At 38.4% G+C, this 60948-nt stretch overlaps 1 protein-coding gene across 1 annotated transcript; it reads left to right on the top strand.

Moving 5' to 3' along the window:
* The first annotated feature begins 3402 nt into the window (after positions 1-3402).
* map2k5 (mitogen-activated protein kinase kinase 5) lies at positions 3403-60614 on the top strand. The gene is made up of 22 exons (XM_071489124.1): positions 3403-3870; positions 4199-4247; positions 6005-6072; positions 10517-10586; positions 11359-11399; positions 12832-12899; positions 13030-13078; positions 14394-14458; positions 21869-21908; positions 22019-22087; positions 22613-22694; positions 23595-23656; positions 26147-26195; positions 26307-26380; positions 27529-27579; positions 27712-27783; positions 29362-29391; positions 33909-33935; positions 34270-34302; positions 42184-42245; positions 43317-43362; positions 57931-60614. The coding sequence occupies exons 1-22, from the start codon at positions 3739-3741 to the stop codon at positions 58039-58041; spliced, it is 1350 nt and encodes a 449-aa protein (XP_071345225.1). The 5' UTR covers positions 3403-3738; the 3' UTR covers positions 58042-60614.
* The last annotated feature ends 334 nt before the right edge of the window (positions 60615-60948 follow it).

A 60948-nucleotide genomic window follows, 5' to 3' on the forward strand; every position in this document is an offset into this window, starting at 1 on the left:
CCGCTTCGCATAAAGAACACTATGTGACTGAATCACAGAGTAACATAAGAAGTGCTGAGGTCACAAAAACTCCACATGAGTTTGCGTTGAACAAAGCAAAAATTCATGGGAATCATCAGCTGAAACCTACAACTGGAACATCTTTAATGAACATGATCCTGGGCTGACATGACTAATTGTGTAATGCACGTTCATGACAAAAAAAAAAATATCACATGTGAAATATTTTGAGTAAAATGAAACATTTTATGGCATTTTTGTTTCCATTTGTTTGTCATATGAAAAACAACACCATGTAGTCACATCTTGTATTCAATAAAGTCACTTGACCACAGCATTGAAAGAAGAGCCAATAGAGCTGCGGTGAACTGGAGATGGGTTATTTATGTAAGGCTCAGTTCAAAAGCAGCCTCTATGGAGGAGACACACCCCATAAATTTTTGTATGGCCCCTATGAGCAGGTCAGGGAGGCACCAATATTTCCTCTTTATTAGAAACAACAGAAACAACGTGCAGCCATAAAGGGGACCTCAGAGGTGAATCTGAAAGAGTGGGAATGGCAGGGAAAGCATGCTGCTCAGAGAGCTGAGAGGTAGTCACACAATCCATTTCTTTCCACCGGCTTGTCCATATATATTGGTGCATTTCCTCATAACTCTCACACCAGTGACTCACAAACTCCCCATGCTTCATCACAGGTCAACGTAGAGATGAACTTTAAAGGGAGATGTAACAAATGATCGCAGCCTCTCGGGCGATTCATATCTGCTGAAGTGCCATAACCCTCAAAATATCCTGACCTCAATCTGGAGTCTGCATGTTGAAGGCCCATCTGAGGGAGATGGTATCGATCTGAGCAGGGACTCTGGCAGCATCAATAAACAACAGGCTTCAGGATTCAAGGCTGAGGAGACACATCTCTATTTCAGCAGGAGGGTTCGCATCTGGATACCTGAGTTGGGACGTGGCCCTGGACATATGGTGGGACTTTTTTCACTGAACACACAGCAGGTCCAGCTCCTCTGTGAGACCAAATAAAACCTTAAACCACAAGCTCACACCTTTTTACTTTAAATAATTACATTAATGTTAAGCATAATAAATAGAAAGCTACCAAGTAACAGTCAATGTTTGCAAGAGCAATCAATGCTTAACCAGCAGACAAACAGTATTTCAAGATCTTCTGTATCAGAGTTACAGTGAAGGGAGAGAGTGGTCACTTTGGCTCATTAATCAATAAACGCAAGCCAACCGATACATTTGACATAGAGTAATGAAATAATAATTATCAGAGGAGGAGGAGGAGGAAGACACAAAGCAAATACAGGCTGCATTTGGATATTTAGTTATACACAAAAGAACAGCCATAAATGAAAATAAAACTATAGTAAATATTGGTCAGTTGTCTCAGACAATTATGTTGCTGTCTTGTTTCCTTGCTTTTCCCTCTTTGCTTAGAAAGTTAAATAAGTGTGTCTCATACATTTAGAGTCAAACTGAGCTCACTTTGTGCTAAGCAGCTTGTCAATAGCTAGAAAAGAGGTACAGAGCAGGAGAGGAGGTCTGATAAAATGGCTTTTAATTACCAGACAGTGAATGCTGGACCTTCCTTTTCCACTTTCTCCTCCCAGCTAAGTCAGGAGTTTGATTTCTGATAATGTTGATTGCTGACTGGGCTTCATCCTAGTTGCCCCCAAAGCAGAAGGACCTAACGTCAAGTCCTGGGAGAGTATGTCTGACAAAGTGCCATATAGATCCTCTGTTTTTCATCAGAGGGCAGTGCTGGTGGAAGCATTAATCAGAGTGCTTGATAGCCTGGCTTTGTTTTCCCCTTTACTCTCCTGTAACAATTAGGCAAAGTAATAATTTCAGACATTACATGGAAATCAATGGGTCTTTAACCCGGATGTTGGTACAGGTGTAAATGATGAGTTCACTTCAGAGCAGGTCGATGCAGTGCACTTGTAAACTGTGTGTAAACAGCATGTGTGCGCATATGCACTACAGCATGATAGCAACCTAACCAGACAGACAGGCTGGCAGGTATGTCAATAGGTAGTTAGATAGGTAGGTACATAGGTAGGTAGGTAGCCACATTTGAGCCGTGAGGTGAGAGAGCAAGCGTTAAGAAGTTCTTATCTTCACAAAGAACCCTGATCAACAGTCTTGGGTATCAGCTCTTTGAGCAGAGTGCTGTAAATTAACAGAAAAAGAGACTTCACTTTGCCCAGGGATCAATGTCTTGTTCCTGGAACTGCAATCAGAGCTCTTTGGTGAGCAGGCAGACAGACTGATGCAGCTCCTCAATCATAAGGCCCTAATCAACAATGGTTTTAAGTGCCCCTTTGTTTTACATTCAATTATACACAAATGATTCGTGCCAAGTGGAAACGTTTAAATACTAATGTTGCGTTAATGTTGAGTGAAAGAGGGAAAACCTCTTTGAATTCTTGAAAAGCTAATAGTGGTGGTCATGAGTGCACACATTCCTCTGTACACCTCCTACTTTTTAAAAAGAGTTTTACTTAGTTGGATTGTCAATACAGAAGAAGAGCCATGTCAATTTTTCCTCTCTATAGCTGTGTAACAAACATCAAATACTGATGAACATTTAGAATAGTAGTCAACAGTCAATTTATAAATAATAGTTACGCTTTCATTATACCCTCAGAAAGCGATTGTATGGTCAATATTGTACTGTCTCATCAAACTTGATGTGACATCAGTGTCATGAAAAGCTAAAGCAGTCCAAGGTGGCGACAATCCTTTTTGATGGAGCGTTCAATAATTCCACTTCAGTATAAAAGGCTGAGTTGCAGACACATCTTGTGTGTTGCCTTCGTGCACTTTTCTTTGCAAAGCTTTTCAGTCTAACACTTTTTTTGTCTAATGCGCATTCATAACTGGGATGACATTTTGGTTTTGTCAGGAGTGAATAATGACAAGTGACACAAATCACAATATATTCACATTCCAATAAGTTAAATGAAACATTAAAAACTGTTTTTGAATTTAGTATTTATATATAATATATATATAATATATATAACAAAAAAATATTTTCAAATTCTTACTGGCATGATAGGAAACCTAGACAATTTCTCCTTTTGAAAAGGAAGCAGAAGGTCAGACTGGCAATAAGATAAATGATTTTACATACAAATTTAAAAAAGTGCTTTAACATATGCAGACATGCATATGTAGATTTGAATACAGACCAGTTCTGTTGGTTAAGTGGCACATCAACCTACATTTACTGCGTACATGTCATCATTTTTACCACATAGTCGGTAATACAAGATTGGCAACTGTAGGTCAGGCCTCTTACTAGACAGTAAAAGCATCAATGTTTTGAGTTGGTACATAGATGGAGGTCTTTTATTTTGAAATGCCCTGAGCGGATGTTGATTCGGAAACGCTGCAGTTGTGGCTTCCTCGAAACTAGCTGCATGGCTAAACATCTCAGATAATACATTGTCAAACTTTGCCTCGTAGAGCGGGAGAAAATATATTTACAGTTAAAGTTAAACCTCTCAAGCAGCTATGTCGTGACTCCGGTGTCGGCAGTTACTGAGCTCAACGGTTAACGTTTTAATATCTTCGCATCACTTATCACAGGAGTCTGGGCTGAGCAGGATGCTAGCATGTGTCGTTAGCAAACCACTGCAGGAAATTAGTTCGTTTAGCTAGCTTAGACAGCCAGTCAAGTGTTATTATGAGGCTTAATTTTGCCTCTTTATGTTCATACTTGATTTAAATAATCTCCTCGCAATGGACACCGAAGCAATAGTGATCCGTATAAAGACGCCTTTAGGGGACATGGACTCGTCTGTCGACTGTCCATCTCTTCTGAACTTCAATGACTTGCTGGTGAGTCTTCAAGATGCTACAGAGCCAGCTAACTGTACCCCTTTATTCCACTCCATGTTACAGGTTTTCACCTAAAAACAGCTGTACAGTGAAATGCATACAGTTTGAATTTGACAGTTTCTGTTTTCTGACAGAACCAAACCAAAGTATACAACCCTGAAGTTAGTTTTACAACACTGTGACCCAACTTTAAGCGTTAATATTTGTGAATGTAATTAGGTCTGTGTTTCTTCCTTAACCGTAACCAGCTCTCTGCATCAGTCTACTATTTTAAGCTCTGTATGTATGTCATTGTCCCTGTTTTAAATCACTCTACCAAACATTTCAGGTCGCAATCAGAGATGTCATGCCTGAAGCCACTGTCACGGCCTTTGAATGTAAGTGTCATTTTGAAGTTTCTATTGCTTTGCTGCTGAAACTTGTTATTCAAACACAGCATTCAATTTGGAGAATGACAAGGCGTGTAATACATCACCGTACTCTTATAGCTCCTCAGTAGAGCTGAAATGATTAGTTGATTGGTCAATTAGTCAATTGAAAGAAAAATAATCAAATATTTTTGTAATCCATTAATCATCTTATTCTCAATCATCATTTTTCAAGCAGAAGTAATAAAATAATGACAAATATTCTCTGGTCTCTGCTTTGGATTTTGAACAGTTGATTGAGACTCCAGATAGTTGTGACATCTTTTTACTGCTCTTAACATTTCACAGATTGAACAATTCAATTAGTTTGGACTACAAAACCTTAATCCTATAATTTACTACATTAATATCAACTGCTGAAATCAAGTTACTGAAAAAAACTCTCCCTACTACTCTATGGAAGCCCTTAAAGTATTAACTGTTTAGGCATACAGAACTGTGTGAAAGGTTTAGCCACGAAATGCAAAGTGAGGATACCTTCAAAAGTAATGACTTGAATAGTTTTTATTTATCAATTAACTTCATACAAAGTGTAGTAAACAGAAAAAAGTAAATCAAATTAATATTTTCTGTCTTTAAAACAGCATCAGTTTTCCTATTTGCACACAGTTTTTCCAGGCACTTGGCAGGTAGATTGTTCCAAGCATCTTAGAGAAGTTACACCAGTTCTTCTGTGGTTTTAGGCTGTCTCAGTGTCTTCTTTCTCTTCATGTAGTCCTAGACTGACCTAATGATGTTGAGGTCAGGGCTCTGTGGATCCCAGACCATCAACTGCAGGACTCCTTGTTCTTCTTGTTGCTGAAGATTGTTCTTTATGACTCTGGCTGTCTGTTTAGGCTAATTGTCAAGCTGCAGAATTGTCTGAAACTTTTATGCAATACTGTACAGTATATGCCTACTGTATGTAGAGGAATCGATTGCATCCTTGTCATCAGTGCTTATCACATTAATATTACTGATTTTTTTCAGATTGCTGTAAATCCTCATATACAAGATGAAGCTATTTTGTTATTTTTCTCTTTATTCAGGTGAAAATGCCCTATAGTTTCCTGTGCAGATAAAATAGTTTTTAAGCAGCATTAATGCTAAGTAGCATGTAGTAATGCTTATATAATTGTTATTTAATCAAGTTGGTGGATAAAATAGGTGAGGATACAATAGTTTGTGTTTGGTTTTAGGATAATTAATGATATCCTGGCAAAAGTAACAGTCTATTTTGTTTGTTCTCGTTTCAAGGCAGAAAAACAATGCTTATTAATAGCAAAAGTATTAGCGCCTTTCTTTGTAAATTTTCTTACATTACATGCAATGTTATGCATGTCTTCACAGTTATTGGCAAATGAAAGTCATTTCATATTTAGATGTATTTCTGCTTTCCTCTCATTTTGTTTCTCATTGTTAATATGTACAGTTTCAGAATAAGTGACTTAGAATGACTTTGTTTTGAAGGTTTTCATAATATGCATTTAGTCTGAAGTATGACTCCTTGAGTAATGACACAAAAGTCTCTTTAATTTTGTGTTACGTTTTGGGGTAACTGTGAAAACTGGCTATACCACAAGTCCTGGATGCTAATCTTATTTCATATCCCTAAATGAATCCAGGTTTATATTAGAAAAATATTCCTCTTTGAGTGTTGCCTATGGTGTTGATAGCTGTTATTATTTCGTTAAAATCCAAGTTTTAAAATGCTTCTGTGTTTTTAGATGAAGATGAGGTGGGAGACAGAATCACTGTAAGAAGTGATGAAGAACTCAAGGCCATGTTGTCATATGTAAGTATATAAATAAATAGACTAATTTGTTTTGTTTGTTTGTTTTTGTTTTTTTTTCATCATGTCACACATCCATCCTACAAATTTTTGGTTACATTTTTATGTTGTAACAGATTTCATGGGGGTTAAATTCATTAGCATGTAGCTCTGACGAAGACTTTAACATTAAGGTCAGACCTCACTGTTGCCATTTCTGTCTACAGTATGTTGCATTCACTGCATGTCTGTACATCTTTAAAAAGAGAGCACTCCCTGTGTTATTCATTCTGTTTTCTCACATTTTTGGCTGGAATGCAACAGTGGGGCCAGCCCTTTAATCGCAAATGTCCATGACTGACGGACGTGACTGATTGACTGAGTTAGTGAGTGATCATAGTTCCACCATTGGTTAGCCGAATGCCAGGTGACTGAGTTGGAGTATTCCCATTGGCCATTGCTCTTTGAAAATGAATTGGCGCAGCTTGGAAATGTAGTCCTTATGGGCTGCATTTCACTCACTATATCAAACTTGTCCCATTGTCTGATAACAGAAAGAAAAAACATGTAAATGAGAACAGCTTTACTGGAAATTCACCTTTATTAAAATACAGTATAGAGTATGTAGGAAAGGAGCAAACAGGTAAAGGGCTAAAACTGGCTGACATTAGGCAGAATGCAAATAGGACCTGATGTTAGTTTTTTTAAAGCGGTTCTACACAGTTGTCAGCTACATCATCATTTTCACACATTGACCATATGCACCATACTAGGTTTTGACCTAGTCATGTTTTTTGTTTAAGGGTTTTTTGTGCAGCTGTTCAAATCCAAATTAAGGGTTTAAGTGAGTGTTGTATATTGTAGAGCTTGTGAAGTGCTCTGAAACGGGTCTATTTAGGGTATATGAATAAAATAAAGTAACCAGGACCTTCTTTTGCTTTTCCTGTATTTGTGTTTTGCTTTGTGCAGCACAATTAAAGAAACTCTCACCTTGCAAAAATCTTAGAGATAGCCACCTTAAAACTTTGGCACATCAAACTTTCAACAAAACAAACACTTGCTATAACATCTAGGAGGCACAGGTAGAACAAAATCTGAATCTGATGACTATATAGGACTGACACATTTTGACTTCTTGCTTCCACCTCTACATTGACATTGTATTTATCTGCAATTCAGAAACTTAGAAAGTATTTTGAAACAATTAAACCTCATCTATTTGTATTTAACCTTTGGTAAAAAAAACAGCAACTCACACACTACCACACACACACACTTCCATTACCCATTCAGCTCCCCAACCTAGTGCAGTACAATTTCATATTCCACCATACTTACTGTTCATGCCACGGACAGTAAGAATAATGGCATGTAATGGGTTTCTCTACGAGGTACACTGAAAGCTAAATGAACTGTCAATTTTTATTATTTATTATTCAGTACTTAAAGTTTTGCCTCATTAAAGAGCGGCCCCCCTGGGCTGCAGAATTGTTCAAAATCTACTTTCATCTGTGGATGTCTTTTACCCCCCATCAGCTCACAATGATGCTGCTAGAGCCATAGGCACAATTTACACTCCTTGTTTTTTGTCCATTTTTATCATGCATTCACTTGTGGTTGCTTTTTAATCATTAAGTAGCATAGGGTAGCGGGGTGATTAAGCAAAAGTAGACAGCTGTCTTGCCGAAGAGCATTGTGAAACAGGGATGGCAAAAGCATTGACCTCAGCCAGCTTCATTATTCACAAATCATGCTGAAATGTTCTGAGGTTCTGTGGTGATTTTGCCTTGTTGTGCTGTCGGTCTTGTCTGACTTGGAGTAGTTTTATCACAGCACAGCACTGATCTACCAATAAGATTTTTTTGGTAATACCAACATTATTTTGTTTCTTGTATGTTAAAATATCATAATATTCATTTAACAAACACATTTGGGAGTAAAATACTGCTACAGTAGATTATATGGTGCAGTACTTTTGTTCCATTCTTTCAGGGAATATGTTAATGCATAAATGAAGGCAGTGTAAAAAAAAAAAAAAGAAAACACAATGGTACTTTTATCGTAATATTAGTTTGATATGTTGTATACCTGTGCCTTTTTAAGTAGAAGAGAAACAACTGCAATACAACCATTAACAACTATAATTGGAGCCATCAGTATCATTGGCAGCCAAATTTTGTATGATACATCATACAATTTTATATTAAAATATTGGTGAACTTTATCCCATTAATTAGTACCTATATGCACATTTATTTTGCAGAACAGACAAACATAAATGTACATTGATATTTAGTTTTTTAATGTATAATAGCAGCTTATTATTCCAACACTAGTTTATTCAGATGATGATTACCAGCATACTAATTTATGACCCTGACCTCACTCTATCCAACACAAATATTTAGTATCCACAACACTGCACTGCTTCGTCTACAGATTTCAAAAGCCATTTCTGCAAGGATTTTTTTGGCAAACAAATCTAGAAGCCCTGTAATGGTTTTCTACTTCTCACGGGACGGCCAAGTGTACGAAAAGCTGCTGATAACCTGGAAAATACAGGGCTCCCTAAAATATATATTACACTAGCAGAGTACTTTAAATGTCTTATGCAAGGGCTATGCACTTCAGCAGTCATTTGCATTTGTATTCAGAGGATTTTTTTTTCTTGTTGTGGTTGTTTGCTGCGTTTGCCATTTGGCCTCCATAGAGACCCCAGTGGATTTTGCTTTAGCTTTATTAATTCCAGGTGAGCAGACAGCCATTATGTGAAATTAATAGGAATTAAGGGAAACCAGCATGTTAGGTGAAAGGTGGAATTATTCATTAGAGTCTCTCATGGTTGCTTTGCGTATGCACATGTTTGTATATCTGTGATAATTAGTTAAAATATTAGGTATAACCACACTTTTAAATATGCTTTCACTACAAAAATTGTTTTTTTTTTTTTCATTCAAGATTCCCGCTTTAACATTGCCTAACGAAAAATCCTCCTCATTGCTGAGTAAAATTAATGCTCAAATTCAGCACTTAATTAACATCAGTCTGCAGAGGGCATTTATTGTGAAAAGTACCCCCCCACACACACACACACTGAGAACATTGATTGCTACATGTTCCTGTGAGACCCACTGGTCTTCGAGGCATCTCTAATCATTGTTCGACACCTTGAAAGACAGACGCCCCTGTTCAAAGTTAAAGACTGGCCTGTGTCAGGAGCTAAAAAAAACATGTGACCTCATCCATTCCTCGCTCAGCTCCCCCTGGAGGTAGTGGCTCTAATTCTACCATTCTTACTCCCATTTCCCCTTAGTCTGCTAATGATGATGAGGCCCACTCTCTGCTCTTGCTCTCCCACTTGTCCCTTAAGGCTGAGTGATGGTATTTGGGATCGGACACTGTTTAGTTATTGGCCAACAATGGAGAATGTCTTTTGATAACACACCTACTACAGATTAGGTGGTAATTGCAGCCTTAATCAATAAACTAGCTGAGCGGAAAATTAAAGGTACATGAAGCCTGCCCCCCACCCCCCAATACACACTACATGTTTTTTGGTATCAGGTCCATTGTTCAGATGTGGCCTAGTGAGAACGCTGGAGGGCGAAAGCAGAGGGCTTGGAGCGAGGAGGGATCTGACAGTGATAAATAGGCCTTTTAATAACAGCTGTGCCACTTGGGGAGCCATTCTGATCCATTCCCATCCAAGCCAGTCCCATCGTCCTCCCTCCCTCCCCCACCATGAGAGAGCAAATTTACATATCACCGTGATGACTTGGTAGTTCATACTAATTTGTAAAGGAAACACAATGAACACATGTATGTGCAGAGTGCATAAAGACATACATCTCTAAAAGTGTCTAACTGTGGCTAGGGTATGGTCTTGATGTTCATTTTTGTTGGGTTGAAGTCTCAAAAAGGAGGGGACAAAACCACACACGCATAGTCACACAAACACTAAATCTCACACACACACACGCTCACAGTTTAACAGATGGTTTGGTTAACTGAAACATCAATTATTGCATTGCCTTGGCAAGCATCTGAGAGGCTCCAGAGTGTGTGTGCACGTGTTAGTCCTGTAGGATATGAGTGTTTGGTGAGCTGTTGACCTGGAGGAGAAAAGGGTTAATGCTACACTCCTTCAGAACAAGCCCACAGGGCATTGGTCCTCATCGGCAACAGACTTCAGCACAGCATGCCACCATTTTTGGGAGCGCTGTGGATTAATTCTGACGTCATTTAGATAAACATTTTTGTGTGTGAGTGTAGAGCACAGTCAAACTAAAAAATTACCAAGGCTTTGTTTCATCTGTTTTACGTTGTTAAGTTGGATTGTTTTTTTATTCTGTTAATATTCTGGTTCAGATTTCATCCTTTGTTTGTGAAACAGAGTTCTAGTATGTGTCAAACTACTACTTGTTCTCAACTGTTACTACACACCGTATGATTTTCTTTTCCCCTTTAGTACTGCAACACAATGAACGAACAACGCATGAATGGACTGCTGCCCGACCCTCTCCAGATTTTTCCAAGAGGTACAGAGTGACATGTTACAGTTTATCATGGATTGGAAATGCTGAAAGGCTCAATACATCTTTGCAATTAATGTGCTGACAATTAATCACAAACAGAGTTTAAATATATAAAAATATTCACACTTTCCCAGTCGGAAACTATTACACTGAAATTTGGGTTTGTGCTGTGTTCAAACAATAAGAAAATGGGAACATTTGGTGGCTAGAAATAACAATGCAGCCTCTGGACAACATTAAAATTCAGTGGCTCATTCTGTTATTGCGATGACTGTCATTTATAAATCTACATTTCTTTTGCTCCAAGGACATTGAAACTGCAAGCTTGTATTCAGACTAAGTCTTGCCCAGCTATCTGGCATTGTGTAGTTTCTTCTTAAGTTTGTTTTCACTGTGAGTTCTTTTTCAATATATACCTTTTCTATATCTTCATATAATTTTCTCACCTGTCATACAGACCCCAAGGTCAAAGTGATGAAATATTTCACTGTCTCTATTGCTTTTACTCTTCTTTTTGTCTGACTGTCTTTCTTTTCCCTCTCTCTGTCTTTGTAGCTCCTTCTCTCTTCTCTAACTCTGTGATTCTGTTTTTCCTTCCTACCTACCACCAGCTGTCTCAAGAGCCCAACATCTCAATCACTCTTGTCTACAACTAATTTCAGAGTAACCCTCATTTCATTTCATCTTTTTTTCTTTATAAAGGACTGATTCCTTTTCAGCACATTTGTAAATGGTCCAGTGATGTGTTCTACAATCTAGTCAATTACTGTTTCAGCCGGCAAGACTCCAGGGATCCGGAACATACATGGCCTGAAGGTACGTATCTCAATAATTGTTTCAGCTGCCTTACACAGAGAATGAGGGAAGGGGAGGGAGGGAAGTTGAGGCAAATGGATTGGTAACGCTGTGTTCCACTTATTGAAATGTCAATTGAAGTCAAGGCTCTCCTTTTCTTTCACTCATTCTCTTGCTTCCCTTGTCTATGTTTATGCATGGCAATGGCTGGTTGTGGCTAAAGCAGGGCTCATCTCTCACCTTCTCTATCTCTCTGTATTCTTGTTTCTTATGCTGGGGTAGTCATTTAAGAGCAAGGTGTTGAGACCCCCCCTCCAGAGTATTATGATCCTCTCATTCCATGATAGGAAGAACATCAGTTTTGGTTAGACGAAAGAGTCAGGCAGTAAGAAGATGTTATTGTTCAACCATGAAATTATCATTACAAGCCCCCCTCTCCCATTTACAAATGGCCTTCCACAGACCTTCCGATTTTATGCTGGGCATATGTTGCTATTGAAACTCATTGCTAATTATCATGGGTTAAATGACTTGACACCTCCTCCATCTCTCCAGATGATCCATATTATATCCATCTCCATTTCAGTAATAAAATTACCCCACCCCTGCCAGAATACTGAAAGTGCTTTATTTAATGTATCCTCTGAGGAGCTTTGGTAACAACTACTGAACTGTGTCAGTGTTTTTTTAAGGTCAAGGGTCTGTTTTGAGAAGATGATATTTTCCTAAAAACCTTTAGTCCTTTGGTAATCTTTCCCCTCTTTTCTCCCTTTTTAATATAAAAGTAATTGGCTAAGGAGAGTCTTGTGCACTGTTTAAATTAGGTCTTCCTGGGCACTAATTAAAGAGAGAATCCCTGTGCTTTAGTAGACCCAACACACCGGCCTTTAGACCTCAATTAAATGAGTTATTTTTAGTATCGCCTTTACATGGTCTTGTCTCTCCTTTTGTGTTCGATATCTGGGTTTAGTAGAGAGGTCTTTGGAGTAAACATAGATGCAGATGAATAGATGTAAAGAACAATGTCCCTAGTGAGGCATGTCATTATTAATGTCTTTGCCCATGTTTGTTTCGTGTATGTCACTTCCTCTAATGTTAAGGCATATTGCTGTACTTTCATGCAAATATATTTTTTCCTCTCCTCTCCTCTCCTCTCCTCTCCTCTCCTCTCCTCTCCTCTCCTCTCTGCTGTCTGTCATCCTTTCCCCTCCTCTGTGTGGACACCTCTTTCTTCCTTGCCTGCCTCACTTCACTCTCTACGAAAGCCAATTAACCTCATGGCTGAACTGAGAGTCCATGTTTTTTTCTTGCACATTAGGGGGTCTGACCATATGTCTGTCTATCTGCTTGTCTGTCTTTTGGCCTTGACCACTAAGTATGTGTCTGTGTGTATTTGTGTGTGTGAATGTGTGTGTCCTTTCATATTTGTGTCTATGTGTTTGCACACCTTCAGGTTAATACAAGACCTAACCCAGCCAATGACTGCACTCATGCAGTCCCAGACTCCATGGCCAACAACAGGTGAGCTTGCTGGGGCTTGAGGAGCATGTTACACTGCCTGGAATAAACTTCAGTTGATTTGTTGTTAGATGGGTAGAAAGATGTCTGTGATACTTGGGTCAATGAAACTGTGATGTGTCCCTTCCTGCAGCTTAAAAAAATCATCCGCTGAGCTGAAGAGGATCTTGACAAATGGGCAGGTGAGCCTGTGTTTTGGTTTAAGTAGAATTTGATCATTGCTATCTCACTGCCCCTGCTCTCACACCTAGTTTCCACTCACCAGAGCACATTCTCACTGTGGGTTGGCTCCTGTATTGATTTCTTTTGATGCCAACTGTGGGTATGTTATAAAGAGTGTAAATCTGGTTATTGGTTCTTCACTGTACCACACTGGGAGCAGGGGGTCTGTGGGTTGCTAGGATCAAGCCTGCTACCGCCATGTCTCTCTCTCTCGTTTATAAAAACACACACACACTCTGTCTCTCTTGCACTCTCTCTCCCACACACACACACACACACACACACACAGACACACACACACACACAGTGGCTAGTGTGTCAGGGAGACAATTAAGCCAGCAGCCTCTCAGGTTTCTGCTGTAACACAGTGAACTAATAGAGCTGTTCTCTCCCTTCTCCTTCTCCCTTCATCCATCTCCTCTCTTTGTCTTTACCTGGGTCCTCTTGCCATGTTATCAAATCAGTTGAGGTGAATTGGAACAAAGATATGTAAATATACGTGTGGCACTCGGCATGATTTTTTTTTTTTTCAATTACAGTATTAATGGAAGAGATTCAGAGTACTTCAGAAATTCTCATGCTAAAACTTGAAAACCAAGACCAACACAACATAATTATTTGTGAAAATAAGTTCATGAAATAAATGTATAGTGTCTTTGCAGTTTAATTATGAAATATTCCACACTTACGTGAGGATAAGGAAGATACTTAGTCTTTATATTCTGTTAATACTTAATTTAAAGTAAAACATATATATAATAATAATAATAATTTTAGATATATTCACAAATTGTAACTACAGGATTATTGGAGTGCACTGTTTAGAGGCATTGCATTGACCTAAAGGAAAATGTTGACTAGTAATTTAAAAATGGGCAAGAGGAAGAAACTTTTGTCAGCTTGGACTGTATTATATCACCTGCCCGTGACACTTTTTTATCAAAGTAGAGTGGAATGACAACAGCAAACAAATTGTTATTAAACTCTACATCAGTCACTGTCCCACTCACCCAAGTACAATGTCCTTTTATAAATTGGACAGCAAATGTTGTATTGATCTCCTCTTCCCCTCCCTCTGTCTCCATGTTGTCTCTCCTTATGTTGCTGAACTTGGAGTGACCTGAATGCTTTTCTTGTTTATAGCCTCCAGTGACCGAATCCCCCCCCCCATGCTCGCTCTCTCTCTCTCTTTCTCACTCTGTAGTTACATGTCTTTCATGTTATAACATCAAGAACAAGGACAATTATTGTATACCTGTGTTTCTTGCTCTGTAGATAAATGCCCAAGATATCAACTATCAAGAGCAGCTTGGCCATGGAAACGGAGGCACAGTTTACAAGTAAGTGTTTGCCTCTATATACAGTGCAAATATGAAGGGTCAGTGTCTCCTGTTTGAGACCGATGAGTATGAGGTTTGGTATTTATTTCTGCTCAGTTTTCTTTTACTAAATTGCACACATCCCTCTGCAGTAGGGTTCTGTGAAGGCTTCTCCATTCTTCACCACCCTCCCTCTGTCCCTTCGTCTGTCTATTTATCTCTGTGTTCGGTGTGACATCTGTCAGGCCGCTTTGTGTCTGTTCCGTCATCTATTTATTCTGGTTTGAAGGTTGCAAATATATGGTATTGATTTGGGGCTGTAAGGTATGACAGCAGTTGACTTAATCGGTCTATAGTGCAGCCTATTACCTGCCACAATAGAAGAGCTCCATCCTCTCTGGCGAGACAAATGTATTACTGTCCTGCTAACATTATGACAAGGTTGGCATTTGTGTTGCTCCTTTTATCTTTCTCTTCCGCACCTTGTGCTTCCTCCTTATGATCAATCCTTAGCTATTGAGCTGTTTTATTGAGATTGAAGTATTGATCACTGCTCAGACTAACCTTGACTTGACAGAGTGGTCTGCCTCACACAGCCACCAGCAAACCCAGTAAATTTCCTATCTAGCAAATCCCCAAGACTTTTTACTGTCAACCCTTTCTTTCCAGCCACATTTTTACTGTTTCATGACTTTGAGGTAGTTTCATTAAGAGTCAGTCTCTCATAGTAGTAGGAAAATAGGATTGCTGAACAGTTTGGCACTAGAAATGGTTACACAGCATTGGGGGAGGCCAATATTGCAGGTGCAACATTTTCTCAGTCAATTTAGCCCAGCAAAAAATCCATATGCTTTGGTGCTGAAATTTCTATGGTTGAAAGGAGAAAGAAAAAAAATAGTATTAAAAATAAGGCTGGGTGTTGACACTGCTTTGGTGTTGCCTGTTATTTTATGTAATGTCCATTTCAATTCAGATATCTTATTTAGGTTTTAATTAATATAAAAAACGTTCATCAATTCATAGATACTTTTTCAGGTCGGAAAAATCAGGACAAACAGAGGAGCCCAGACTTACTTTTCAACAGCTTGAAGATGTAGCCCTTTGAGCATTTTCCTCAACACATGCTGTGTCCCAAATTCATGCTACACACACATTCTCAGCAGGTTTTGCGTATGTAGTGTATTCACATGAAAGTGACAAAACATACTCAAAACAGTCGGTATGCACACTGAATTTTTGGATTAGAATTTACTTTCACTCTGTGGACTTTAATTGACATTTGAATTCTTAAGTGGCAGTTTGATGTCTAGTGGCACACGTTTTGCATCATTTAGAAAGAAAGGAGATTAAATTACATAGACTGATATTTTATTTGTTTTTCTAAATACACAATTACATAATTCAGATTTTCTTTGAATGGCTGCACTTCACATAAATCTTCTCTCTGTCTTTTACTTAGCTTGTGTTATATGAAAAAAAATTCTCAATGTTTTCCCCATAAATTTATTTAAATGTGAGTGTACAACCTATTGTAAACAGTTACTGTAGTCTAGTATAACAGTCTAACACTACCACTAAGTCCGGAATTACGGAATAAAGTCACCACACTTTATTGGCATGGTCCTGACAAAACTGAACATTATAAGGGTAGAGTATATTGCAGGGCTATTGTACAGGGTTCTTTTGATTGTGTAGGGTTTCCTTTTTTCTGGATGCTCAGGGTTTATGTAATCAAACAGAGTGTTTTATTTTCATTTAAATTATTTTTTAGCCTAAAATTAGTTGGTTGAGATCTTAATTGAAAGCAGTTTGCTGTGGGTTTACCGAAATCTTCTAATGACAAAAAAAAAAAAGATGTCATGTGTTTTAGTCGACTAAAACTGGACTAAAATGTTTATGTTATGTTTTCTTTGAGTAAGATGACACTAAGGTGTCCAGAGTTTTGTTGACTTAAATAAAAAAACATAACATTTACTAATTATGACTAAAATTAACATGGACTTTTGATCTCAGGTCCACACCCTATAACTTTTGCTTCCCAGACTACCAAAATAAACAGAAAAGGCACAGATGCTAGTGTTCTCAGCCTCCCTGCCTCTTAAAAACTAAACTGGTCATTAGAGCAAGAAGAAAACTCAAAATTGTGAATTTGTAACAAAATTAGTGTTAATTGTGTGAATGCCCTTGAAATCAGCTTTAAAAAATTGTCATCACTAACTGTTAATTGTCTCCCTTTTTCTTGGATTTTAATTATTTTGTCACAGAGAAAAAAAACCTCCAGATATTTAATACTGCTCTTCCCTTGACATCGGCTTCGATGTATTTTTGACAGGTTATTAGTTGACTTGCTGATGTCTGTGTAGTGTTGTATTCAGTTTGGTGGGATTTTTCACTTAAACAATTCCAGTCAACTCACTACAATTTATTTTAAGTCCTCCTTTCTTTGCACTCTCTTCGTAGGAATGAAGATATAGATGATATAGTAAGTACATCAAAAGAATTATCCAGTCTGTCTTCACAAAAGCTTTAATATTGTGGGATTTTCCTAAGAGTCTGCACAGGAAAACATTGTCCAATCAGATGCATAAAATTGTGAAAACTGTGTTTCTGCTGGTACAGCATACTTTTTTGTCAAAAACCATAGAATATTAGTATCTAGATATATTTAAGGTAGGCCAGTTATACCAAACAAATGTTGCTGTATTGAGAAGGAAATACTGTATGCCTATGCACCAAGGGCCTGGGTTCTTGCTCGCTTAGAAATCAATTCTCTGTTCTCCTCAGCCTCTACCCTTTGGTCCAGCTTATATTAGGCTTATCACGTTTGAAAAGCACTACCAAAGGCTCCCCACCTTTTAACCTCTTAGCCCATTTATGACCCAGAGCCATTTAGACTCAATTGGATGTTACCAACACCTCAGCTCTCCATAGCCACACTTTGACCTAGCCATCCATCACTGTCGGCCTTTGTTTTTTATTACACACTCTCTCAGAGGTCCATCTTGTCCACCAATCTAACTGACTCTACGGCTTATAAATACAATAACAAGGACACAAAGGCTATTTTTGTGACTCATGTATCCAGCATTGCAATTAAAAACAAGCACACTGGCCTGACTGTGACTGTGGTGACATCCACTTAGACACCCATGGCTGTCCTTTTAGTCTGTCAGCCCATTTTCTCCATTGATTTTAGTTTTTTACCTCATTGATTAGACTGTATATCGAAGGGGCAAACATCTGTGGTTAATGGGTGGTCACCTAGTATCTTAAATCTAGATTTCTTTTAGATTATGCCTACAAACCAGTTCAAAGAGATTGCAGTTACCACCTGGCGTCACAGTGTATATCAAATGCATTTTGAGTGAGCTCTTGATTGGTTTCCACATGCCTGCTACTTGTTACATTCGTTTTTTATTTTGGTAGATTTACTGTGACTTCTGAACAGAGAAAACAGAGATGAAGGTTGTGGTGACTGTACTTCATCTTGATAAACTCACTGTAGTGGTTTTGAATAGGTAAATCAGCTTTTATTTGGAGATGAGTTGTACTATATATGTTTAACTATAAAGATGATTAGACACTCCTTGAATGCAGCCTTATACAGCATCTCTGAAGTAAATCCTACCTTCCTGAAGGTTATACTGTTCAGTTGTTTTGCAAGCTAAACACTAGCAACTGATGCATTCAGCTGCGCTAATATTATTTTAGTATATATTCTATATTATTATATTATTTTAAGTCATTGCTGAGGTTGTTTATTAGTATGCAGTTATTATTTAAATTCACAGAGAATGGTAGCCAGTGTTTACACAGAGATAGTTTGTTAAATTAGTCATTATGTCCTGATACAGGAAAGTCACATTTAAGACAAAGTTGATGGATTCCATAATGCATAATATGTGTTCCATGTCCTTTTTGTTCAGTCATTTTTCTATATTACAACACCTCAATGGGTAATATAGACAGAAATTAGGCCTTTGGTCTTTGTCTTCAGTGTTGAATATTTAGACAATAAACCTGAGAGTAATGGAGGTAATCTGTACATCTCTTGATTATGGGAAGATTAACAAATAAGCAAAATTATCTAATAGTTAAGCCTGAAGGAATGAAATCTGAAATTTGGGTGAAGAAAATACAAAAAAATACATTAACTTCCAAAATCTTCAAAATGCAACCTTTTGTAATTTACAGCCTCAAGATATATGATTATGAACTAAATGTTATATGAAATAATTGAGTATTTAGTATTCACTGGAGGTTAGAGGCACACAGTGGTGCTCCAATTTTATTTAAATGGAACATTATGTGATATGTGAAACCCATAGTGCACACATTAAAAACCGCAAGTATGCAAACAAACTTCAGATCCCTGAAGGTGTCTGAAGATACAGTTTTAGCTGCTCTTACTGTCCTGACCTCGTGTAACTGTAGTGACAATGAACGAGTGCCGTAGAACCCCCTTTAAGAATACAAATCAACAGCAATATTGTTCTTTTTCACATCTACTCTGTTCATTTTCTTTTTCTTTCATAATATTACATAGCCACTGGCCCGTACACCATCTCATGATCTGCTGTTTGACTTTACTTAGACTAGAGTGTTGCTGCAATCACCAAACAACAGTTGTGTTGTTGTCATTTCTTTCTCAGCCACAAGAGGCCTGCTTCCAAAAGTGATTTCAAATTTCAAATTCATGGAATTAAGGAAAACAGACTTTACCTTTTTAGCATGGTAAAATATAAACAAAACAAAACCTTTCAACTTTGTTATTGGAGCTTTTTCAACATTGCTGCTTCAAATATGGTGGATTTCTACCAAGTTTTTTGTGTACATGCATGTCAGTATGTGAATATCTGTGTTTACATTTCTGTCTGTCTGGGTCAGTTAGGAGACCCATTATGGCTTTGTCAGGTGAGACAGTCAGTGAGAGAGAGAGGCAGCCCATCATCCATGTGGCAGTGGAAACGTACCACATTAGCCCTGATCCAGGAGGCCAGTCTCTCCAACTTCAGAGACATAGAGAGAGGCCCTATGAATACTGCATGATTGAGCTTTTATTACAGAGCGAGCTGGAGTGTAAATAAGATCCAGGCAATGGGGCACGTTTACTGGGGTCAGATCAGGGGGAAGTGGCGGGGGGTGGCTATGTAACCTTGTCCCCATGTCTCCAGCTGTCACAAGCCTGTCACTGTAACTCATACAGGGATGCTCTGCCCTGAGGTGGTCAAGGACAGTCTGAGAATAAAGCTTTAACCAAGCAGTAGTCACACTGTATCTCCAGCTCTAAAACATGCCTGCCCTTAAAACATATTGCTAAATTTTAGGATTTCTTAACTCTTGTATATCTTAACTTAGATATATCATTTAAGTATTATTATATAAAAAGAACTGCTATTTGTGAACAATATATAATAAAACAATACTATACTATTACTCTGAAAGAAGTATACTATTATGTTAAAAGTTACATTATGGGAATACTTCAATCTTATGTAAAGCATATTTTAGAAGAAAAAAAAACCTGTGGAAAGAATGTTGTATGTGGATGGCTTTAATGTCTGTGGACCTTGATCCAATTCTGGTCAAACAGAAATCAGAAAAAAAAACAGATATGAGACTTTGCATTAAGGTACATATATAAAAACAGATTGAGCACAAACACTCAGATGAAACTTGTGCACATGGTATCTCACGTAAAAACTATATCTCACAAAACTGCACTGCCAATGTGTTTAAGAGGTTTTTAGGTTCATTCAGCCACGGGCTAAGTATATTTATCAGCACATCTAAACTACTTCTTGAGGACTACAAGTTGTGTAATGCAGTGAAGACTTGGTTTAATCTCTTTTTAGGTTGCCTTACACACACTACCTGCCCAGTCAGTATTTAACATGTCTACCCCTGCGATCTTGCTTCAATTAACATCTTCATCTTAATTAAGAGGCAGCAGTCATGCTTAACTGATATTGATTGTAGCTTAAAGGAAGATCGAGAAATCAGAATGGAAACAAGGCCATTAGCCTAAATGCATGGACCTCTCAGAAAAGATGACTCTCAAAAATCAGAAACACTCACTAATACTTTTGGGGGAAAATTAAATAACATTGTTGCACTGAATTCAGAAGAAAGATTATGGTTTGTTCTAATAACTCACTGAAATCTTTGGCCCATTACATATTTTTTGTTTGTCTTTTTATTCTTTACGCTTATTTGTAAACTTTTTCCTGTGTGGCTTGAAACATATTTAAGTTGGACACACTCTAGAAACAGTCATATTTTCTTTTTCAACAATTGTGAATCTTCTAAGATGTATGTAAGATTAAATTTAAAGGAAGTGATGAAAACAGTTATTCATCGAGACCTTGCTACAAACGAAATGAATGAATAGTAGAATACATGTTATTACTGTGGATTCTATGGACTCCTTCTAATATAGATGTCCTGCTGAAGTTATTTTTTCTTTTGATAATCTCTGAAAAGTCTGTAGTTTCTTTTTGACTTTCACAATCATGCAGCTGTTATCAAAGATGTGTAAACTACAGCTCACATACAGCATGGCTTAGCTACAGTGTTTGTTCTGACTGTGGGTAAATACCTGACATGGCACTAATAGGTGTCATTAATTAAAGGCCTGGGCCAGTTCAGAGGTGTCTGGCCGAAAAGCAATGTGATACTCCTAATCTAAGACACATTAATCACACCTTGCACCATACACATTTTCTCTGCAATGCCCACTGACAGGTGAGTAGCCAGGTATCACATTTACTAAGCCTGCTTGCAAGCTAGCCATCCTGTGTGACGTACTCTGCCCCCACCTCCTCCCCAGCACCTGACAGCTGTTGGACAGTATTCGTCCTTGAGGATTGTATGTTGAAAGGTCTTGAGGTACCGTAAACTAACCTCCAAGGACTGTAACTAAAGCCGATGGTTGGCATTAAGGAGTTTGATAATTAAATCATTACAGGGACGGTCTGTGGCTGCTGCTTTACCTGCAATTCAAAACTCTGTCTGGAACACCTAGTGACAGGGCAGACTGGATCTGGTTTTGGATAGTGACCTCTTACCTTTGGAGGGAAATGACAGGTGTTTTGTCGTACTGCTGCAGACTCTACTGTTGCTCAGATACTGGACTGTGGAGTTTTTATTGCATTGTCATTTGTGTCCTTAAACTTTGAACAGTTTCTGTGTACAAGGTCTTGTCAAGTCATACTGTATTTCCTCAGTTTCCATCTTTGTTTTAGTCTACATAGAGTACTACTTTTGCGCAGTACTCTATGTTATGGTGAACAAAAATTTGACTAAACATTTTTAACCAAACTAGACCAAGTTTGAAAATGAAAACACAAAAACCCAGGTTTCATTTAAATAATCTCAAGCAACTGCTTTCTATAGTTTTGTTTGATATTTTCTTCTGTTTTGTCCGTCTAGAGCGTACCATGTTCACGGCAAGCGGGTTTTAGCTGTCAAGGTGAGAACTCCTTCCATGTTGATGATACCACTGACCCTATTGGAACATCAAAAGAGCTTATTAGTGCTCTTTATTAAAGGCTGTACCTTTTCCCCTATGTTTGATTACAGGTCATCCCACTGGATATCACGGTGGAATTACAGAAGCAGATCATGTCAGAGTTAGAAATTCTCTACAAGGTTGGTTTTCACTTTCTTCATCTGTTCTTCCTTACTAAAACAATTTCTCTGTGTTGCTGTCCTACCACATCTATATTGTTAATTAACCATGAGTCTAGCTAATGAAGTGCTCACAATGTAAGCCAGGGATCAGTGATACATGGACACACAGGCAACATGCACATGGAGTAGGCATGAGGGTTTACTGAATACTGTCTCTGAATTTTTCTGTTTCACCTAAGACGTACAGGCCCAACCACTGTGAGAATAGACACCCTCTTTAACTGAATGTATTAAACACACTGAACATGAAAAAACAGTTGATAGACTCAAAATTGATACTGTTGAGTGATGCTTTTGAGCACCTACTGCAATCCCTTAAACAAGCTCTTGAAGATGAGAAACATAAAAATTTTGCACAAGGCAGTGCCACTGCATTTTGCTCAAATTCATAATGGGAATAACATATAAACCATTTTTTTGTATCACTAATACATATGTTGACATGTTCTTTAATGATCAAATCATTTCTTCTCTCGATTGCAGTGTGATTCACCCTACATCATCACTTTCTTCAGTGCTTTTTTTGTTGAGAACAGGATATCCATATGCACAGAATTCATGGACGGTGAGTTTCACTGTAGCTTAAACCAGTAGATCACATGTTTGTGTCTTTGCTAGCCACAGCTGTGTAGAAGAGACTTTAGGGAACAGTGTCCTGTCTCTCTATGGTGTATCCATTTTCACTTCTGCAGATCAAGAGAATTTCTCATCTCTGTGAGCTGCTTAGCATGCCTGTGTGCTAAAAGCTACAAGGGTGTGATAAACCTTGACTAAAGTGCATTTGTAGGTGCATTTGTATTTGTATGTCTGGATTGGTGTGAGATGGGGGACTGTTTATGTTTTTAAGTGTGTGCGTGCGTTTGTCCAAGTGTGTGTTAATGCAGTGATTCCCCTGTTTCACACATTTGCCAGCTTGTCAGCAAAGTCTGTCTAACCTCTGAGCACACTCTTACTCTATGAAACTTTTCTGCGATCAATCATTTTCAGTTGTTCTTGGTTAATTCAAACAAGAAAGTACATTGCATACAGAAACTAATCAATGAATCTGTCATCTTTTTTCTTCTTTTACTGATGTGACAAAGAAACGTCAAACAAATACGATTTAAGTGTCGGCAAATGGAATTATATCAAACATCAAAGATATTGAATATAATTGTCTAGACTCATTTAAATTTTCCTCTCTATTGAAACCATCTTAAATATTAAGAGCAGTGGATAGTCTTTCCGAGAATGTCGTCACTGATGTGGATAATGTTGAAAATATTCTTACTGTAGATCTGGATCCAGATGAAATTGCAAACAACTGTTTTTTTGTCAATTGAGTATGAAGTGTTACAGCCTGTGTGGCCACAATGAATTTGGGTTTGTGTTGTTCCAAAAAGTCCATTAGAAGATAAGTTAAGAAACTGTGCAAAAATGTGTCATAACTATATCGCTGTCTTAATGAATAATGTGTCTTTTGCAGGTGGTTCTCTGGACGTGTACAAAAGAATTCCAGAGCATGTTCTGGGGAGGATCGCAGTGGCAGTAAGTTTAATGAAATACTGAATCTCCCTATTAGTATTCTGATTATTGAGTGAAAAGCCTTTGAAACAAGGAGTGTTTTCTGGAGTTTTTAGAAATATTTATTTAAATATGTAATTCATTAGAGGGTGGTTGTCTATGCATGCATGACAGTTTTCACTGTGACCTGTTATTCATTTGTAGGATACAGAACAGGTCTGGGGGAAAAAACACACTCATTTTATTAATGAAACGAAAGAAAAGAGAACCACAGGTGTGAAATTTTCAATTAGCCTCTATTGGGTGAAGTGACGGACAAAGTCAGTGTGTTCCCCTTATCCTGACCTTTCTTCCTTTCTCCCTCCTTTTCTACTCCCAGTTAAAACTAGCATTTTGATAGAAATGGCCTTGAAGTTGATAAATGCATCTCTTTTCCACACTCATTACCCTCCTCATGTCTCCACCTCCTATTTTCTGTCTCGCCCCTTTAACTTTGTCCGTAATCAAACAATGACAGCTATTTAGTCAGTGTTAATTCTAATTCACAGCTTTCCCTGCTTTCCACTGTCACAGTTGTTAATTATCACAGAAGGATAAGCACCCAAGAGGGTGTGAGTGAAGCTGCACACGCCAGTTGTTGCACTCGCATCTTTTGAGGCAGCAACACTTCAGAGAGCTTTTGTGCTTCCTTAATTTCATCTTAGAGGTTGTTATGCATCAGGGATGGATGACAGGAGACTAGAAGCTATAATCAGTTCTCACATCCCATAAATGAAAAAAATCACCACAAAGCAGTATTACAAATTGGGAAATGAGTTATACTTAAAGAAAACTATACTGATGTATCAAGGCAGGTGGAGTCATGAGTGTGACCAACATGAAACTTGTGCACAAAGGTGAAAAAAATAAGTTTCTCTCTTCCTCTACAAACTTAACAAAAAAATATTGCCCTTGCAGTGTGTGTCTCTGAACCTCGTGTCTCCTCCCAGTCAGTTGTGCATGTAACACCTTTACAGTGAGGCAGCAAGGAGGCGTCCCCACCAGGCGTCTTAACAAACTCAATGCATTTCTTTCAGAGCAAAGGAGCAATATCTGAATACCAAGGTTCAACAGGCTTATCTCTCAATCCAAATTGTCCTCTGAAGAAACATTTTCTTGTTTGCTTGTGTATGCAGTCTTATTATATCAGTGACCACTCAAAGTGACCATAGCTGAGGACGGGACCAACTCTGATCTCCCTTTGCCAACACAATCCAGCACACAGTCTAAACTAGTGTGGCTGACAGGCCTAAACTGTAGTCAATTTTAGGATCCTTTTTCCCATTGTTAAACCTCAAAGAGAGCTGAGTTCAGTTACTTGGGGCAGTTTCTTCCTGTCACCTGGATTGAGTGAGTAGAAGTACATGTCTCAAGTAGAGTAATTCTTTGTAGAGGCAGTTAGCATTTCAAAATGGGACGGCATCACACTCAGGTGGAATCCATGGTCTGTGGACAACATCTGCATAAATGGTAGAGATGCAACCCTATGGTCACCAAAATGGACACTCTAGACCTTGGCTTCTCCTGGGTGTCCTGTCTGTAGAACCATGAACAGAAATACAGACAACTTGCGCTGTTACAGGAATCCAGTGCCCATTGTGTGTGTAATTGACATTTATTGCCCAGAGTGCCACTGCAGCTCTCAGTCCCAATCATATTCTCTTATTAGCACCAACTACAGAACTCATCAGCCAACACAGATTAAAAAGCACATGTAGACCAGGTAAGCAATTTCTGATACCTCAATTATCCGCAAGACTAAAACAATAAAATAAAATGGGCAACTGTACCACAACCCGGACAAAATCCTGACAAATGTGAAGTTAAAAAACTGTCTGAACTCACCCATAGGCCCTCATGTGTGAAACCCACAGCACAACTCCTAAGAGTGAATCTGAGAGCAACATCAATACATCAATTAGACTGATGTGTGAACCATGACAGCACAGCAGTATCCAAAGCTTTCATCATTTCAAGATGAATTTTGTCTAACCCCACCCCATTGTCTCTTAGGAGATTACTGACCACCTCAGTGACATGTGCATGTGAGCCATGTGGGAAGGTGTAAGCAGTGCCATTGTCATTTTTCTGCTACATATCTGCTCAGTATATATTGGTCAAATTTATATTTTTTTTCCTCAGAAATGAGACGAGACTTTTTCCAACACCCTTTGTCATATGAATGTAAAAGGTCTTGCAGAAACAAACAAAAACCAGCTGAAAGGTGACTAAAAACAGCCTTCAATAAGCGACTTGTGGGCACTGATTATCAGCCAGATAAAATTCTGCAATGTTATTATCAGCTGTCAAGGGAGCTATTTCAGTACAGTGCAAATGATAGAGATGACAGAGTAAAGTCTCATATGTCTAAATTGTAGATTATAGTCATGGCTGTTTATGTTATTAAGCCAAGTGTGCTGGTTGAATGTTGTCGAAATTACTGTAATATATTTTTTCTGTCACCTGTGTCTCTAGGTAGTCAAAGGCCTGACATATCTGTGGAGCCTGAAGATACTTCACAGAGGTGAGTAAGGTATTGCGTAGGCTCGTGTTATTAAAAAAAAAAAACAGAGTTGATAAAGACAAGCTGCAGAGTGCTGATGTTGCAGTTCTATCAAGCAGTTTGTCTCCGCAGATGTCAAGCCTTCCAATATGCTGGTGAACACCCGAGGACAAGTCAAGCTCTGTGACTTTGGTGTCAGCACACAGGTACACTGATTTGTTTGTGTGAGTATAGGAGAGTGAAAGAGAGAGAGGATGGAAGATGGAGGAGAAAAGAGGAAAAACAATGGTCTATAGCTGCATCACCATAGTTCTGTGCAATCTTTATGTGTGTGTGTGTGTGTGTGTGTGTGTGTGTGTGTGTGTGTGTGTGTGTGTGTGTGTGTGTGTGTGTGTGTGTGTGTGTGTGTGTGTTTTTGTGCACAGATCTGTGTGCATATGGTCAATCTGTCAATCACTGCATTCATTTTCAACTCAAAACATCAACGCTATCCCAAGGGTCTTCCTCTCACATTAACTCCCCCCCACCTCCATTGTTCTGCAGCCTCCAAAAAAATCACTTGTTATAATTATGACCCGCACACACAACAGCAAAGCCTCATTGATATGTATTCAGTAGATGTGGGGAAAGCGTAGGTAGCAGACAATAGCTTTGTGAGTGTGTGTGTGTGTGTGCGCGCGTGCGCATGTGTGGGTTTGGCATGTGTTTGTGGCGCTGTGTGTTTGCAATGTAATCATCAGGGACAGACCTTCAACATTCCCCAAAACATCAACCCTGGGGACTCTGTCTCCCTTTTCAGCGTGCACACAGACACACACACACACACACACACACCATCCCTTCTCTGGCAAATTGTTATTCATTTTTAACCTCCACTTCCATGGAAGCTCCAAGGTGAATTTTACACCTTGTATGTGTAACACAAGCAGCATTGACTCGTCCTCTGTCTTTTTAACTCTGTGTTTGTGTTTATCTCTCCTTCACACATACACACTCCTACTCCTTCTCTAGGGCATGCTCCAAAAAAAAAAAAAAAAAAAAACTGCTGTAAGGGAACAGACACTCATTATCACAGTCCTGTCATTGATGGCATGTGCCATTTTATCCCCCAAACACACACACACACACACACACACACACACACAGATGCACTAATGTCTCCTTGTCTTACTCCTGTTCCATTGTGCACCGGGTGGGAGCAGCCCAAAATATCAGTCTCACATATCAGTAGATTTAGGTAATGTAAGTTAGGTCCAGCTAATGAGTCTAAAAAGTCGTTTGAAAATAGTTTGAATTTATATTGATAAGAAGCTTCATTATTTGCTCATCCACTGTTTATTAATTTCCCTTGCAGTTGGTGAATTCCATTGCCAAAACGTATGTGGGAACTAACGCATACATGGCGGTGAGTGGCCCCTTGATTTCTGTCTCATGTCAAATCATTTTAAAGTTGTACTCAAGAAGAAATGAGTTTTCACAGGAATCAGAGTCTCTGACATTATCCCAGCAGTTTTTGATGTTTGATTTTGCTTCACAGCCAGAAAGGATATCGGGAGAACAGTATGGTATTCACGCTGATGTCTGGAGTGTGGGAATCTCTTTCATGGAGGTATGACAATGTATAAATGGCTTCATGTTGTACCTGGTGTTTGTACATAGAGAGAAGTGTGGCAATTTTTTTGCAGAGAACACTAGATTCTAGTAAAAGTGGTCTATTTTATTTTTTTGCAATTACACAGTTATCAGGCAGTTCAAATCCAGCAGGCTGTATTGTGTTGTGAGACTGGCTGTTGCTTGTTGACTGAGCAGCATAAGATGCATATGTGTTTTTGTGTGTGCGTGTGTATGTGCATTAGTATCTCTGTTCATCTCTCCCCATAGAGGTGATCGAGTGCTTTACTGACACCCTGCGTTTTCAAATAACATTTTAATTTCAGTCTTAGACTTCCCTGGTCTCTTGTCCTCCTACTGACACTATTGATTCTCCATCTGTTTCTGTCCACAGCCACCCCCTCTGCAGTATGACAGATGATGTGGGCTTCTGCCTCGCCTTTGTTTGTCAATAATGTTATATCATTACAATTATAACAATAATAGATGATTTCACACAGAAGAAGCCATGTCAAAATTATTGACATGATCTCTGTGTGATAAAGATAGAGTTTTATACCAGTGGGCCCCTCAGCCCTGTTTTTTTATTAGCTGTGAATGTGTGCATTAAGCTAAATGAAATGGCTTGCAGTCCCACTCAATGTGGATTGATCTTTAGCCTACTAGTTGGTCTATTTATGTTCAAGGAAAGACTGTGAGTGTTTTGACATTTTAATAACATAATGTTGCCAATAAGCTGCCCTTGACCAAGATGAAAAATGTCCACCCCAAGTGAATTGCCAAATGTCATGGAGACCTGTCACCCAAACCCACACCCCCACCCCCACCTACCCCGAGCCAAAATAACAGATATACACACATTACATACAACCATCCCACAAGCCTGTCCTTCTTCTCTTTATCCCTTTATTTTGTTCTCTGCAGGGGGTAATCGTGGGGGGGTTATTAACTAATAGCTGATGTTGTTTGATGAAGTAGTGTTATCAGCATGTGGGCACTAAGCTTACCTCAAAGACTGAAAGTCTCACATTCTGCACGCATCAGTGGTTTTAGCAGCATTTTCCTTCTGTGTCTACAAGGGAATCCCATATCAGTAAGACACTGGCAATGGAAAGGCATGTATACATTAATGCACCCGTACATATATTGTATACATAGGGTGGTTACTTTATCAGGAGCAACCTTTGTAGTTTAGTAGAGTCCCATCCTGCAGCCATACATGAAATTCTACCTTTGTGTATCGTATAATTTGTCAGAGAAGTGTTCACTCACCTCTAATGTCCCTTTTAAGGCCATTTTTTCTTATATTATTATTGACTCCATGATATTGTCAGGGATTTATGGTGCCCACACGCACACACACAAACAGTGCACAGGCGCAGCCTAAAATAGAAAGATACTAAAACTGCCATTAAAAGATGTACAAATGTAAGCATTATGACTGTTTGATTGGATTATATTAGTTTTCACAGGTTTTTGCGGATTTTGCCATATGCCTATTTTTTTATTCTTTCAAATGTCTCAATAAGAACCTGAGAAAATCCTGTAGTACTAACTGCTTTCTTTTTTTACACAGTTGGCGCTAGGCATGTTCCCCTATCCACAGGTGAGTTATTTTAATTTATTTGGCTTTGGCAAAAACACTGTTAGTTTATTATAACAATAAACTGTTTATGCTGCAAATTCCTTTTGTTTTCAGAATTTAGTATTATTCTTTTCTTTCTTTCTTTTTTAATTTTAATTCATGTCTGTTGACTGCAAAAATATTCTGTCATCCATAGTATTTTCTAGATTCATTGTTCAACACTGATATCGAACTCAAACTGTATAAATGGGTTTGGGTTAATTTTGTCCCTCATTACATGAAGGTAAAATCCTGCTCAAATGTAATTGCCGACCACAGAAGAGACTTCTCAATCCCATCAAGTCTTAATTAGTCCTTTAAGATGGGTTTATCTGTCCAATCCCTAGCTGAGCAATCCGAATCTGGTTACCTTAGGTTACCTCCTGGCCACCCGCCTGCACGAAATGTGAAGGGGAAGATTTTGTCTAATGAAGAGACCATCTTGTCATTATGAAAATTATGATAATATTAATTATATTATACAAAAGTTGTGATTTTTAATTTATACTAGCACATCAGCTATGGACACTAGCTACAACTTTGACTTTGTGTGGTTTGATCAATACAGAAAATTATTAAAATCTTGAGAGTATTCTGCCTATTGACAAATGATCATTTGGTGTAATCGTCCTGCAGGCATAATGTATGCAACACTTGGACTGCTCCATCAGTCAAATGAAACTACACTGTTGTTGATTCAAGAAGCAGTGTGTGATGTAACCGGTGTACTGTCTGCCCAAGGATTGCCCAAGTTACTGCTGACAATTATTCTTTCCTGGAAAGAGGGAACTAACTTACTTAATGTTTGAGTTGGCTGTCATGTGAGACTTACAAGATCTCAACATCTATGCATTGTTTTTTTCTTTTGGGTCATGTTCTAAATGTTATTGTTCAGTTACCTGTGAAGATGTTATCCTGTTAATGTTATCTATCACGTGCTAGAGCAACCCATAAGTACTTTTACAAGAATTAATTCAGCATGTGATGCGTGCTTCCATGGTAAACAAACTGTCTCTGAGACAGATACAGCTATGATGTGGCTCTTCACTTAATTTAAGTGTTGATCATTAATGCTTAAGCTACGATAAAAAGCAATTGCAAATTTCTTTGTCAGGGTGCAAAGGTGTGTTTGCAGCCCAGGGCATGCTGTTCCTTCTTTCATTTAATGCTTTCATTATCATGTTAATTGTCAGTGTATTTTTGCAAATGAATGGTAGTTTAGTCTACTCTCTACTGTTAGAAATGGGATGGACAAAATATTCGTAGTTTAGTTTAGGCTCTCCACTGGCACGCAGCTTTACTCATCTTAGTCTTAATTTTCCCCTAACTCCATATGGTACTGCAGACAGTTCACCTGCAGGCTGTAGCAGAGTGGTGTGGCAAGAGTGCTTGGATCCAGCTCGTCAGGCGCAGCCAGCCAAAGTCCTCAGGCCTAAGCTGTCATTTTTTGCAGACGCTGGCACAGCTGTCTGTGCAAAACCCCCTGCTACACTTCACAGAGAACATTTTAGTACAGACTGAGGGAGAAGTTGGAGAAGATAAAGGAGAGAGGGATTGGAAGAGAATCACTGGCATCTGAATTTCCACTGTAGACTTGTGGAAGATACAGGCGGAGTTGTTAAAGTTGAATTTGGCCTTGGGGTGTTCATGAGTTGCACTTTTGAAAAGCCAATTTTAGCATTGTTTAAGGTCTTTTGTTCACCCTTTACGTTCTGTGGAAGTGTGTGTGCTTGCCAATGGCTTTAATTTCTGGATGTTTTTTAGCTGATGCTTCATCTCTCATTCATTCTTTTGTGCATGTACGCACAGTGGAGTCATCACCTCATGTTTGTCAAGATTAGAGATGGTCTCTTTAATTCCACTTCACCACATGTCGGGATTCATTTGTATTCTTTGTCAGGAGTTAATGGAGTTTTTTCACGGCTCGCTCTGAAAGTCTTTGAAGACACCAGACCTGATGTGATGTGTATACAGCCGCCAGCGCTATTGCTTCTGATTGATTTGTTGTCTTTTTGTTTGCTCTGTGGTTGTTTTTGTTTCTCTCCATTTTTGTCATATTTTCTCAAATTTGAATGAATTTCTGGATGAAATACTATGTCAGTTTTCTTTGTGAGCAGGAGCTTCCATTACACATCACTGCATCCATCAAACACAATTCACGCTTTCCCTGTGTTGCTTTGTTTTTTCCTCTCAAATGAAATGGAGAGGTACCATAGTACTGTATGTATGTTGTAAACAATGTTTGCTGTAATTTTTCAACACCATATGCCAAGTCTCTGGTCACACTTTGCTTGATCACATGTTCTCCCAATTTCACTTCAGTATATTGGACTTTCCTTTTAGTTTGAGATGACTTAACATATGATGTGAAGAAAATGTTGACCCTTCATTCCTTTTCTTAAGTCTGTAAATGTCCTTCACTATTTATCACTATGCCAATTATTGTCACCAAACCATATTTGAATAATGCACCATGTCTGCACAACCTTGTATTTGGCTTCCCTAATGCAGCCTATGAATGATAAGATTTCTGAGATGCAGTATTTTCACCTGATAGACCAGGTGATGCCTGGCTAAATTTACCAGTCAGTTAATCTAAGTTGAGCAATACTGAAGTTTTTGGTAAGATTTAAAGGAGATCAGAGAAGAGCTGTAGTCGTTGCATGATTGTTAATGGCCAATAAGTTAGATGTTGACCTAACAATAAAGAACAGAGAAAAGCACCTCACCATTTACCCTCTTCTTAAAGTTATGTCTCCATGATGGCACTCCCTCTTTGAGGGAGCGTTTTTAAGAGTTGTCTGATTCCTTACCCTTGAAGACTTGTCTTTTAAATCCTTAAGGAGGGAAACGGCCAACTGATCTTTTAGAAGTGTTTATTGAGTTCCTCTTGAAAGGGAAAGGAAAAAATGGATTTGTGACTTCTTATTTATCACGCTGAGCTCACTGTGATATTTTCAAATGTTGAAAAAAGCCTGATGTAGCTCACAAATCATCAAAGAGCCACTGGAGTGGCTTGTAACAGGGCTCTCCAGCTCAGAGGAAAAAGAAACTGATGTTCCTCACAACTACAGTCATCTTTTGGTGTTACACATACACAGTTATATACACTCTAATACTCAGTCCTTTATAGACTAAATACAAACAAACCCTTATGCAGCACAGTGCCTAGACCAGTCAAACATCAATTGGTTTGTTCCTCTTAGATTAGGTATCAGAAGAAGTGCCTAATTGGAAAGTCTTGTTTAAGTATAAATGTCATCTTAAACTAGGTTTACCCTCAGGATGAACAGATAATGAAATGTCTACCAGATAATCAGCCCACAGTGGTGAGAGACTGAGTGAAAGGGAGGGATTATTAAACATCTCTTTTGATATGTGGTCAAGCTACCTAGTACAAGAATAAGTGCTCAATTATGCTTGAATAAGTTAGTCTCCCACTATCCAATTTCAACCCTTGTAGCAGCACGCAATTTTGTCCTAGTAATTATTTCTGAACAAATTAGTTTTCCATAGTTGCCTTTAATGTGTCTGAATCAGGCAAAACTGGATATAGAGGCATTTTAGGAGTCTCTTGGTATTTACAGAATGTGAAAACCTGTATTTAATTGAGTGAATCAATAAGTGCTCTAATACACTGTCAAAAGACCTGGAGAAATTAGCAATTTATTTACCAAACATTATTAGACATTTAGCTGAGCCTAGGTTTCAGGCCTTATATCATTTAGTTTAAATGGTGACGTTGTAAATTTGGGTTTTTAGAAATTGAAATGCATTGTACTGGTCAATTCAGACCTCAGGATTTTACTGTAGTTTCACAGCAGGGTCATACATTTGAAGACATTATTTTAGAGAGAGTGTTTACATCTTTTAAATGAGAAGTCCCTATTCTAGTGCATACTTTCTTAAGTTCTCCATCCTTTAATATGTTTTAATTGTCACCATAAAAGATACGTTTAGTACATTTATTATGTTTTGTTTCCCCTGACTTCCAACTCAAGTTATGTCGGCTTCGTACCTCGATCTGCTCTCAGATCACTGTTGTCTTGTTTTGTCTTGTTTTGTCTTGTCCAAAAAATTATAGTTTTAACCCCGTTGTCAACATGTGTTTAGGTATCTTACTATGTCATGGCCAATTTATTGTCAGTGCTGCACCTGTGAAATAGACCCATTGAGTATTCTCATTACAACCCTTGCTCATATTGTTTGTAACAGTCAGTCTGCATCCCTGTGCATCTAGATAACCTGGAGGGCAGGAAAGTACTACTCTGAAAATTAGTATTAGTGGGTCTTTTACCCCCATTCTCCACAAATGAGAGCAAGGCCATTAACATTTGTGTGTTTTCATTATGTAAATGGTGTTAATGCATACTCACAAATTGCCAACACAAAAGCAATAATTTTCTCCTACTGATCATAATGTGTCCAAGTGCATCGTCTTGATTATGAAACGCTAATTGCATACTGTCTCATCTCTTCTTCTCTGTCTTGCCCTGCAGATTCAGAAAAACCAAGGATCTTTAATGGTAAGTTTTACTGCATTAGAATAGGAGGAAAGAAAATAGAGGTCTCCCACACTATAGTCAGTTACTCTCGGGTGGCTCTCTCATTTGAAAAAACACTCAAATTGCATTTCTGCAATGAAATATTAGATCATACTTAAACTGTTGGTATTATATTAGGTGCCATTATGGAGCAGTAAAAACATTCAGGAGGAGAATGAGGGCTTTGTCTGAGCTTTCTGCATTTGATTAATCTAAGTAGATACTTTTTTATCACACTTGATTTTCCCTATTGCCATGAAATTCCATGCAGGCTAGCTTGATTTTTTTTCATCTCCCCGTGTCTCTCCTCTTGCAGCCTCTCCAGTTACTGCAATGCATCGTTGATGAGGTGAGTCGTCGTCTTATGTGCTTTTGCATCTAAAGTCAGTCCTAATGGCCCGGAAAGCTTATATTTTGTTTCCTAATGAAGCAAACCACTCAGGCGGCTTTGCTCCCCATTCACTCAACCCTTCACCCTATGCAACTGCCTGAGGCAATACACATATGCACACGCACATTACTGTAGAGGTTGGACCCATCATGAGTGACACACACACACACACACACACAAACACAGCTCTGAATTCTGTATCTTTCAGAGCTAGTACCAAAGCAGATAAAAAAAAAAAAGTTTAACCAGGGCTATTGTCATGACTGCACCACATGTGTATGTTTCATACACAGAGCAGTGGCACATTACAGCAGAATATTATGAAATTGAGTTTAATTTGTATCAGGCGTATTCATCACTCCCTTATAATGAGTTTGAATAGGTAACATCTGATCATGAAATGCTCTTGTTTTTCACACACACACACACACACACACACACACACACACACACAATTTATCACTTTGAATACTACAAATGAGAGAGCCACCCGAGAGTAAACCAGGCTACTGCGCAGTGCTACCCAACCTGAGCCTAAGCTGGAGAATTTTCTATGTCTTAGTACATGGACGCATTCTTTTCTTGTGTCTGTGTCACTCTAGCTATATTTTCATCATCGCCTTCCCCTTCACTCTCTTTTTTTGCCCCAAGTTTTTTGCTGACATACACCAATAGCAAAAAAATGCTACAACCCCTCTCAAGCCTAAACCAGCTCCCCCTAGACCCCCATCACCAGCCATATCACACATTAAACATACAATGTCACTTGTCCTTAACTGCCTATAGATCGGCCGTAATTAATAATTAAATGCTTTTGGTTGTAATGGATTGACCCAGGCTGACCTGTTCATTAGTCAGCGAGACGGAGGCATCACTCAAACTATTTTTCCTGCGCCCTTTGCCGTCTCCCCTCGAGGCGAGAGAACACTGTTGTCCCTGGCGATCAGCACCGCCTTACTGTCCTAGGTAATGCAGTGCTTTGGAGGAAGAGACAAGAGGATAAGCACTCTCTGGAAAGATGAAGTCGCTGAGAGAGAATGTAAAGGTTGAAAATGGCACTAGAGTGAGGAAGTGTGTACACTCACAGAGCACTTTATTAGGAACACCTATACACGTGCTTATTCATGCAATCATGTGGCAGCAGTGCAATGCATAAGGTCAGGAACCTCAGTTAATGTTTGTTCAGAATGAGGGGAAAAAATGTGATCTCAATAACCGGGGCATGATTGGTGGTGACAGATTGGGTGGTTTGAGTATTTCTGGGATTTTCACACACAACAGTATCTAGAGTTCACTCAGTGTTCCAAAAAACAAAAAAACATCAGGTGAGCGGCAGTTCTGTGGATGGAAACACCTTGTTGGTGAGAGAGGTAAGAGGAGAATAACCAGAGTGGTTGGAACTGACAGAAAGGCTATGGTAACTCAGATAACCACTCTTTAAAAGTGTCGTAAGTAGAAAAGCATCTCAGAATGCACAACATGTCAAACCTTGGTGCTGGTTAGCTATAGAAGACCACATCAGGTTATACAGCAGTGAGCACAGGCGCAACAACACTGGATAGCTGAAGACTGGTCCAGTGTATTTGGATTTCTGATGAGGCACACAGATGGTCATGTCAGAATTTGGCATGAACAGCCTGAATCCTTGGACCCAACCTGCCTTGTGTCAACAGTCCAGGCTGATGATGGTGGTGCAATGGTATAGAGAATGTTTTCTTGGCACACTTTGGGGTCCTTAATACCAATCAATAATTGTCTGAATGTAACAGCCTATTGTTGCTGTCCATGTGCATCACTTTATGGCCACAATTTACCATCTTGCACCGTGTCACAAAGCAAAAGTTGTCTCAAACTGGCTTCATGAACTTCATGTACTTCAGTGGCCTCCCCAGTCACCAGATCTGAATCCAATCCAACACATTTGGGATGTGGTAGAACAAGAGATTGGCAGCATGAATGTGCAGCTGACAGATCTGCAGAAATGATGTGATGCAATCATGTCAACATGAACCAGAATCTCAAAGGAACGTTTCCAACATCTTGTTGAATCCATGAAGACCTGAGGCTGTTTTGAGAACATAGGGAGGCCCTACCCAGTATTAGTGTGGTGCTCCTAATAAAGTGCGGCGTGAGTATATACCTCAGTGTACAACAGAACACCCAGAGATGTGCTGTGTCTGTCTTCTCCACTACCAGTTCATGGCTTAGTACAAATTGTAGAATGTAGAGGCATCATGGAACTATTAGAGTTGCCTTTTTGTTCTTCTTTTTATCTTCTTTTTATTTTATGTAGTGGATAATTTAATTTTTATCATTTTAATAGTTTATTTTAATTGGGGTAGACACACCTGACTTCAACATTATGGGAGGTGTGATATGGTTAATTATAATTGACTCACTGACATTTGATAACCATTGCCCATTGTAGATGTGATCCATATACTTTCTGCTTACTTTGATTTTGACGCTTTGATACTGTGTGTGTTACTTACCCACTGGGGATTTGAATGTTGCTGTTGTGGCTGAATGAGTAATAGGCTCCTGTGAGTGGATCATTAATATTACTGTAGCTAGATGTACAGTGTATTCGGAAAGTATTCAGACCCCCCCAGTTTTTCTTCAGACCAGAGAAACCTGTTTCTCACAGTCTGAGAATCTTGTTTTTGCAAACTTTCACTGAGGACTTCAGGTCAGAGGAGTGTTACTCTTTCTGGAGCTCAGGTTCTTGGTCACCTCTCTTACAAAGGTCCTTCTCCCCTGATAGTTCAGATGGCTGGGCAGCCAAATCTAGGTAGAGTCCTTTTGCAAACTTCTTTTTAAGAATTATGGAGGGCACTGTGCTCTTGAGAATCATAAATGCAGCAGAGATTTAGCAGGATAGCAGTCCTCAGATCTATGTCTTGATGCAATCCTGTGTCTTATCTCCAATAGTTCCTCCAACCTAGTGGCTTAGTTTTTGCTCTGTCATGTAAGCCGTCAGACCTTATATAGACAGGTGTGTGCCTTTCCAAATCATATTCGATCAATTGAATTTACCAAAGGTAGACTCCAATGAAGGAGTAGAAACCTCTGAAAGATGATGAAGAGAAATGGGAGGCACCTGAGCTTAATTTCAAGTGTAATATGTATACATAATACTTATGTCAATGTGATAATTCAGTTTTTCCTTTGTCATTATGGGAAATTGAGTGTAGAATGGTGAGGGGAATTTGTTTTTTAATTTTAGCAAAAGGCTGCAACATAAAAAAAAGTGAAAAAGTATAAGGCCTCTGAATGCACTGTATGTGTGATGGAGGGTGGAGTGTGACAGTCTGCTTTTATATCTCACACACAAACACACAGTGGCTTACGAAGAGACCAAGAGACTCACAATAAAGACCAAATAGATACAGAGATGAACAATTAGTGAAACAATTTGAAGGTTCAGATTTAACCCAAATGAATCTCAAATACAAAGGTGGCAACACAGAAAGAAACTGGGGTCTGACAAAGATTCTGAAGCAATTTGATGTGGGAAGGAGAGTGGCCTTGACAGTCATGACATCAACAAAGAGAATTTCACAGAGAAGACGAAACAGTGGTCACAAGTCACATCTTACCAGAGAGATGGATCCTTAAAGAGTCAGGTCACCTAACTTACAAAAAAATTCTCATTTACATGATGGTATCTAGATTTGCAGATTCAGTCTTCATCCCAACACTATGGAGGTGGATGTAGTTTGGATTTTAAAAAATTACATTTTTAAAACTCAAAAGAAATCGCGCTTTCTAGAAGCATGTACCAGTTTATCCACAGAACACCCTGTCAACAGTTTTCAAAATGGCCCTTTTCTAGTTTTGGGGGAAAAATTGTAAAATAGTTGAATGCATACCTCTGTGATGGAGTCACAAAAGAGAAATATTACATTGTGGGCTTAACAAAAGCAATATTTTTGCCTATGTAGAAATTGCTTTTATACAAGGCCAGCCCACAGAGACACAGAATGTGGTTTAAGGAGAACAAAACCTGGAGCTCTGAATGATGAGGAGAAAAAAAATTGTCAGCTTTGTAATTTTTTGTTGATTTGGATGACTGGAAAACCAAAGGATGCCATGACCCTTGAGCTATATAATGGCTATTTTATGAGACCATATTGTAAGACCACACAACACAGATTCAAATAAGTGTTAAGTTATGTTGAGGCCAAAGAGTGGTGCCACAGCTTGTTAAAAACCTTGTATGTTTAATTTTACTTAATTTAACTAGTCTACATTTCAGTGTGTGTTTCATTCATTCATTCAGTACACTCTGGGCATTGCTCATGGGGCGTTCTTAGCATGTATGTAAGTGCACTTACACCATGATAAATTATCCAGTGCATCAGTTTAACATTAGCTGGTATTAGTGTATGACAAAGAAAAATACTCACCCTGTTTGGCGAAGGTCTTGAACGAGAAGTTCTCTGTAGTTGTTCCGACCGTCTGTCTGCTGTCCACTCTCATTAATGTGCCTCTCTCCTCTGTTTGTTGAATAGCAAGTGGCTCCACTAATAAAGAACTTCCACTTTATTTTCAAGCCTGTAATTACTGATCTAATTTTGCCTAATAATTGCTTCATGGCAATGACATGTATATTTACTTGTACCCTTGTACCCTTGTAGTGTGTGTGTTCTGTCTCATAGTGGGGCACATTGACAACCAGAGGAATAATTCACACAGACTAGCCACTTTCATCAGCCTGCTTGTCTTTTGTGCTATCGCCTGCTGCCACATCAAAGCTGCAGCAGTGTTCCTCTCAGCTGGAGACATGAATACATGCATAAATGTGTGTGTGTGTGTGTGTGTGTGTGTGTGTGTGTGTGTGTTTGTGTTTGTGTTTGTGTTTGTGTTTGTGTTTGTGTGTGTGTGTGTGTGTGTGTGTGTGTGTGTGTGTGTGTGTGTGTGTGTGTGTGTGTGTGTGTGTGTGTGTGTGTGTGTGTGTGTGTGTGTGTTTGTGTTTGTGTTTGTGTCTGCAAAAAGGTGCATGTGCATGCAAATATGTGTGGAAAGTGCAGACAGAGATTTTGTATCCGATTTAGCCTACACAACACATAAATTAGCTGTGTAGTCAACACTTTGCACAAACTGTGGGCCCAATTCATCTTGTGTGTGCATGTGTGTGTGTGCGTGCATGCATGTACAGCATAGTACAGTCGTTGCAAATTATTTGGTTCTCTCCCTCTAAACAGAGTGTATACTAAGGCTTGTGGTGTGCAGAGCTCTAGGGCATTTGTTTGTGCATGCGTCTGTGTGTGTGTGTGTGTGTGTGTGTGTGTGTGTATGCGCTTGTGCTATGATATATTGCTCATCCAAGTGGCGGCAGCACTGTGAAGTGTGGTGAGATTAGAAGGAACCCATTCCTTTGTTAATTTAAATGGGTTCATGCATCATGCTTTGCAGGAGCCTGCCGATCAGAGCATTAAGGAATGGCGAACACTGCCCAGAGGTGTTTTTAATGGCACAGCAGGGCTTCAGATGTAAAGAGGTTTAATTCCCTGCATTTAAATAAGGGCCTAGTTGTGGACCCAGGCTTTATGATTTTTGTGCATATCTGAGTAGTTTGTGTATTTTTGTTTATATCTTTGTTGCATATATCATTGGCTGTCACTGCTGTTCATATTTTAAATCTTGTAGGACTTCCACTACTTGTCAGCTTACTTTTGATCTCTTCACCTCCTGTATCTGTGGTAAACATCCCAGCCTTGTGCACGTGCTGGTGTGTCGGGATGCAGTATGTTACATTTCAGTAAACAATGTAACATGTATTAAGATGGGTGTTATAGTCATCCAGAGTTGTTGCTGTTTTAATTAATGCCAATTTTCTCATTTGTAAGGAATGAGAATATGTATTTTGACATTTATATACATTACCATATTTGAAAGCTATATATTAGAACAACAAAAAAATCACATAGATTGTGCCACCTTAATAGCAATACTTTCTTAACATTATAATTCTATTCTTTTAAATGAATGTCTACAATCCCTGTCTATCTTTTTATTGAAACTTGAAACTTTATTGAAATTGTGTTGTTTTATTTTTTATTTCTATTTTCATTTTTTCTTTCTTGAGAACTATAAACATAAACTTCAGCACTTGAAAGAGTAGAATACTAATCCAGCTCCTTTTCGCACAGAATTTCTACTCTGCTGGAATTTACTGACACTTCAATAAAGAAAGAGAATACCGATGTTAATGTAATACTGCTATTGCCATGCAGTGGTCAACATTTTTTCTCCAAGGATATCAGGGGAAAAAAATGGGTCTAAATATTTAGAGATTGTCCTACTGACATTGAAAGGCAGGGAAAGAAGTAGAGTGAGAGAAGGTAAATAGAGGGAGCAAAGAGGTGAGGGGCCTCAATAGAGGGTCAGTCTTGCACAGCTGTTCGACATGGCATAGTTCATAGATCCTCTACTGACAAAATGTAGCAAGCCTGCCACACACACAGACACATACACACACACACACAAACAACTTACTGTTGTTCATTTTTGCAGCAATGTTCAGAGTCAGTCTTCATTCTGAAATGAAATGCTCAAGTGAGCTTCACTCACAAATGGTCAGCAGCTTTTTCAAAAGTGCAGAAAGGGTGTTCAATGTGTTGTAAAAGAAATTAATTAAAATAAATAAGCCAGTTCAGTTATTAGCTGATAGCAATTTTTTGAGATCAAAACAAAGAGGAAAACATTCATCTTTCATCACATAAAATATAAAACAACGCATCCAGGCACACAGTGAGCTTGTGAATATTAAGTACAGCCAAGTTCAAACAAAAACCATCAGGAACATAGTAAATCCTGTAATAATGTAGAAAATAAAAATGAGCAGTGGTGAAACTTATTATATTCAGTTATATTTGATCCATTTTTTGCGACAGCGGTGCCAGCAATAATACCACTTGGAAATGCCACGTAGGAAAAGTTGAAAATTTGTGTATTGCCACTAAAGGTTTTTTACTAAGACTGTGATAACAACTAACAAGTAACTGTGTCAGTCATGCAATTTCAATTTGAGGCATGTGTGGCAATGAATGCGTGGGGAGTCACAGCCCTATGATGTAAATGGAAGTATATGAGGGCAAAGGCAGGTCATCAGCCCATGTCATAAGTCTGTGCCAGTCTTATGTTTATAAAAGGCAGGGAAACAATAAACAAGCTTTTGCCATGATGCTGACACACTATGCAGCAAAAAACCCCAAGAGTCCAGCAAAACTCCACTGTTTTGATCATTGAGTGTGTGTGTTTTTCATTTCCTCACCTCAGCTTCATCCAAAAATGCTGCATTTGAAATGTGACATTTGGTTGGTTGGTTTGTAGACTTGGGTCATAACGGCAGTCGCATTGTGAGTGTCTTTCTCCTAAATTAATGACACTGTCAGGCTTTTGCGGCTGACTGTCATCAAATCTCCAAAGTGCCAGACTAAGGACAATTTTACCATGTTTGTCTCAACTTCTTGAACAACATGAAAAGAGTTTTTGTGAGTGAAAACTTCGATCTGGAGCTCTCTCATTTTGGCCTGTATTTTATGGTGTTTTGCTGTAATTTTCAACTTTAATTTTAATAATTAAACTGAGTTTTGTTAATCTAGTGTTTAATTAAGTTTTGCAGTACAGGTGCATTAATTTTAAATTGGGTTTAATAATTTCAAACCACATCAATCTAAATTATGACTAACCTCAATCTTAGTTTAAATCAATCTCTGTGGATATAAACCACCCTAATTTATCTGTATTTTTAAGTGTCAAGATTCAGCAGGTTATCATCATCCCAGATTAAAATGTTACTTATTGTTTAAATAGTTTTATTCGTCTTTACAGGATCCTCCAGTTCTTCCCGTCGACCAGTTCAGTGAAAAGTTTGTTCACTTCATCACTCAGTGGTGAGTCAGCTCCTCTTACTGTTTAATAAGCTTTGATTCTACAAAGACAGACGCCGAAATTATTTTAATTAACACCTTCTGATTTTAAATGGAATTTTGTCTGTGTTTGGCTCTTGACTGTGAAGTGTATTTGTTTGTGATTCTAGTTTCTACTAGCTTAATATGTTTGGCACAGTCAACCATCTGAGCCCCACAAAGCCAGACTGAACAATCACAAAGACCACAAGATGCATAAAATATAGATCTATGAGCCAAATTATTGTAGCTGAATCAAAGGTGTAATGTATACAGTGGGATTAAAGTGCATTTGCCTGTGTGTTGATGCATTGTGGATGTAGTGGTTATAGCAAGGACATTCAGTGCAGCTGATATTCAATAAAAAGCTGCTCTTTTTTTATGAGGAATGATTGATTTATCTAATGCAACGGGACAAAGACAGTGTTTACCCTGGGTTTGCCTCTGATTCATTAGCCTCTTGTAACCTTTATAGTTGCACAAACATTTACATACACACTCAAACCGCATGCAATAGGTCTGTGTCTATGTTCAGCACTCACTAGCTGGCTATACCAGCTGTTGTTTAATCCCCAAGTCTGCTTTATTTACTCAAACAGGGCACCTCTCTCTCAGGACAGACTGTGGTACAGGTGCCCTGCCCTGCCTCGGTGCTGGACTAGCACTATGTTCTCTCAGGCTACTCTTAGAGGGTCATGGCCCATTCATTGCAATGCATAAACCAGTAACATGATTAAGTGCAGACAGACCCCTACACTAATTCCTCAAAGTCCCAATGTAGGTCATTTTGACAGATTGTGTATGTATACACATTGTGGAGGACACCCACAGAAACACACACATAAATTCACTGAACCAATGTTGTAACTGCTTGAGTTTCAGTGTTCTTAGAAATAAGAAATATTAGTTGAACTTAGAAATGTTAATTAATCTGTTTCTAAAACATGTTTATATGTGTTTATAAAAGTGTTGTGTAGGTAGAACAAAAACATGTCTTGCACTTTTACGAACATGGTTTGAATAGTGGTATAGACTGCTCGTGTCTCTTTTTTTCAGTATGCGACGACAACCCAAAGAGAGGCCAGCCCCGAATAACCTCATGGTAAGTTAAACCAAGCCTTCCATTAAACAGTTCCAAGGACCACAAAATATAAGTTTTGAATAACTGTGTGCAGAAGGTGATCATATCCGTGCATTCCAATAAAAATTCAATTAATCATAATTTTAATATCTCTGTAGAGTTTGGATTATACAGTTGTGTTTTTTTGCAATGATTGAGGTGTTATGGGTCAAGGACCCTCAAAATTGGCATTGCTGCTTGGAAACAACAGCAATGAACTTCTTGCTACCAATGAAAGATGTCGGAGAGAGGTCAGCCAGAAACCTTGAGGTAGGTTTTAGACCTACTTCAGCAATAATTCATTTAATTCACTGCATTGGAGCCAAATTGAATGAATCAGGCTTAGCTGCTGTACAAGAGTCAAATAATTCTAGTTTACAAAATTAAATTTTATAGCCTAATGAAAATTTGAGCAAGGGACAAAGGGAAATTATTTTGTGTGTGTTTCTTCCACTGTGCATGTAATGGTCAGAGAGTAGATATATAATTTTAACATGTTACTGCTCAGGACATAATTAATTGTCAAAATCTTAAATGTTTAAGATTTGTATGTCACTAAAGTGAACTCATGTCTCATCTGCAAATGAGTACATGGACAACATTATTACTACTCATTCAGGCTACACTGAATAGACTTTGACAGGGCATAGTCCTCACTGAAATGTTGAAATAAGTTAATAAGGAATAATGTAAACAATCCAATAATCTATTCATCCATTTCCCGTAGTTTATACTATTCATTGCCATTGGCTGGTTCAACCTTTAAACCCAAAAGATTGCATTATGCCATGTGCAGTCACACTGTATTCAAAGATTCTGAATACTGTATGTGGATGAATCACCTTTAATTTGAAAATTGTATAAATCCTGATTATTGTGTAGCGCATGGAAGAACATCAGAGAGAATAAATGCATTTAAAGTGGTTAAGTTTACATTACAGCATACATTAATGAGAGAGTCTCACAGTCATCGAGCAAACGCATTCAGATCAAACTCACTGTACAAAGGGAAAGTTAATGGGCGACATGGTGAAGCCTTTACAAAATATGCTGCGTTTGATCATGGCTCTTTTGTTCTCTTTGCACAACTAGAATGGCACTCAGTAGAGTGCATACCTCACACATGTCTGTCATGAAATATTTTTTCATCAAGATTCAGACATTATTTACTGAGAAATTGGTGAAAGTCTCAAGAAGTGCCTTAATCTCACAATGTTAGAGAAAATGATAAAAATTCCCTTTTCAACCAGATCGGCACCAAAATTAAATGGACTCTTCCCTGGTCCCTGCCCCATCGCTCCACCAAGTTCAGTGCAAATTGGTTCAGTACTTTTTGCATAATTCTACTGACAAACAAACAAACAGACACAGGTAAAAACATAACCTCCATGATGGAGATAAATGTAATACTTAATCAGTATTGAAAGTAGATGAAATACATTCAAGGACAGCTCTTTCAGGTCCAAAACACAAATAAATGAGGTATATTCAGGCATAAGGTCAAGAGTGTCTGAAGGTCTAAGGTTTTTCTTTTTTCCCTTAATGGCTGTAGTACAGTAGGCCTATGAAAATGCATTATTAAAGATGCCACTAAAAGACTGGACACTGGTATTAACAAAAAGCAAACTTAGTTTTTACTGTACAACCTCACAAAACATGTTTTTGGCCAGAATCCATAAACTAATTATGACAAAAATTTACACAAATGTTTAATGTGATAAAATGATGAAGTAATGACATTTTATATCCAAAAGGTCAAAAATCAGCTTAAGTGTGAAAACACTAATTTGGCCATTATTCAACACTGTACTTGTGGAACAGAAGGATTGTTTCACATTTAGTCAGATACTTATTCAGTAATCATGATTTTGGGTGCCCACCTTGAAAATGTGGTGATTGTACAGATCTCCGGTGCTGGTTGAAGATGTGTGTGTGAAGCATCCATGTCATAGAATTTGTAGCTTCTTTGAACACTGTCTTGGGTCATGGCTACAACTTTATGTTCCATGAGAATCAGCTTTATAAGCCAAGTATGTGAACACATACAAGAAAGTGTTTCAATGAATTCACACATTAATATAATAGACAAACAACAACAGCAAAGTTTAACAAAGTCAAGTCAAATCAATTCTACATTTATATTCTTACAACACAAATCAAAAAATACACTTAATACTTTTATTCAATTCCATGAAAGTCTTCCCTGCCTATATGTAAACTGCAACTGGTTGGCAGAGGTGGCACACTACCACTGTTTTTAAGCTTTTTGTCAGACATGGTTTATAAATAAATACTCTGCTATAAATTATGGTTTTTGTCTAATATTGTTTGTCCAAAAAAAAAGTTCAATTAACTAGTTAAAAATTACACCTACACCATCTCAGACATTCATAAATCCAGGATCTATGAAAATGCTAATATTGTTCTTTTCAAGTTTGCCTACTGCTGAATTGCTGACAGAGAATAAAGCAGCTGTGATTTGGTGGTGCCTTGGTTCTAACAGCCACAGCAAGTTAATTAATAGTAAACTTGATAATAAAATAATAATAAACTGTAGCTTTGCTATTGTCCTTCATTTGTAAGTTGCTTTGGATGAAAGTGTCTGCTAAATGAGTAAATGTAAATGTAAATTAATACTCAAATACAAAAGGCATAGATTCTGTGACTCTAGTAAAGTTGAGTTTTTTAAAGAAGTGAGTGAAGTTCACTAAGTTCCAGCTCTTCCTGACAGGACTAGCCTTTTTAGGACTACCATGTTTGCTGTTCTAGCATTAGCACACTAGGCCTCAGCAGTTTGCACAAACTGCCTTTTAAGAGTCGCAACACTCTCCGGTTTCTGTGTCAGTACCAAGGACAGCGACAGCTGGGTCCACAGAGAGAAGAGGGGTGAGGGTTTGTGTTGTGGGGATAGAGGGCTGGAGGGTGTAAATGCAGAGCTGTTAACAGATTGTATGTTCTCAGTCTCACACCAGAAAGGAGGAGTAAAGGGAAATATTGTCGAGACACTCATTGGGAATTCCTTCCTCCAGACAAAAGTGGTTCTCTTCAGGGAGAGTCCTCATACTACCACTTTTGAGGAAGTTCAGCTTGTTTTTGCAGCATGCTGCTCAATTTTTTGTTTCTTGTTGACCTTTATTTGAACACTGCTTCCATTGTTTGCGTTGAGTGACACCTGTGACACCAGTCACTCTTGTCTGTTTGTCTATATAATTTTTGCAGTGGAGAGGATGCTGTTTTTAGTTTGACTGAAAACGCAATCATCCTCTTTTGCCTTAGTCTGTTTGAATGCCCAATTTATTGTAACTGCTTATGTACTTATACCTTGAACAAGAACACAGTGTATCCTTGTGGTTTCTCGTTTCCTTCAATACTTGGTTTCACAACCAAAGCTTAATTCAAACACAAATAATTCAAAGATAAGGGTTACTCAGAGCATCAATTACCAATACCTAACAGACAATATTAGACCTCTGCCAGTGAAAAGTCAGTTTATCCTCCAGTATATGAACACAATTAATTTAGGACCCAACTTATCCCAGTTATCCATTGCTTCTTGCCTGCAATACAATATTGTAATTCTGTAACATAAATATTAATTTTTCTAATGCCAGTGAATTAAACCAGAATGTCCTTTGTTGTTTGACATTCTGATGAAAAGGACAATATTTAATCCAAAGCATTGACCATGTGGTGCAACGCATATCATTGTTTCTTTGTGAGGACCTTCAAACTTAGAGAAATTTTTTTTTTAACATTTCCAACTTTTCCCTTTGGTTACCTTCTTAAACAGGTAATTCTGTCAGTAGTTTCATGAAGGGATATTTGAATTCACAAATTTAAAAAGTCACTGTTATAGTGGACTGGAGCTGTTAACTAAGTGAATAAAAAAAAAGACTGCAAGAACCAACTTAGCTTCTGGTCTGTATAACCTTAAAGAATTTTCCCTGTGGAGGTTTTGACTAGTAGTAAAATTGAGGAACAACCTTTTAAAGATTAGGTTCCAGCTTAATTTATCACGCAGGATATGCAGGAGCATATGTGGTGGAAATGCACCAAGAAATGACGGTTTCTTGCTGTTCTTTCTTTTTCGTATTTGTTTGAAGAATCACTGCTACCATAACATAGATATCTTTTCATCACTATATGTAGCATCCTTTTTCAACCACACCCTGCTTTTCCTTTTTTTCTGGTTTCTAAATGTTTTACGTAATCATGTCTCATGTGGTGGCTGTGATTGCTTACTCTCTCCCACACTCCCTGCCCCACTTTTTCATATTCATTGTGATCTCTTCTCTTCTGTTTTTCAAATTTTCACAGTTGTCTTTTTTTGACTCCCTCTATTCCTCAAACCTCTTGTTTTTCCCTTACCTATATTTTTCTCCTCCTGTAGGCCTTTCATTTCTTCCTCTGCCGGTGATGAACTGAGATAAGGTCATGGATGCCTGCCTTTGTGGCACCAGCCTGCTGATTGTCTTTCTCTCTCCTCCTCCTCCTCCTCCTCATTCCCTCTTTCCTCCCCACCTCTCACTCTGCTTCCCCATTCCCCCAGCCTCCTGACTACATTAAAACTCTTTACCTATTCTATCTGTATGTTAATGCACCTAGCCACAGCTCCCCTTTTCTCCTCTCCCTCTGCTGTACAGAAGGTGCTACCATTTGCTCTCAGTTTATATCTGAGCAACTCATTTCTCCTGGAAGGGAATGCGGGAACTCACACAATAGTGTTAGATACTGAGCAAATAATGTTATTTTATGACTATACAAACTCACCTAGCAGCGCTAGTTTGATCATCAGGTTTCAGCATGTGGTTTCTCTAATCACTGGTATAGCTTTTATTGACGTCATTATTGTCACTGTGATTTTATCCTATTAGATGCTCTTTAAAGGGCTGCTGTTTGATTGCATGCCTGCTCTTGATGGGTTCTGTCCCTGAAGCCCGATGCAGTCTGTTACTAACTACTTTACCGGTTGCTATGCTTATACTATCAATCTTTTATCCTATTTACTTCAACTTTGTTATTATTTTACCAAACTAAGGCATACAGGGAAAGGAAAACCTTTATTGGGTTCATGCTATGTTCAAGGAAAAAACATGATTTCATTGTGCCTTGTAGCAGTTTTTAAACATCTATGCAAAACTACAAAAAACTTTGTTAGTTTTCTATTGCATAAATGATTTTATTTTGTATATAGCTTCTTTAGTCTCCAGTGTCAAAAACCCACTGTAATGTGATGGCAGCAGGAAGGTCTGAACCTGTCATGAGAAGAGGATTAACATTAGAAAAAATTTGAGGTACTTGATAAAACACTTGTTAACTTATGCTAATGAATGAAATCAAGCGTCAGTTTTACACTTTTGAATTGAACTTGTAACTAATACAAAAAACAATCATGTTATCCCTCTCTCAAGCCAGTTTCAAGACCCAGGGGTAGTTATACATTGTTTACAGTAATGTTGACTACTTTACAGGCCTCTTCTTCATTGCCTTTGGTGGCACATTTCTACTTTTCCTTTTATGTCAAACAGTGGAATAGCTTGAAACCAGCTGTAGGAGAATGCCTGCCTATGTGTTCACACCTGTGTCCTCAATACCAGCAAAAAGAATCCACCCTTACCTTTGTCCTTTTGACATAATTCCTCAAAAGCATCCTATAGCTGCAGTATTTATGATTGATTGACACATTGGTCAATCAGTCATTTAAGCTTGTACAAATAAATTAGTCATTTTGAATGGACTTTCAAATTTCAGATTATTTGTGATAGTTTTTAGTTTCAGGAACTACCCATTACTGTGCTCTGGCTGTGAGTGTATAGTGATACACAGTATGGTAACAAGTAAATCAGTGGCTTGTAATTTGATACCTTACCAAAAAGCCTTGACACCAGTGGAAGCGCTGAGTTGATCCGAGCCCAGATGGTTTACACCATGACTCACAATCTGTTTGTCAGTTTGTTGGACACTAATTAATCAAGACGAAATCCCTAACAGAGCTCTGCCTGGCTGTATCAAGCTCAATGCTTCTCTTGTATCAGTAAGACATCTTTCTTCCCATTTCTCCTGTCGCCTTATTTGCAAAGAATCACATGATAAGCCTTTAGAGAGGAAAGTGAGTGTGTTTTTCTCCCCTTATACTAATGCATCTTTCATTGTGGACACCCTATCCTGTCATCATAAGCTCATGACGTTGGTCAGCTGAGGAGACTTTCCATTGGCTCACTCCCAGGACGTTAGCTGCAGGTATTTGGTGATGACTTGTCCTGTCTGAGGTTTCTTGCTTTTGGTTCTAAACAGGCTGTCTTACTCCTCTACTCTCCTTCAGTACAACGTCTGTTCTGTTACTAAGCTTTAGTACAAGAAAGACAGTAAATATGGTTTTTGTTGCACAAATGCTATTGATACAACATTATTTTGTTTGTGTACCTGTTTTTGCTTATGTTAATTTATGTGTGTGAGAGAAGAATGAGAGTGATGATCCCCACGCCCTTATATTCTTTGATTGTGATTTGATGGACATTTCATTTCCCCCTCCCCCCTCTCCCTCATCATCCCTCGCTCCCCAGCCAGCAGCCTTCAAACAGCCTTTTAGCACCCTTGTCAGTGCAGCTCTCCTATTCTGCTTTTCTATTCATATGCACACATACACACATGCACAAATTTCATTGCCCCTTTTCAACCCTGGAGACACCAGATGAGCCCCTCGGTTTTTCACAAAGGAACCCCTCCTGTCTCTGACTATTCCCAAATCTAGTTTGGACTTAAACACACACAAACACACACACAGAGTTTTGACCATTTACGGTGCCATAATAAAAACTTGGTATTAACAAACTGACAAGTTAATATCAATTCATACTATGTCTGTCATAAGCAACGCCAATATAGTAACCACTGACCTTTACTGTCCATGCTGTTTATTGGGTTGCTCATTCATTTAATGATTCCATCAATTTCCATTCATCTGTCATATCAGACAACATGGATGTGTCTATTTACCACTAAGAAAAAATAGTCTTTTATCAACTGCAGTTTTGGAGTTTTTTTTCTTTGTGTTATTCTGTTTTTCCACAGTTTTCTTTTTGTTGTTTTTTGGTTTGTTGTTGTTGTTTAATGCCAGACTGCTAAGCCAATTGACAAATCCTAATGTCCCCTGTTGACTGACTTACTTAGGCCCTGTTCAGACCTGGTATTAACATCTGTCCCAGGTGATCCAATCACAAGTGGACAGCTCTAAAAAAAAAAAAAAAAAAAAAAAAAAACTTATTTCACTGTAGAGCTATGCACATTGGATTGATTTGCTCAAGCCCTCCGTACCGCTCTCTCTCTCTCACTCACACATACGCAGGAGCACACTTATTGACACCACTTTGTTGAGACAGACATGTATGAGATGTAAGGAAGCAACAAGATAACACACATTGTCTTTAACTGATACTGACTTTACTTATATTTTTCATTAAGGATGAAGAAAGTAGCAGATTAAGCCTCTCATTTAGCCTTCCTTACGGTTTATAAGCTGCTTGAATTCTTCAACAGTGATAGAGATGCCTCTGTGTTCTTGGCTTTTATGTCATAGTCACATACTGCACTTTTTTACTGAAAAATTCGTGAGCTGAAAAGGGTGTCATATTAAACATCTTCTAGGGTGTTTTGTTTTGCTTTATGTGGGTGATTTCTTGCATGATTTCTAGTTATCATGTGTCTCAAACTTTGGATGTAGTTTTACTGTCTGAGAAATAGGTGTGTTAATGTTAACATCTCTACATGGGGGAAAAGGCTTTTCACATCCAGGTGTAATATTGCACATCTTTTTCCTCTTCCCCTTGCAGACATTTGCCAACTCGCTGGTGCCTCCTCCTCCCTAAACTTCTGTCAACACCTCTGCTGAAAAATTTTTTTTTTTTTTTTAAATTTTAGCCATGGGTCTTCAGAGACATAAACCCCATTCACACATACTGGGACTACAGGAAGGTTACCGCTGTGCAACTGTTCAGTCACACCATTTTGAATGACAGCTTGAGTCAAAATTACACATAAATCAATGTCTTTATCCCCAAACTTTGACACTTGTGGATCCAACATCCTTGATTTGACCAAAACAGGGTTTCTTTGTGTTCTGGTGTAAGAATGAATTAGACAGTAACAAATATTGTGTCTTATACAAGCTTGATAATCAGACAGAAATGAATTGGCTTCCCATAAGCTTCCCTGACACCTAGGATGTCAGGAAGTAGCTCTTAAGACATTTAATAATTTCTTACTACTTTTACTTTTACACTTCTTCCATTTTTCTTCCAGTTTACAATGACCAATGGCCAAAACACTTACTGCCATGGTGTGACATCTGCACATTGTCACCCTGTTCTGTCCACGACCCCACTTCTATCCACGACCTCCCAGTAGCATCTCTTTGTTCAGCTCTTCAGTTTTATCTGCCCGTTGTGTCTGATGGTGCATACAGCCAAGCCATACATGAATCCTAACTGCTGCTCGAGTGGACATTTGTTATTTTGTCATTTGTATACCTCATTGAGGAATAAAACTAGGCGTATGAATGATGGTGCTCGAACGGCTGGTTTATGGTCTCTCAAAACTACTTCATCAGACACTTTTAAGGTGAATATCTTTTATATATGGGGATACAGTCCACATTTTTTTTGCACACTGTTGTGCACAAGTGTGCTACAAACAGCTGTGTAGAAAATGAAAAAAGAGAGCCAGAGAGAGAAGGCTCCTTTGGCTCCTTTTCAACTCTGCACAGCTGGCCGGTCATGGCTTGAAGTGGGCGTGACTGTCAGATTGTTGGTTTCGGAAAGTTACAGAAATGGTCGGACCCATCTGACATTGGAAAGTTGTATTTTTGGGGTCGGGGTCCAAAGTTATCTGACCATCTAATAAGGAGTATAAAGTCCACTTAATTTCTCCTGGCTCTCTTGTTTTTACTGTCTTTTTTTCTACTTCTTTCCATGTTGGTGGCTAACATTGAGCCACAATATTGCGGCCTGTTGATGTGTAGATATCTAGAGAAAGCCCTGCCTTATGCACACAGTTATGAAAGCAGCAGATAGCTTTGATATTTGGATACTTGGATCTTTAGGTTTAGAGGGGAAACAGCATTGTAATAGATTTCCCTACATTCCCTGTACACTAAGTTCTACCAAAGTATATATTCTTACACACACCAACTAATGCCAGCTAGTTTCCAGAGGGAGCTGGTGATTAGCATGCAAATCTGTAAAGCCCTAGTTATTCTATCTACCTCTTCACCCTTCTTTCTCGGTCTCACACTCAGACATGTACACACTGACACACACACACACACACACACACACACACACACACACACACACACACACACACACACACACACACACACATCATGTTTCTTCCAACATTATTCTAATGAGGTGATGACCAGTCTCTTATTATAATTGCCTCAAACTGCTTTTAATTTCTTCTGAGGGTATTAATCATACATGGTGTTATTTAAAATCGCATAAATTAATCTTAGATTAAACGGACCCTTCAAAGGCTTCAAACAATTAAAGAGTTAGGTAGAATTTCCCCTGGGTTTAGGCCATTTCTATTTGCGCAGAGCAGTTGCAGGTGATTATCCCATTTTGATGTGGCCAGACGGTGATTAATGTAACTTTTAAATGAGTCCTTCCCCCGTTTCACCTCTGTCCACACACTGCTACAACAGAAAGTCAGAACACCTTCAGTGACCTAACAAGGAGTAGTTATTCACTCCTTATTTATTACTCCTCCCTTACAGGTTTAAAACTTAATTGAAGTTGCAGGAAGTGTAATTATTAGGTGACTGTGTGTGCTTGTGTGCATGTGAGAGATAGAGGATGAATACCTAATGAATTCAATATAAGGGTGTGTGTGGACCTGCATGCGTTTGGATCATATAAGTTATGACTCATGATGCAGCTTATGTCTAAACTAATGGTGAGTTTGAAGATAACATTTGAAAGCAGTTTTGTGTCAGATTCACACAGAAGTACTACAGGACTGGTTTTTCTTTTTTGTTCCAGATGTGTATTCAGAATATAGGTTGAAAACTCCTGATGACATCTGCTGTGTAAAGATCAGCATCCTTCTGTCCCAGAGCATTTAAATGTGTCCAGAGTGATACCAGTCCCTCAAACATGCTTGATATTTGTGATTTGTCCCCGATTGAGACACATAAAATATGAGTGTGCCTGCTCCCTCATCGTTTCTGGGAGTTTTAAGCAAGTAACTACAATGAAATAAGAACCAAGAACAAATAAGTTTAACTTTGACAAAACAATCTCAGCACAAGGTCCATTTAGAAGCTGTTGAAAATTTGGAAATTTTGTTGGAAATTTCAATCAAATCCCATGACTGAAAGCGGAGGGAGTTTTCCCATTTGTCATGGAATTGTAGATATTTTCATTCCTCTGTTTCTGAGCACTTTTTCAATTTTAGCAGACTTCCATTGGCCGTCCATGTTGGCTTAAAGGTTTAGATTGAAAGCTCATTCTTGACCATGGAAACAGCAGTTAACAAAACAATCTTACAGCAAATACCATTTACTAACTGTTCTGAAGCCTTCTGCCAATCACATGATCTCACTCACTTTTAAACTAAGCATTTCTAACTCAAAGTCATACTTTCAATCATGTAGCATTTATTACTTGTACAGTATGTTAGTTAAATGTAGAGAGATCAGGCCTAAACCTAATCATACGTATGTTATTTTAAACAAGAACTTGTATCTGCAAGCAAACAACATCTTGTAATGTTCTACTCTGTGACTTTATCTTTCGGGGTGCCCACTACTCCAGTATCACGTTGTAAATTACATTTCAGCAGATGAGACATTGCTTCAGACAAAAAAATTAGACACTGTTCTTCCACAGTGTCTCGGCATGTATCGTATGTATAGTGTGTGAGTGTGGTGTGACAAGACATGGAAGACACCTTCATCCAGGTCAGATTCCTGCGGATGTGTCTGGCCTGCCAGGGTTAATCTCTGGGGCAGAGGTGGAGAGCTAAATTTTAAAAACATCGCTCAGGACTTCCTTCTTTATTTCTGTATCACTCCCTCTTTACTGAGGCAAAGAAGAATGATTGATGAGATGAGTATTCAGCACATAGGGGCACCCAGGAGCGTCCACTCCACCCGTCGCATACTGACACACACACATGCTCGCACTGATATGAGAGTAATTAACCTCAGACTGTGTTAACCCCAGATGCCCATTAGAAGGACAACAGGATTGATGGGGCTCCCCCCAGTCCTTCACAATCTTTACAGTTTGTGCAGGATTAGAACAAAGTGGAATGTGTTACCATTTTTACTTTGAAATATGCAGCTACACCAGACTACCCATGTGGAAATTGAGTGCTCACAATCAAAAGTAACAGCAGTGAGGAAAGAAAGAGTGGAACTCAAGCAGAAGTCAAGCTAATTTATTTTGATAGGTTTTATAAAGGAATCATGATACTACAAAAACTTACAAACAATATTCTCTGTATGCACCCTTAATGTAATTTCATTTTATATACAGTCTTCAGTTTAACGTATTTTCCTGTGTAACCGCAAATAGACAAGAATGATCTCAGGAGGAAAAAAGTGGACCGTCACTACCAGTCTGTCCTACTTTGTTACTAATCTTACATTGTCTGCACCAGTTTGGCTGTTGCTTGGGGATTTTTAATGTAGTCTGACCGCAAAAGAAACAGCTGACAACAATACTGCTCACCTTGGAGTCACCTTCTGCATCAAATTTTAGTCAGTCTAGTAATGCCACTGTTGTTGTGAGATGTGATTTTCATATTCATAAGATGTGCTTGTTTGCTGTTGACTCACAGCCCTGGAAAGCACAGCAGAAATAATTGTAAAAGGTGTTTGTTGATGTTTAAGTTAACAGAAAAATACTTACTAAAGCGTTTTATGCAAATTTGTCATTAAATGTGCTTATCCCTGCGTGTATTAGACACCTGGTCACTTTAACTTCCCTCTGAGCCTGTAAGTAAGTTTAAATGTGACTATAACCCAACTAATATGGGATTTTAGAGGCCAATATTAATATTTGTAAATTTAAAATAGTCAATAACAATATAGTGGCCAATAGATTATATTCACATAAACACATAACATAAACAATAAGGATCCCATAATTTTCACTTGTGTGCAACCAACACATGTACAGGACGTTTAACAGTTAAACAAGACTGATGGCCTGTTTATGGTCTCTAAGTGGTTCATAAGATGCGTTGTTCGACAGCTCCATACATGAAAACTGTTTTTAGTTTATTTAAATGGCCACACTTGAAAAAGCCAGCCTCTATACAGAAGGAGGAGACATTTTTAATATGAAGACACATTCCACATTTCCACATTTTGAATATGGAGACATATTAAATATGGTTTAAATATGTGAATAACAGTGAATATTTTTAGACAGTCTCTCCAGGAAGACAGTTATAGTGCTACACTTGGTTGTTCACATGAAGAGTGTCACAAATAGTTGTGTAACAAATGAAGAGAACTAGAGAGAGTAGTTCAATCCTTGGCTCCTTTATCACCTCTTCACAGCTGGACAATCACGGCGTGAATTGGGTGTGAAAGTAAAATCATCAGTTTTATTAAGTTACAGAAAAGGCCAGACACAGATCCTCATCCTGAGGGGGACATGAATGTCGGTGCCAGATTTCATGGCAATTTATCTAAGAGTTGTAGAGATATTTCAGTCTGAACCAAAGTGGTGGACTGACTGACCGACCGACATTGCCATCAATAGAGACATGCCACTAGCATGGCTAAAATTAAACTCAATGTCCTCTGCTGGACAAACTATTAAATAGTGACACTGTTTCCAAATTAGTTCAAACATATCTTTGACATTTCTGTGCTGAAATTTCTTGTTGCTAACTGGCTGACATGTACAAGAATATCGATGCATCTGCTGTGATGTAGTATTGGCATATACACTGCAGCAGCCCAGACGAGTTATTGGTCCAGTTCCAGCTGTGACCATAAATAGACGAGGAGAAGTCTTTGTCCACAAATCCCTCTGTTGTGACTGACCTTCTTACTTAGAGCTGAACTCCTATTAACAGTGTACAGCAGTGACAGTCTCTTGTTGTTAAGGACAGATAACGTTGAAATCAGTGTTGACAAGTTCATTTAAACTGGCCAGGAGCAGGGTTGCTGCATCTAATTGGACATCTAGACACCACAAATAAAATTCATGGTCAGTCGCAGTTGACTTGTCTCATTTACAGCCTCCTCCGCTCTCACCTCTGACTCCCCTCTGTGACCTCTGTGACCCCTGGTTCTGGTCCCCCAGATGAGGCTGGTGATTGGAACTGTTGTCATTGAGATATCACATGTGACATCTCTGTTTCCGTCCTGCAGCAGTAACAAGTGAACACTGCCAGCATGTAACAAACTTGATGAGCTACCAATCAACAGACTTGTCATGTTTGTGGGGTCTCTAGAGCTCATTTATTGGCATTGTTGATGAAAATCAGTCGAGATTAGGTTTGTATTCTTTTGTTGAAAATCTGAAAAGCGTTTTTCCAGTCATTTTTCAATGGTTGACAGAGATGGTTTGTTAGTGCCGCTGCTGCCTTTTATTACAAAGCACATTTTACAACCTGTTATGATTCGTCGATCATTAAACTCCAAAGGTGTTTCTTTAAAATGCCCTGAAAAGCCATTACTTAAACGTTTTGCATTTAAAACCAAATCTGTTGTGCATTAATATTTAAGACGGTTTAATGATGTTCCCGTTTAGTTTATTTGTATTTTATTATTATTTCTTGAATCATGATTTTGAATGTAAAACTAAACTACACCCTTCACGTAACAGTGTAATAATGTTTGTGGCTCCAACCTGTTTGACAATAAAAATAATAATTGCAGAATAGGTAGAAACATTTTGTAATAGCGTTTAGGATATACATTTGTCTGTTTTTACGAGAAAGCTCATTACTTGTGTTTAACAGCTACTTCAGTTTATTTTTTACCATATCTGACGATTATTCTGACGATCATACTGTATGTATGGAGTAAGATAAGTGCCGATTAAATAAATTCAAAAATGTGATTTCTACAGCACAAATTTAATCCACTATTACCTCGAAGTTGGGGTTGACTATTGCTAAACTCAATTATCTTGGATTAAATTTGGTTTTCAAATTAAAATTCAGTTATTTTAATTGGTCGAGGATAAAAAGAACTCAATCTCTTGTCTTTGAATATCTCCCTCTAGAATTTCAGTCAGAAAAGAAAATCTCAAAATAGTAATTAAATCATGAAATAGTCCCAGTTCTCCATATTCAATTTGAAATTTAGTCCCACAAGTCAGAATTTGCTCATTTCTTCATTTACTTTTTAAATTTAGCTGTTTACTAACAGTAATAGAAGTTCAGATTTTGCCATAATAAAATCCTTAATGACTAACTTTGTTCTGAGGATATGTATTTATTTTATACCAATAGGACCGACACTGTCAGTTGTTTTCTAAATGAAAATAACCTCTCGCTTGTGTCTTTCTCTTTTCTTTTTAGGATCATTCCTTCATCATACAGTATAATGATGGTAATGCAGAGGTGGTGTCGATGTGGGTTTGTCGCTGCTTGGAGGAGAGACGAGGTCAGCAGGCTCAGGGACGTGTCTGACGTCCTCCTGCTCTACGCCCACGATGGACCTGGATGCTTGATCCCAAACCCTGAAAACAGTTTTCAGGATCAAGTATGTTCATATTCACTGTACAAGTGACTTCATGTACAGGGACAAAAATCACTAGATGTTAAATACTTCATGTGAGTAATTCTTAATTTAACAGCACTCATGCAGTGTGACAATGAGGAGCCCACATCCTTTGAACTGAATATTAATCTCTGCGTCCAAAAAGTGCAGAGAGATCTGTGCTTTCTTCCTAACGAGGGTCTCCAGCCGCAGCTTTGTCTCCACATGTATACAGAAATGCAGTGAGCATCCCGGTCTGATGAATGGAGATAAATGGTCCTGATTTAAAGGATCAGCGACAACAAACAACTTCATAGCATAAGGCTGCAGTACACTGGCAGAGTTGTGATCTGTTTCTGGGATGGCCTCTCAAATAACCATCATGTGCTTTAATGTTGACAGCCCTCTAGTGAATGTTAAGGTTTTTGCCTGTGAATAACTGCCCATGTGTGTGCCTGTTTTTCCACTGGTGTAATTTATTACCTCAGCAAACCTATGTCGTCACTCTTAATAGCAAGACCCCCCCCCACAAAAAAAAAATGTACCTGTTTTCAGCTCCAGGACTGGAGTATTTGTATCTGAAACCTTGGAAGGTTATGGGTTAATGGACAACAACAAGCCTGCAGTACTGGTGAGACTGAAGCAGCACTGCAGTGGAATGAAATATTGACACATCTTTTCTTGATTCTCAAGCTCACTGACCAAACAATTTATTGTTCACACTCAACGGGAGGAACCAGGGTTTATTTCTTTTTAAACCAGTTTTTAACTTGGTTGCATATCTTTTATTTCCATTTGCACAGTCATGCCTGACATTGAGTGCCGCTGAACGAACTGTTGGACAGGAAATAATGCTGAAGCAGATCTCAACTTTCATTCATTGTTTTGTTTTTTGTTTTGTTTTGTTTTTTTTTTAAACCATTAAGAATAAGAGAAACTGCAGACTCTAACTCCTTCTCTTTTTATAAACGAGCACTTTTTTCATTTAAGTTTTTGTTTTATACACATTGTCACCAGAAAATCCTTCACTTTAGCAAAATATATCATGTATTATACAGAGATTATGTTGTTTTCTTGGATTGCCCAATGAGATCATTTGACATACTGTAGAGGGAAAGCATTAATGAAGCACACATAACACCAAAGACCACTGACGAGCCAAATGGAGAATTAAATGGATTTCTCATGACTGAGGTAAACATAATGCGTTAAGTGACTAAAATGAATTGCTTTTACAAGGTGTTTTCATGCAGCTGACAACATGCTCAAGCGTTTAAATTAAATGCCATTACTTTCACAAAGGCAAAGTAAACACAGCCTTACAGTGGCACGTGTGTAGTGTGAGCTGAAAAAGAATGTAACGGCAGTAGATCAGCGCAGCAGAAAAAGCTTAAAGCACCATTTTACTATACATGTAATTTGTTGTTTCTTCAGTACCCTGTTATATGTGGTTTTATCCTCTGTTATGGTGAGGAGACACGTGGATGGTACATTATAATTACTGGCCTTTAACTGTAACTCATTTGAAACTGGCACATGTGTTTCTCTAAAATGTGCTCCATCATGTCCTTCATAATTTTGGAACTCCTCATGGGTCTTTTTTTTCCCCCCATTTTTCTTTCCAGATACTGTTTATGTTTGTTACCAGCACCCAGTAGTATTAGGTTTTATTTCAGGTTTAATTAGTGCCAATATATGCCTGAAAATGAGGCACAGCCTTTTTACTTTGATGTACATGAATATTCTTTTGGGAAGGACGTCTGTGCAAGATGCTGATGTTAATATTCCTCTGATAATTGGTGAAATTCATGGTGAAAATTTGAGGATGTTCCTGTTACCGAAATGCATCAGTATGGATTTTCCAATGGTTGCACAATGAATATAATATTTACTCTGCATTTTACCCCATACATATTGTTAGTTGTATTCATCTAAAGAGTGTCACTTTGGGTTAGTTGAATTCAATCATACTGTTAATACAGGAACCTGATATTAAGTTGGCCTTAAATGTAACTGAAGCTATAACTACTTTGCAGTCTGGTAAAACTTGTAAATTAGTGTGAAATAATGAGAGCGTGTTGCAGCCACTGGCTACTGATTAACTCTCTGTGAAATGTTAAAGCAGTCTTGCAACCAAACCAAAAAGAAAAACAAAAACATGTCAAATTTCTGAACAGATGTGCTGGAAGCTCCAACAGGTCAGTCACATCTTTTTTTTGTTTGGCAATGTACTCATTGACTGTGATATTTGAATATGAATCTGCCTTATCAGTGGGAATATTTATTTTTATTTTTTTTACTTTTCAGCCCACTTACGACAGGGCTCACCTCTTGTGTCTCTGTTATTTTACCTCTTTTTGCCTGAACCACAAAGCATTAAGTCAGTGATGGGACTCAGCAGAAATATTAGTGCTCTGATGTTACTGGCTGATTATGGCCTTTTCTGTAATTATCTGTGTTGGCACATATTCCAACCTGCACAAATAAAATGTATTTAACATAATTTGGGTAAGTTTGAGATTTTGTTGTTCACTTATAAACATTATTCAGTATATTTAAGTCTCTTAGACAGTCTAGATGCTAATAATTTTATTTTAGTGGGTGTAACCTCTGTTTTCAGTCCCCCTGCATGACTTAACGAGTGTTTCCACTTGTGTGTTTACCTTAATAACCTTCAGGCTTCTCTTGTACAGGATGTTTCCCCTGTTGAATAATTCACATTTCCACACAGGATATCACTGTACTTCTGACTGACTTTTATTGTAGCACCTGTTTATCAGCTTGAATTTTGGAAACTTGGGAACCATTTTTCCTTTTGAGAGCCCCTTCAAATTCTT

The sequence above is a fragment of the Trachinotus anak genome, unplaced genomic scaffold (assembly GCF_046630095.1).
Source record: "Trachinotus anak isolate AG129_WGS33_773 ecotype Australia unplaced genomic scaffold, CSIRO_AGI_Tana_v1 ptg000011l, whole genome shotgun sequence".
Taxonomy (NCBI): Eukaryota; Metazoa; Chordata; class Actinopteri; order Carangiformes; family Carangidae; genus Trachinotus; species Trachinotus anak.

Bases quoted from the DNA above. Each gene is read 5' to 3' on its own strand.
- map2k5 (XM_071489124.1), top strand. From the start codon at position 3,739: ATGTTCATACTTGATTTAAATAATCTCCTCGCAATGGACACCGAAGCA. The intron at 3,871-4,198 runs GTGAGTCTTCAA...CAAACATTTCAG, and splicing joins TGAACTTCAATGACTTGCTG to GTCGCAATCAGAGATGTCAT. The intron at 13,079-14,393 runs GTGAGCCTGTGT...CTTGCTCTGTAG, and splicing joins GGATCTTGACAAATGGGCAG to ATAAATGCCCAAGATATCAA.